This window comes from Myotis daubentonii, chromosome 1 (genome assembly GCF_963259705.1).
Source record: "Myotis daubentonii chromosome 1, mMyoDau2.1, whole genome shotgun sequence".
Lineage (NCBI taxonomy): Eukaryota > Metazoa > Chordata > Mammalia > Chiroptera > Vespertilionidae > Myotis > Myotis daubentonii.
Window position 1 is genome coordinate 210032631 of NC_081840.1, and position 72089 is coordinate 210104719.

Consider the following 72089-nt stretch of genomic DNA (forward strand, 5'->3'; position numbering starts at 1 on the left):
GTACATTTAACATATCTCCAAGCAGGCTCACCATTTGCTTGTTTTACCACATCACCATCTGAAAGAGGAGGACAATGCTTTTTTGCCACTATGCCATTTGGCACATGTCTAGGTCAGGCTTCCTGGAAATACACTCCCAGACAGAGATTTGCATACAGGTGGTTTAATGAGGAAAAATACCTGTAATATAGAATGAGTCTTGCATGAGTTAGAGAAATAGGATTGGGCTGAAGGAGAAGCTGAGAAGTTTAATTTTTGGAGATTAAGTGATTTTATAAAATATGAAATATTAGCTATAATCCTATCTAATAAAGACGAAGTATGCTAATTGACGCTCACACCATCACAAAGATGGTGGTGCCCACAGCCAATAAGGAGGGAATGTGCTAATTGACTGCCACACCTTCAAAGATGGTGGCACCCAGTCCCCTCAGCCCCCTAGGCAACCAGGGCCAGCCCAAGGTGCAGGCAAGCCTTGGATGGCAGCTGCCCAGCCAACGCCTGAGGCACAGGCAAGCCTCAGATGTTGGGTGCCCAGCCTCCCAGGGCCACCTGAGGCTCAGGTAACCAGGGCCGGCCGAAGCTTGTACTGCCAGCAGTGGCAGTAGCAGAGGGGCGTCACCTTCCCCTGATCGCCAGGTCACCTCCTGAGGGCTCCCGGACTGTGAGAGGGGGGAGGCCGGGTTGAGGGACCCCCCCCCTTCCAGTGCATGAATTTTCATGCACCGGGCCTCTAGTTAATATTATGTAAAGTATAAACTATCATTAAATGTTTACATAAAAATAAAACCATTTATAATTCTAGTATTTAATATCCATAGAGTTGCAATGTAAAAATTCAGTATCATGCTTTATATATGTTATGTTTAACTCTACATTCTTTTTCTTTGTCTTTCATTTTCAGCAGTTTGATTATGATGTGTCTTGGTGGGGATTTCTTTCAGTTCATCATTTTTGGGATTCAGTCAGCTACTTGAGTCTGTAAGGTTTTGTTTGTTTGTTTTGTCTTTCAACAAATTAGGAGAGTTTTCAGACATTATTTATTCAAATATTTCCTAAGACCTGCATTTTCTTCACATTTTTAGGACTTCAGTGGCATGAGTATTAGATCTTTTGTTATTTTCCCACAAACCCCTGAGGCTATGTTCATTTTTTTCAATCTATTTTCTCTCTGTTGCTCAGACTGGATAATTTGTATTGATTTATCTTCAAGTTTACTGACTCCTTCCTCTGTAATCTTCACTTTGCTATTGATTCATTCAGTGAGTATTTTTATTTTGGATATTGTATTTTTCAATTCTAAATTGCCATGTGACTCTTTTTTTATGTCTTTTATTTCTTTGCTGAGATATTCTAGTTTCCCATTTGTTTCAAGCGTGCTCATAATTGCTTTTAGAATGTTTATGATAGTTCCTTTTAAATCTTCACCAGATAGTTCCAACACTTCTGTCTTTGGGCATTAATATCCGTTGCTTTATTTTCTCATGAAAGATGAGATGTTCCTGGTTCTTGCTATGCCAAGTAATTTTGGGTTATGTCTTAGAAATTCTGTGTGGTATGTAATGAGACTTTGGTTCCTCTTTAAGTCTTCTATTTTAGCAGGCAGTCAACCCATTTAGATTTAGAACGCACATCCTGGCCCACTTCTGTGGGCTGTGGTTTGCATGTTAATTTACCTTTTGAACCTTTGCAGTGCTGTTCTGGATGGCCCCGCTATGCATGGCCGCGAGGCCAGTCTGAAACCTGGGTGGTATTCCACACTGCAGCTCAGTTCTCAAAGCCATGGCTGTGTTGGCTCTGGCCAGTTTTAATGCTTGGGCCACTCAGAGATGAGCCTGGGACTTGATACTTAGATATAAAAGGTCTCTTTCCTCTGCTCCCTCTTTTTCATAATCCTCTCCCAGCTGTCTAGCTGGAAGGGGAAGAGGATGCTGTCTCTCTGTGGTTAGTGCTGGGCCAGCATTGACCACAGGGTTCCACCCCACATTCGCTCACCACTGTGCTTGGTGGTGAGAAGGAGAAGCAATGCTTTTGCTTACATTTATTTAATGTGGAACAGGGACAGACAGCAAGTCCAAATGCAAAACCTAAAACTATAAAACTAGAAGAAATAGGGGAAAATCTTGATGATCTTGGATTAGGTAAAGATTTTTTAGATAGAACACAAAAAGCATGATCCATTAAAAAATGATAAATTGAGTTTCATCAAAATTAAAAACATCTGCTGTTTAAAAGTTACTGTTAAGAGAATGAAAAGACAAACTTCAATTGGGGAGAAAATATTAGCAAAAGAGGACCTACATCTAGAATATATAGAGACTTCTCAAAACTCAGGCATATGAAAACAAACAACCTAATAAAAAAATGGGCAAGAGACTTGACCAGACACTCCACCAAAGAAGATATATGGATAGCAAACAAAGCACATGAAAAGATGCTCATCGTAAGTCATGAGGGAAACACAAATTAAACCACAATGAGGTGCTGCTCCACTTATTAGGATGGATAAAACAAAACAAAACACTAGACAGTACCAAGTGCTGGTGAGGTTGTGGAGTACCTGGGAACGCTCATACCTTGCTGCTGGTGGAAATGCAAAATGGTACAGTGACTGAAAAACTGCTTGGCAGCTTGCTTTAGCACTAACGTGCACTCACCACACACTCCAGCAATTGCATTTTTAAGCAGTTGTCCAAGAGAAATGAAAATTTATGTTAACACAAAAACCTGCATGTGAATATTTGTAGCAGCTCTATTCATAGTGGTCTCAGACTGGAAACAATCCAGATGTCCTTCAGCTGGAGAATGTGCAAGCATATTGTAGTTCTTGAATGATTAAGAGGAACAAACTACTGATACATATAACATGGATGAATACATAAAGCCAAGTGATAGAAAGCCAAGTGATAGAAGCCATACTCAAAAGGCTACATCTATTCTGAAAAAGGCAAAAGTTCAGGCAAGTAAAACAGGCCTGGAGGAGGGGATTGACTACAAAGAGCCATGAATTTTAGGGAGGATAAAATTGTCCTAGGTTTTGAATGTGGTGAGTACATGAGTGTATGTGCTTATTAAATTAATTAGAAGGTGCACTAAAAAGATTATTTTACTTTATGTAAATTACTAGGGGCCCGGTGCACGAAATTCGTGCACTGGGTGTGTGTGTGTGGGGGGGGAGTGTCCCTCAGCCCAGCCTGCCCCCTCTCACATACTGGGAGCCCTCAGGCATTGACCCCCATCACCCTCCAATCGCAGGATCGGCCCCTTGCCCAGGCCTGACGCCTCTGGCCTAGGCGTCCGGCCCGGGCAGCGGGGACCCACAGCTGCAGCGGCCCCGCGATCGTGGGCTTCGCTTTAGGCCCAGGCAAGGGACCCCTAGCTCCCGGGACTGCCAGCTTCGACCGTGCCCAGCTCCCATTGCTGGCTCCACCCCTACTTCCTGCTATCACTGGCCAGGGTGGAAAAGGCACCTGATTCTCCGATCATGGCTGGGGGGCAGGGCAAAGGTGGCCCCAGGGCCGCCTTTGCCCTGCCCCTCAGCTCTTAGCTCCCCCCTGGGTTTCCGATCACTGTCAGTGGCAGGGGGCTTCTTCCTGCTTTCCCTTTCACCTCCCTGCATTGTGCCTACATATGCAAATTAACCGCCATCTTGTTGGCAGTTAACTGCCAATCTTAGTTGTCAGTTAACTGCCAATCTTAGTTGTCAGTTAGCTGCCAATCTTAGTTGTCAGTTAGCTGCCAATCTTAGTTGGCAGTTAATTTGCATATAGCCCTGATTAGCCAATGAAAAAAAAGGGTAGCTCGTACGCCAATTACCATTTTTCTCTTTTATTAGTGTTGATACCTGACATTTAAAAAACCTATCAAGCTTCATTTATGGAAATCAACAAATTTTCCCCCTCCTCACTATTTGGAGAGTTCTGGCTGTGCAATTATTGAAGAATTAATAGTATTTTTCTTGTTAAGAAGTGGCTGAGTGGGGTCTGGGATAGTGGGGAGGGCATCTCAGAAGATACCCCGTGTATGAGCAAAGGCAAGCAGATGTGGTTTGGATTTTGAGAGGAGGCACCAAACTTACCTGGCGGTCACTCCACGGAGAAATCTGTTTAATCGTTAAGAGAGCAGGCTCTGGAGTTACACCGCCTGAATTTGAACCTGGCTCTTCTACTTCTTATCTTTGTGACTGGCAACGTAAGAAACATTCAAACCTATAGATAATTTTTGTGAGTTTATTTGAGCCAAACTGATGACAGTTTGCAGGAAGCATAATCTCAGATAATTGAGTAAATGCTCCAGAAAATGTCAGTTTGCACCTTATTTTATACATTATAAGCAAAAAAGAAGACAATAAGTGGGTTTCACGAAATCCATTGGTGATGGATTAGGGAGGTGGGAGAAAGCAAAGCTGGGGAATTTCTGAGATTGAGTAAAGAGTAAAGCAGATAGGCTCATCCTTCTCTTACACAGATGGGTACAAGATAGTTACGTGTCAACAAGTAACATGATAGCAGTAACAACGAGGGGATTTGTGGTTTCTGCTGGTGAGGTACCTGTGCTTTGAGGGGTCCAGAGAAAGGGAGATTTCTTTGACATTCTGTTATAGTAGGCGCAAAAAGGCAATAGACAGGCTACATTAAGGTAAAGATTGACTTTTGTCAGGGAGGATTCTAGCCTAGGACATGACTACCCACCATAATCTGCTTTTAGTTAAAAAGTTGTGATTTCAGACCATCCTATGTGGTTACTGAGTTAGCAAGGCCACCACATAGGCCTCCCCTGAGCTTGTTAGGTTTAGTATGTGTCCCATTTTCGTCCACTTGGGCAAGTTACTGAACCTGTCTGTGCCTCAATTTCCATCTGCATAAAGAGAATGATAATAGTTACATGCCTTACAGGGTTGAGAATTGAACTAATTAATACCCTCAAGTGCTTAGAATAGTGCTGAGCATACAGTACATGCTCAATTAATGATAATAGATAAGGCTTGGGCAGGGGGAGGGCAGGGCTGAATTAAGAAGAACCAGTTCCGGTGCCAGTGAGTGCCATGGAAGGCTTTTAAAAGGTGGGGCAGCAACATGATCAGATCTTTGTTTTGGAAGGACGGCCCTGGCGGCTGCTGTGGAGGATTGAAGTAAGACAGTGATGGACTCCCGTGATAGTCCCAGAAGCCTGAGCTGGGGCAGGGGAATACTGGTTCTATGTCTCTGGAGAATACTAATACACTAAGTCTTGAGAGAAGGAAGAAACATCAAATGCATTCAGTGTGAAAGAGATATGGTCTAAGAGCCTGAAGATACAGCTTCTGTCTTCTCTCCTTAACCCAGACCATTCAGGATGCTCATAGGAAATGAAAAACCAGGGACGTAATGAGCAGAAGCATTCAAAGCAATAAACACGTCTACCTAAACTTGGTGAGAACGGCACCCCCACACCCGTTAAGTAAAAATTTTAAAAAGAATTCTAATTTACAACATGTGTCATACTAATTTGGGAGTCACTCTACATATATACTGCACCATTACTAGCCATCATGACCGTGGCCACCTCAGATAACAGGAAATGATAACAGGTTCAATTTACACATCAAAATGAATGTACCCTTGAAGGGCAAGTCATTAAGTTTTGCACGTGCGTGCACACACACACACACACACACACACACACACACACACTCTAGTCTTGAATAGCTTAACTTATACATCTATATGTTTTTACTACCATCTGAACAGAGCCACTTCCTTTCTTTAATGCACACTGGAATTGATAGCTTGACCCCCAGCAAGGCTCCCAATCCCTTCTTCTTCAACCTAACAGCATTTAAAATATTGGGCAATGATTATGAGTGTGTGTGTGTGTGTGTGTGTGTGTGTGTGTATGCATGCACTGAACATCCTTACTTTGTTCAACCACTCCTCAATAGTTTCTCATAAAATCTATGCTTGTCACGTCCTCATCACTCACCTGGGCAGAATCTAGCTTTATCATACAATCTCCTAGGTTGGTCTCATTTTGAACTCAGCAAGGGTCATCTCTCCGGTATAGGAAGTATAATGTAAGCATTACAGCCAACCGTCTCCCAATCCAAGCCAAGGTGCCTTTAGGACAGTGATGGCGAACCTTTTGAGCTCGGCGTGTCAGCATTTAGAAAAACCCTAACTTAACTCTGGTGCCGTGTCACATATAGAAATTTTTTGATATTTGCAACCATAGTAAGACAAAGACTTATATATTTTTGATATTTATTTTATATATTTAAATGCCATTTAACAAAATCAACCAAAACAATGAGCTCACGTGTCACCTCTGACACACGTGTCATAGGTTCGCCATCACTGCTTTAGGACATAAGTTACATACAATACCTTTTTGAGCTTCTGGTCACGTATCTCAGTATAAAAGCAGTTTCCTGGGAAAGGCTGAGTTCAACCTTCTCCCAACCTCCTTCCAAGCCCCAGCCTGTGACGGCGAGTCACATGGTAAGTGCCAGCCAGACATTACCTTGTATTTTACTAAGATGAACTTCGGGCTGGAGGAAGCTGCTTGAGATTGAACAAGCCAATATCTCAGTTACAGTTGTGTTTAGGGGGAGTGGGGGGTTGAGGGAAGGTAATTATATTTTGCTTTTAACAAAATAACTCTAAATCCTCATTAGAAACGAATTGTTCCTGTGATGCTGCAGACACCCCAGTGTCCATGGACATGGCTTACTAAAAATGTTTATCCAGAATTATTCACTTTAATGCACTGTCTTTTGCCTGACTCACCTTTATCTTATTTAAAAAGCAAAGTATTTAACACATGCCTCTTAATACAAGGCACTGATGTTTTTTTGGAAGCAGGTAAGGGTCATAAATAACTGACCATTCCAAGAATGCATTAGATGAGTTTGTAGATTTATGCCGGGTTGTCTGCAGGTTTATGGTTTGTGCTTAGATTTCCTGTTGCCATAATCAGAAATCCAGGGACAATGCTTTAGGGCTGAGTTAATTTCTTTAGTGCATCTTCCAATTAGGTCTGTTCTTCTTTCCCTCCATCAACAATGATTGCCTATCAGAGGGATTTGCTTGGAAATTTCTGAGCAGGGTCTCTCACGTGTTACATTGCTAAGTTTTGTTCCTTGTGATCACTGCATCTATAGTAATCACATGATCACATTTAATATTCTGATGGTTTTATTAACAAGTATATAATACATATATTGCATACTGTATATAGTATATGAGGACTGTACAGTACAAATTTATGTTCACAGTTTGACATGACAAAATGTCATTACTGAATTCCCATTGGACTACAGAGTAGAAACAGAGAAGGTACATTAAACATTCACATCTTTAGTAAGAAAGATTACCAAAATGTTTCAGTATTTGCAAGTATACTAATGCATGCTAAAAACCTTTACCCATTCCGTCTTATTAGCTTATAAAATATATTACACTTTATTAAAAATTTCTGCATAGTTTATACAAGTATTAAAGTACTGTAAATGTAATAATCCTGCTATACTTGCAGGTATGGTTTAAGAGATGCTAAGCAGAAAGATTATTTTGACCCTCTAACACTAAGTACATATCAGCAAAAAAAAAAAAAAAAAAAAAGTGCTAGTATTTGTAAAACATAATATTGTAGCCCTCGTTTAATGCATGGAAAATGGCTTTGTAAATGTATTATTTCATAAGTGGAGTTGCAATCATTTAGAAATTGTTAACCTTGACCAAGAAGAGAATAAATACCGCTCTGAGCAACTTCATGTATGACAGTGATTCCTTCAAGATGACAATATTTTCAAACCAATGGGTTTACTTTAAAACTTTAGATCTGAGATTGTCTTTAAAACAATCTAACCAGGAAAGATGTGCAGATATACAGTATCAGCAATATACTAGTCTTTCAAATTCCACATTAGTGCAACACTGATAGTGCTGGTGGGTGTTTAATAGTGAAATATACATGTACATATGTAGTTCCCTGTAAATCTGTCCCAAGGCTCTCGAAGCTTCTGCATGTTTAGCATTTCATTAGCTGAACGTAGCTATGCTGCTGACATTCTCCAAACAAGGCGCTTCAGAATGTTTAATGCCCATTTACGATGTAGATTCACATTTTAAAACTCTAACGTATGATGGATTCAGATTTAATTTTTCTGACACTTGGATAATAACTGAATAAATTCTGTAACAATTTATACACTAGCTCCACGCTTACAAATCATCCTCATCAACTTGAATATTGCAATTAAAATCGCCATTGATAGAAAGATGGCACATCACTAAAACCACACACTCAAGGGCATCTTATCTTATTTGAGGTCTCCCACAATAACAGCTAAAAACGACTAAGAATCTAAATTTCTCAACTATGATAGTAAGATACAAATATATATATATATATATATATAAAAGGAAAATTTGGAGAGCCAATTGGTAACAAAAGTATGTAGACCAGCAAGGGAACAGAGAATGATGGCTTCTCTGGATGGTTCTTTCAGTTAAAATGGAACTTTGTTAATCAACTGTTAACATAATCTAAGCAAGCTAAGTATCATGTAATAGTCTCTGCAGGGTTTTGCTTGTACTTTTGAACAGAATTTTGATATGCCATAGCAAACATTAAATTTCATTAGAACCCATGAAGCTTTCTATTAATTGGACTCAGACTCAAAGCTCATTATAGAAAGATCAACTCTACCCTTTCTCATCCCCCTTCCCACCTTCTGTGGTTAGAATATACATAAACTGGGTTTCTCCATCAAAACAAAAAAAGTCCCTTGCATTCAATCTTAATTCTTCGGTGTGTTGTGGAAGAACCATTTCAAGAAATAAACACCTTGGCATGAATGTGACGAAGTATTTACAATACAGACAATACCTACTTTCCCAAGAGCTATTTTTTTTTAATCCCTCAATTCATATCTTAGTTGCAACCAAACACACAACAACAAAGAAAAGGCCCAATTAGGATGTTTTAATATTCTAAATGAATTTTGCAGTGCTTAAAAAAAAAAAAGTAAAAACCAAGTGCCAGATAACAAATTATTTTGCATTTCTGTACATTTCCTTTCAGTTGGTTCAGAGAGCTGTTGAGTGGGACCTCTAGGTGTGCAGTCCTTACAACTACTTTCATTGACACAGCGCCAAAGTAAGCTCCCCACACAATTCGCAGGCCTCCAGAATCACTTCTTCACTGGTGCTTCGAAAACAGCGTATTCCTCCCGGTTAAAGTTGTACTGGATCCTGAGCTGTGGCTCGGACGAATCTTCAGGATCCCATTCTTCTCTTCTCCATCCTTTATGAAGGGGCACTTGGTCACATGTGCCCACTTTTGACCACCGTTGCCACTTTCTTCAAATTCAGAACCAAGGCATGTCTACACATGAATTATTTTTATTGGCATTTAGACTATGATGCTCAAAAGCCTACTTTTGAGAAATGTCCCCCAAATAACGGTGCTATGTGTCTTGAACATGAACACGAGTCGTTTTCAGTTTGTTCTGACAGGATACTTGGTAGTGAGAGTGCCAGCTCCGACAGTAAACTTTGGGAATTGTTGAGCTACATCTATGAATCCCTGAACTGTGATTTTCTATTTTTTAGGAATCTCTCCCCCCCAGTAAAGGTCTGTGTGCTTCACAACTATTTACAAATAGCGTCACTCAGGTCTTAATGAATCTACTTAGCAGATGCTTATCTGTGATATGTGTCATGAACACCAATGACAGCCAATTTGGCACCTTGTCACTCACACAGACTTTCTGTATGAAAGCTATGTGAGTAATTTGATATGGGAATATAATTACCACTCAACGTTTCCCTGTTTGCAAAAAGGCTCTCAGTAGGTTTGGTAAAGAAGGCCGTTCAGACCCCCATCCAAAAGATTCTTCAGCATTACTGGGCAAGTATTTTTGTGGCGTCCCTACTCTCAATGCTTGATGATCTATATTAAGGACACTGTAGGACTGGAGGTCAGTACATGGGTAACCCCATCAGTATTTGGCTTTGCTGGACGGTCCTGCAAGTTGAATATGCAGAGACCGAAGTTCTAGGAACGCACTGCGCAGCTAACCAAATGATGAAATCTCACGGAAAACCCCTGGCTGGCTTCCTCCTCTGCCCCCCTTGCTCAATGCCCCTTTGCTCCAACTCCATGCGATGCAAATACAGCCTCCATCCCTTGAACTGACAGATCACCTCCCTACGTCAACAACTCTAGCTTATCTTCCACTGGTGGCAAAGTCCTCCTTATTAGCTGCAGGCACGAAGGAGGGTAAAGGACTTAATGTCGATGAAGTGATAAATCCAACTTGACAAGCAAGATTGGTGAAGGATAATGGAAGAGCTGACTGTACTCGCCTGGAATCTTGCTGCCCTTCTAGCTGACCTGTGCAGGGGTCCACCCGTCTTTTCTCGGTGCAGCACAAAATGCAACCACAGGGTTCAGAGGTGTGACTGTCTCTGGCAAGGACTAGCAGGCTGGATACTGTATTTCTAACACATTTACTTTGACATTCTTTTGAGGAATACATGGACAAACCGACAACTGGTTCTGTTTGTTTACACGTTCCCTTGTTCTCATTACATTAAACTTATCTGTAAGAAGGGCTTGCTTAGCATCCCCGGAAAAAAAAAAAGTGTTCACATTCTTTAGGTCTGACCCGTGGTAAGGAGGGAGGATTAGAGAATATTTACTACTGACCATATGGAAGTTTGACTGATATAAATTCAGAGATTCAGACCAGCTGAATCAAAATTAAAATGTACATGTAAAAAATGAGTTAGACGACGGGAGGGAGGACAGAGAGAGCTGGGCGAGTGGGGAGCCGCGTGCCGAGGCGGAGACGGAGACATTCAAACTAGCATGTGGCGTTTCCTATGTAGGGCAAGGTGGTCAGAACGGGAGAAGCTGCGGTCACAGTCCGGACACTGGAAAGGTTTGATTCCAGTGTGTTTTCGGAAATGTCTTGTTAGTTCATCAGACCGAGCAAACTTCCATGTGCATCCTTCCCATGTACATTTGTAAGGTTTTTCTCCTGCAAAAAGAAAGTGAAAAGAGCTTATTATTATTTTTTTTTTTCCTGATAGAAAAAGACTGGTAATTAGTAAAGGCAGTAAAATTCAAATGTCTGAGCTAAAGCTCTTGACATATATTATTTCCAAGGCATGTTTATCTATTTGTCCCTCAATAACAGTATCTTATAAACCACTACAGGACAAGCAAGGAAACATTAATTCTCTTTAAAAAAAAAAATAAAAATCTGAAGTCTCTATCAACTGAAATATCTGTTGGGGATTTCAACATCTTAGCTTTTGTTTAATGGATAATAACTATGCCTAAGTATAATGCTTTAATCTGGAAGTACTAACACTATAGTGATGCCTTCCCACCCTGTTACAGCCGGGTGTCTCCCGCCCCTCCTGTGGGGTATGGGTCATTTGCAGGTGAGGACAGAAGACCCTTGTGAGAACACCCTAGGGAGAGCCATTAGGAAGACCCTCACAAATGAAAAGGCGGTTAATGGCGATCTTCCATGTTTAAATTAGTAAAAATAGGTAATGGGCACCACTAACTAATTTCTATCCCTCCTTCTCTAGAAACCTTATAGACTACCATTCCTTGGCACTTCAATGAGATATTCAGAATTTGTATTCTCTGCTTTGCAGCACAGAATGTAAATGCTAAGAGGTATTTTGCCCACATCTGAATTGTTACACAAACATTCAATTTGGTCTTTTTAATCTCAGGCTGGAATCGGGTAGCATCCACCTCAGGGTTATCCCATTAATCTCCTGGAGATGCTTTTACGAATCTATTTGACATAGGTTTGGTGATTGGGTGTTCCTCTAAATGCAAGCTGTAGGTAGGTTGATTTTCCCTGGCTTCCTCTCCCAGAATTCAATGAAAAACTCACTTCCACTGTGCTAGACACTTTCCTGCCCTTTTTTCTTCCAAATACCAGAGTCTTCTGTTTAAATATTCCTCATAAGAATGACTCATAAGAATAAAAAAAATAATCTACATCCTGAGTTAAGAACAATGTATACAGAGGCGAATCCCTATCACACTAGAATTTCATACTGAAGAGTCTGAGGTTGGGTCAGATGTGATCTATAGTAAACATTAATCACCAGTACTTACTACAATTAATCGGATTGTTTACAACATTTTTACATCATTTCCTTAAGATACTTTGCTACAAAATGTTGAAGAGCCCATGGAACAATTTCATGTTTTCTTCACCTATACAACAATTTTCATAAGATCTGGCTGCACACTCTGTATTCGAGACCGGGCACGATGGAAAATATTCTAGAACAAATATGGCAGGCAATCACATAGACGTTCCCTCAGTTTTAGAAGTGAGGATTTACCCAAATTCAGCTTCTATAAACTGCTGCATTTATTTGTTCTGCGTAAAGAGCTGATTTTTACTATTGTGAACTTGATGTACATTTGCCATAGAAGAGCCCATAGGAAGACCACATCCTGGTGAAATCGGCCCACAGTTAAGAGCACTCTCCCCTCTGTTCCACCGGAGGATCCATCCCCTTCTCTCTCCTTCATTGCAGAGTGCAGAATGACAAGTGATTGACCTTCCTACAGCGGTGACCCTGAATCTATTCTACTTATTACAAAAGTAAATCATAACAAAATACTTCATCTATCATGACAGAGACATCTGTAAATGACTATGGTAACTTTCAGATGCCTGAAAAAAATTCATTATAAAAATCCCTGACTTAACCTTGTAGGCTAATTCTTAGGAAGAAAGTGAGTCTTATATTTCTGATACCTGTATGTGTTCTTCTGTGTGCTTTCAAGTGAGAGCTTTTAGTGTACACTTTGTTGCATCCGTCATAATCACATCTGTGTATCCTTCGCTTCCTTTGGGTGTCTGGAGATTCCACAGGTAAAGGTCTCTTCCCCGGCTGTACTATAACTGAAGGGTGATTCCTGTGAAAGGCAACGTTAAATGCAAAATGTTGAGTGGAAGGCTCTTCCTTTTCTTTAGTCTATCAAAAGCATTAACAACACTGGGCAAAAACAAACAAAACCCAACAAAATAAACAAAAAGAAATTAGCTGATCAACCCAAGAAGCACTGCTATATTCATTCAACAAACATTGAGTGAGCACCTACCATAAGCCAGGCACTGTGCTTGGCACCGGGACACAAAGATGAATAAAAACAGGGTTCCTGCCCTCGAGGAGCTCACACTCTAGGGGGAGACAGACATGTAGATAAGTAATGACAGTAAGAAGAGTTAGGTGCTACGCTGCAGGGAGGTGCAAAGTGCTAGAAGTCTCTTTGCCTCAATAATAATTTGCCTGTTTATAGAATGTTGTGGCCCTAGGTAATGCTGGACACTCTACTACTATTCACAGGCCATCCTTACTTTCATTTATTGTTCTTTAGGGAAAGGTCAGATTCCTAAGCCTCAGGCAACCACACTGTAGGTCAGCCCTCTCAGGGACCCCTGACATTCTCCCTACCTCCCTGATTGCTCTCGCCCAGACTCCTATCCTGCATTTGCACAAATCAAATCATGTTAAACATCATTACTGTGGACTTCTTTTTCAGAAAGGTAGTTGGAGAGAAAAGGCAGATGGGGAAGAGCTGGGAAAGGTCTGTAGTTTTCCCAGACTTCTGCTGATTAACGTTAAGTAATTAAAATTCCTAACCCATTCATTCATTTTAACCCATTCATTTGCTTTCCTAATGACCAACTACCTGAAACATTACAAAGTTATGTAGTTGGCCTCCAACTATAACAAAAGACTTTTCTTTTAAATTTGAACCTAATTCTGGGCCGGTGGGGCTCAGTGGTTGAGCGTCGACCTATGAACCAGGAGGTCATGGTACAATTCCTGGTCAGGGCACTGCCCAAGTTGTGATCTTGAGCCCCAGTGTGGCATGCAGAAGGCAGCCAATTAATGATTCGCTCTCATCATTGATGTTTCTACCTCTCTCTCCCTCTCCCTTCCTCTCTGAAATCAATAAAAAAAAAATGTATTTTTAAAAATTTGAACCTAAAGTTCTTAAGATGTTCCACATAACATATGAATATTTTATACAAGTGTGCAAAGGGAGAAAAAAGATTGGTGAGAAGGAAAAAAGGAACTTAATGAGATTAAAAAAAGATAATAAAATTTAATTATATAAATCAAAAGGGAATCCCTGAAATGAAACTTGATTTTTTATCTTGGTTAAAATTTAAATACATGTCTTTTATCAGTAACTTTTTCAGGCATGCTAGGAAGCAACTAGAAGAAAATCAAAGCCGTATTTAAATGACCTCACATTTTCTCACTTTTATTATTAGCAAAGAAAATCCTTAGAGGTGCGATACAGAAAAACAAATGGCCAAGTTTAAATACATGGAAAAGTGAACATGAACTAGTGAGGGGGGAAAAAGACAAGACTCAAATTTTATAAATATACAAACAGAGAAAATAGAGAAGTGAGAAGTTTATGAACAGATATAGTTTTTTTTTAATCAATTTAAAATTCTTCAATAAAAAGGAAAAGGTTATCAGTTTATTTTTAACTTTCAACTTTAATTCTACTGATTGAAAATGTTTCATCTTCACTAAGAGACCTTCAGGAAATAAAATTCTGAGGAAAAAAATGATTAAATGTATCTCATATGCTCTGGGATACTGAAAGAGTATTAGATGATTTTAGAAGTCTCTCCCAATTGTTAGATTTTATGGGTTGCGAATCAGCCTAATGGTTTCTGTGCAGTAGTTAAGGAATGCGTTTTCCAGTTGCTTGTTGTGTGCATAAAGGTATGCTTAAGAGCTGTGTGCTCTAGCTTAAATCCCAGCTGACAGTCCCAGCTCTGGAGCTGATAGCCCCTGGGACGCTGGGGGCCAGGTGCTGATATCCGCTCTGTGGAATGGGGAGGATGATATGATCTCGGAAGGTGGTTGTGAGTAATGTACACAAAGCATTTAAGAACAATACGTGGCCGGGCCGGAGTGGCTCAGGGGTTAAATGTTGTCCTGTGTACGGAAAGGTTGCCTGTTTGATTCCAGGCCAGGGCCCATACCTGGGTTTTGGGTTCAGTCCCTGGTTGAGGCACATACAGAAGGCAACCAATTAATGTTTCTCTTTTCCTTTTCTCCCTTCCCCTCTCTCTAAAGTAAAAACTATTTTTTTTTTTTTAAAAAAGAGAACAATATCTGTTCCAGATGTAAATCTACTCAATGGTAGCTGTTCATAATTCAAGGTTCTGAAATCTATTTATAAATGTAGCCCCTACCTACATTGTTTAATTTCATGAAACGTGTTGTTTTGTTCTTTTAATGTCTCCACACCGGATCAGGAAATCTCTATACCAGCTAACATCTACCTCGAAAGGCACCACCATTCTGAGGGTGGTGAGCAGCCCCATCTCTAAAGAGCCAGATGTTAGTATAGGCTGAGGCTAGCGATCAGGATCTTGGGATCTCACCCTTCTTGGCCTCCTCACTACTCATTTTAAAAGAGGCCGTTTGGGAACATTACAACCAAGAAGTTAGAACAGCTATTAAATATCGGAGACCTGGTCATTGTTTTGAGCTAAGCCAACCTCTCAAGTTTGCTACCAATCATATATACAACTAAATGGAACAACCTGATCCTTAAGCTGTTTGATTTTTTCTTCTTAAGCTGTTTGTTATACATTCTCACACATGCAAATATACAGCAGAAGCAATTTGATATACACTTGAGTGCCTTTACAAATAATTCTAGAGCAAGTAGCTCCACGATGAAGCAAATGGATTTCAAAGCTGTGTTTTAAAGTCTGCCTCTAAAGAAAGGTTTTCTTGAGGCAAATATTGGGGCTGCCTCAGCACAATGCTACTAGGCGCTTGGTTTCAAATGATTCCTTCCTGGCTAGCTGGTTTCCTATGGGGGCTGCTACTGGGCACACTCCAAGACATTACTTAATCACATCTGTGAGAAAATCACTTGGAGAGTACATGTCCCAGTTGTGGCTAATCTGTTGAGTTTTTTGAGAAGCAAAATGCATTCTTAGGTCTGCTTTAGACTAAGCATCTTGCTCATTAATCATTAAAAGCCATCCAGCTTGAGATCATCCAAAGAACATTACTTAAAATAAGAAAGAAGAGAAAAAGTATTTTATCTTCAGCAGCATTCAGGGCACAGCATATTGCTTTCAAATACCATAATGCTTCACACTGTAATTCATAATAACCTGGGCTTTGGAATAACCCCTTTCAGTCAATGGATCGCTCCCTATGTGGGCAATTGGCTTTAGAGCATCTTTTCCATCATCTGTGTAGGAACAATTACAAGTGCAAGTCATATTGCCAGTTACCTTGCCAGAGACACCCGTCATCATAAATAAAAGCAGCAGTGCAGCCTACACGATGTATCCATTTTGGATAGTTTTGTTTTCTCCTTTCACTCGAGTGCATGCGCAGATGCAATCAGCTAGATATGGGTTAAAAATGGCAGGAAGAGCCCTCATCCGGGTGCAGGAGATCAAGCCCAGGCCCCTCTTGCTGTGAACAGTGTGATTACAGGCGAGTTATCTAATGTCTGGCTCCTCAGTTCTCCATTTCCTGTCTCCCATATGCTTGTTATGGGAGAATAAAAGTTGGAAAAGTTTCCTTTGGAGGTGGAGGGGATGCAATTTTGAAAAGCAGTAATGTACAAGTCCATCAGACACTCTATTACCAATGTGGCTGGGCAAGAAAATTCATTCTCCACCTACCAGCAAGTATATGACAACAACAGAAATTGACTGTGATTTGGTTCACTGGGCAATTAATACGTGAGCTACTATAAGGGCATCTACTTGGGTTGAATGTGGATACAATTATAATATTTGGAATTCCAGTAAAACCAGAGAATTCATATTCTGTTGCAGAATTATTAACTGTTTAGGGGAGAGGGGTGGAGAAGATCAAGTAGCCAGGTGGGCAGAACATGTGTTTAAGTTGGAGAAAAGTGACTTGGGAGGCAATTGTTGCCTCAGTACTAGGAAGCTGGCCACTAAATCCAATGTGAAAAGCACCAGAACACAAGACAATTATAGTAAGAAAAATAATTATGGCCAATAATGAAAATAGAGAGGAAAGAGGCAACAAGATTAAGCGATTAGCCCGAAGTCATACATATGGTAGGGAGCGGAGCTGGGATCCAAGATGTCAGACCCAAAGACCAGTTTCTGAACTACTTCAAACACAGCTTCCAGCGTCATCACTGGTAAGCTTCAAGGTTACCTACAGTGGCAATCCCATCAGTGGTATTATTTAACCTGTGTGTGTGGCACTGTCATATTACAGCAAGTCAGACGTAAAACAAACCACCGTTCAGGTATTTGGTTGCTGACCAACACAGCCTGAACTTTCCCCTCCATGGCAGTCCCAAAGCAGACGGAACATTCTAGGGGCAGGCAGGATTTAAGCGGCTAGAGAATAAGCTGTGTCATGGCTGGGCTTCTCTGAGCTACATGGTCAATTTCTGTTGCCACCACTTGTTTACAGGCCTTGTTTGGGAGTGCCTTTCATTCCTCATCCTGGAGACAGGAGACTCTATTGGAAGTGACAAGTAGGAGTACGACATGGGTCCATATGGAGTTTTCATGATCCAACCTTGAATATTTAGAACACCAGATTCAATCCACGGTGGGATTAAGATTCTGGAAAAACTATGTGTGGAGTCTGGAAGAATGAACAAATAAGATAAAAACAATATGTGTGGTAAGGTGGCAAAATCATGGGTGACCAACTCAGTGGTAACTGGAAGTCATTGCCATAATGCTGTCCGTGTAACAGAGCATTGTTTTTGAAGAGATCCCCTCATCTTTCCCCGTGGCTGCCACATGCTACAGGACGTTCCTGGCAATCCACACACCACTCGTTGGAAGCTTGGGCTTCCATTCCAGGTCCCGAGATGCATGCTGCTACGCAAATGCTGGGTAGACCTAAATATACTTACTCTTGCAACAATGCTTGCGGGGGGGACACTGAGTTCATTAAAGGGGGTGACATTTCTTCAGGATAATAATCTGTCCTCTGTGGTTCGATCCCCGGTTCTATTTTAATTTTTTTCTGTAATATAGGCTTCTCATATGATTCAATTACAGGTACTAAAAAAATAAAAATAGAAAAGTCACTGTGTGTACAATATACCAACTTCAGCTTGTAAAAAAGCTTATTGCACAGGTCCCATCTATAACACTGATGTGCGACTGTTTATCTGCCTTTGGCAAATTAGAGCAGCAATGAATCCGAGGGGGTTCTTGTTTCTCTGGCCCATTATTTTGCCAGTAAGCAGTGTACCTAGGAAACTGGACTTTTAAAGACACCAGCCCCCAAATGATTCTTCCTTATGACTTTTTATTATCTCCTTTTAACCCGTCTTCTGACCATGACCACTCTAATAAAGAAGGTGCTTTTAATAGCCCTGAGTAATCACCATGATCTAAAGGTATTTATTAAATGCCTCTTTGCACCTAGAACCGTATTGGCATTCCAAGAAGCAAAATGTAAAGTCAAGATTCTTGCCAGCCCAAAGTTGACAATTATATAGTGAAAGTAATCATTTCATAGCTTTAAACAGACAGCCTGATTCTTGGGAGCTCTTCCAGTATCAACACTTTAAGGCAAAAAACACACACACAAAAGGAAATGCCTCAGGCAGACTCTAACTGGGATATCTCCTTTGAAGAGCTTGGCTCTGCTTCCTTCACCCTCCCCAGGCTGTCTGGTGAAGACACTGGAGATTCTGAAATTTACCTTGCATGCTACTGTTCGAGTTTTCCATCTCCTCGGACAAGGACACCATGAGCGGCTGCTGGAGGTGACTGGTGTACATGAAGGGGACGGGCTGCACCACGACGGGCTGTATGACCGGCAGGATCCCCGGGCTCCGAATTCCGTGCCTGGACAGGGCAGCGGCCATCACCGGCGGCATGGACAGCGGCATGCTGAAGGGCTGCACTCCCGGGGGCGGGGGTGAGTACTTTTTCACGGGCGGGCTGGACGATGGCATGCTCAACCCGGGCGAGGCTCTCCGGTGCGAGGACTGGAACTTCAGTGAGGAAGGAGAATTCCCAGCCGAGGGCGGTGAACTCCGCTTGTTGACGGTCAGGTCCACCGGCTCCATCTGCATCCCGTGCGACAGGACTTCCGGGGTCTGAAAGAACTTGTCGGATAATGGTGTGGAGTAGATGACTCCGTACTTGCTGGGCTTTATGGACTCCATGTAATTAGATGGGTATGACTATTGGAAAGGAAAAAACAACATGGGAACCGCCAAATAAGTACATTGGCTTCAAACACAAAGATGCAAAAGTCTTACCAACAACAGGCTATGAAACAGAAGCCTATGGGCTTTAATCATTAGGAGTCAGCGTTGGGGTCCACCAAGAACCAGCCAAGCCAAGTAACCTCGTTGCTTTTCTGATGGAGCTTCTTAACTGGCAGGAAATGCCCTCTCTGGCTTTAGTGTGTACCCCAGCGGCAGGGCACTGAACATTTCTCATGATACGCCTTTTATAACATGAAGAAAAAGAGCTGCATGTGGGCTGGAGCCGCTGAGGAATCCATGCCTGGGACATCCAACAGCCCTGACTGGCCCGGGGCTATCTTGGTTTTAGTATTAAAGTCCTACGACCGAGGAAATGCCTCAGTCTCAGGCAAACCAGGATGGCCAGTCACCCTACACGCCTAACACTGAAGGCCACCCACACTAGGGTAACTATGTCCTTGGCCCCAACTTGTTCAATGGTCTACGCACAGTTTGAATGAAGGTGTAGAAGATGACCCGATTTACACATTTGTGGATGACACAGAACTGTAAGGAACAGCTAATATAATATGACTCAAATCAGGCCACCTGAGGCTCGACATGAGGGAGGCCCAGTGTTCTCTACATCTTGCTCCCCACTCTCAAAAGCTAAGCTAAGAAGATATTGGAAGAGAGACAAAATGGTTTGTTTCCTCCCAAATCTAAGATCTGTCCTACAATTGACCTACTTTACCTTCAAATACCCTTCTCTCTTCTAATATCAGGATGACCTAACTCATCTACCAGCTTTAAATATAAATAAGTCACAACAATTGCATATTCTGGTTCATGTTCTTGGCCATGGAGTTCACTAAAATTGCTCCATTCCTTAACTATAATTTAAAAATGAGTATTTGCTGTAGAATGCTTTAAAAAATTAAACACCAGCCATTTTCTATACATGCAGGCATTTTAGGGAAATTTTTAATAACCACATGTATAGTCCTCCTGCAGAAAATTACTCGTGTTTGAATCTTTTACAGTGAAAGTGATAAGCAATATACTGTGCCTCTCTTCCAGCTCTTTTAAAAACATTTATTTATTGTGTTTTAGAGAGAGGAAGAGAGGAAGGGTGGGGGGGAGGGGAGAGAGAGAGAGTTATTTTTGTTGTTCACTTACTTATGCATTCATTGAATGAGTCTTGTATGTGCCCTGACTGGGGATTGAACCCACAACCTTGGTGTATCAGTCTTCCAGCTCTTAAATCCTATGTGTCATTGTGGGATAGCAGTGGTTTTGACGGGGCTCATGACAGAGATCCCACCCTTTCCTCTCTGGGTCTTGCTGGACGGCTCTCTACCTGGCTATGCGTCAGAATCACTTGTGCTGTTTTGAAATGCAGACGCCTGGCCTCGACTGCAGGCTGACCGAGCATGGAGTATCAGGGGAAAGGTCCTAGGCAGTATTTTCAGTTCATCAGATTTTGATCTTTTGAAGTTTCTCATCTTTAAGATTAAGTACTTTGTTCTTTCGTCCTTTCTTTATCCATATCATCATAATCTGTATGGTTTAGAACCGTGGCCGGCAAACTGCGGCTCGAGAGCCACACGTGGCTCTTTGGCCCCTTGAGTATGGCTCTTCGTAAGCCTTAGGAGTACCCTAATTAAGTTAATAACAATGTACCTACCTATATAGTTTAAGTTTAAAAAATGTGGCTCTCAAAAGAAATTTCAATCATTGTACTGTTGATATTTGGCTCTGTTGACTAATGAGTTTGCCGACCACTGGTCTAGAACAGTGATGCCTGCGGCCTGGTACAGGGTGAACATACAGTGCTTTAAAATAGGTGTTTATTTAAATGCATACGAAAAAACTTTTTTTTTACAGTAGTGATATAATGTTCCCTGTTAAAAAATTATGTTAACAAAAACAATTCTATAAAAGAGGGCAAGAAATATTACTAACTAAATATTAGCAGTACAGGTGCCATCAGGATATGGCAAAGCTCCTCCTAGAAGGTTGTGAGGCTAAAATCAAAATTGGATTCAATGAGGTAGCCTATGCCTGAGCTTAAACACCCTGCAGCCCTATGGTTCTCTTCTCTTTTCTCATACAAAGAGTGCACTAAATGGGCTGTGATCCTCCTAATCAGGGCTTCACAAACTCACTGGGGATCTTGTTAAACTGTAGATTCTCAATGACTGGGAGGTGGCAGAAGGTGCACAGACCGCCTTTTGAACAGCACGGCTCTCAATAACAGATATAGAATAAAAATACTCATTTTTAGTATTAAAATCTGGTATATCACTTAAAAACAATTTAAAGAGAGGAGGGAAGAATATGCATTAATAAATCTGCTTAAAAGCAAAGACATGAAGGAAATAAAATCAGGAAATCCAAAATACATAAATTGTTGTTTTTAAAAACAGCTTTGAGTTAATGTATAGAGAATCAAATGAAGAAAAGACTATTTCTAACTTTCTTCAGACCCAGGCACCCCACAAGGTGTGAGGGCTCCAAACATACAGCAATATTAACATTAAATATATTTAAATTGAAATATTGAAAGAGGCACAAGACTCACTAACAAAAAAACTATTACAAACTGTGTACAATGAGGGTTTAAGGAAGTAATTAAACATGGGGGGTGGGGGGAGGATGTCCCCTGGTTCTAAAGTTTAATCTGCTTTACATATAATTCTCTAAAGTGCAGAAGCTCTGATACTAGAAACAAAAAGTCAGGAGATGGGAGGCAGCATTGGTTGACTCTACTCACCAAAATGTAGCTTCTCCCTTACTGTCAGCCCTATTCTTCCAAGAGCTCCCTATGACCTAGATTTTAACGCCAAGTTATTGGCAGCTCCATAGGAAGCAAAACGAGGACACGCTTTTATTGCTGTCGTTGCTGGATTTTTCTATCTGTGGGTGAGTTTAAGGAAAGTAGGAATTGAGGACCCGGGAGATTGGCAAAGTCAATAATATTCCCAGGTTTCTCACGCCATAAAGGAAAAGAGACAGCCATACAGAAAGCCAAGTATTCTAAACACGATGCAGTTTTGCTGCGCGTCTGCTCTCCAGCGAGTGACCCCTGTGCCCGACGCTGACTGCGTGTGGTGTTTGTGAGGCCACAGGGCTAAAAGTAAGGAGACACCTTTGGGCTCACAGCGGAGCACACGAGTAACTCTTTCCAGCCCAGCTGCCTCGCGAAAGGGCGAAGAAATGCGGCTCCTCACACTGCCTCACTAGCGCATTTCCTAGCAATGTCCATCAGAGCCTTCGGGTTACTGGGTGGAGCGCACAAGCTCCTGCCATCAGCTCGCAACAACCCGGTGCCCACAGTGGAAGGGCTGATGCGGGGCTTGCTCCGGGTGTGCACACCCTGGCAAACAGTTGCTCCCTTTCTGTTCCAGACCATTCCTGTCTTCTAACTAAGCAATGCAAATAGGCGTGGCCGCCCGGGCCCCTAATCCGAATCAGAGGCAAGTGTAGAAAAGCGCCTGCGGCCACTGAAGGACATCCAATGCCACCCTCCCCTCCCCCTTCCACACGCTCAGCCAAGGAGGCTCCGTGCGCTGGAGCCCAGCAGCCTGAAGACAGGGCTCACGCAAGGGATTCTCCCCCTCCTTCCATCCGGGGGTGGTACTGGGTTTACTTTTCGAAAAGGGTTGGTTTGGGACACTTTTCCAAAGCTATCACTTTATACTCAAGGGAGAATTTCAATAGTTCCTTATTTTATTGGGAATACTTTTGGTGAGGTTTCCATTACAAGGGAGTTAAAGTGGATAAAGTCTCTATTTCACTATTCACGAATATGAAAAAGAAGTGAACATCCGTGACAGGGCGATGGCCAGTCAAAGGAATCTTCATACGAAGGGTGGGGCTCCCAGGGCAGAAAGGTGTGGTGCGTGTATAAACACACGCTCTGGAAACTGCAAATGTCATGCCTCTCTATGCAAACACAAGCAGAAAGCTCCCTTTCTACCAGGCGCGGGAGAGCCGTGAACAGTTCCTGCTGGAACAGAGCAGAGGAGCTGTTAAGTGCTTCTCGGTCTGTCAGGAGTCTGTTAGATAACAATTTTCATTTAAAAAAAAGAAAAAGAAATGTACTTTCTTCAAAAGTAACCTTCCTGTAGGAACAGAATAAGAAAGAATACTTTTTAAAAATTTGTTTTCTTTCTCATCTCCTGAGTTAAATTCTTTAACTTTCTTTGGAAATGAATGGGTAAAAACAATTCCTTCACATGCACATTTTACATTCATTCACATGATGTCTACAGTTTATAAATTATAATCTCCAATTTTACAAATAATAATAATGATAATTTAAAAAAAAGGCTCAGGCAGCTGCTGGCAGTTTTGCGAACTTGGCATTGAGAGTAAGTAGCAGAGACCCAGGCACAGACCTGAGCAGGCAGGGTCTCCTCTCCTGATTCTTGCACCTTCTAATAAGACAGTATCACGCCCTAACTGGTTTGGCTCAGTGGATACAGCATCGGCCTGCAGACTCAAGGGTCCTAGGTTCGATTCCGGTCAAGGGCATGTACCTTGGTTGCAGGCACATCCCCAGTAGGGGGTGTGCAGAAGGCAGCTGATCGATGTTTCTCTCTCATCATGTTTCTAACTCTCTATCCCTCTCCCTTCCTCTCTATAAAAAAAAAATCAATAAAATATGTTAAAAAACAAAAAGACAGTATCAAGCCTGACTATTTGCCTCAAAGCACAGAACGGTAGGAAGGCTTATATGGGGTGAGTGAGAGATGGCATTTCCTCACTTTCTCTAAATTATAGCAAAATACCAAATAGGCAGATTGCTTCTGCTATGCTCTCATTTTAAGAAAAAGGGGGGCAGGGAGGGAAGATAAATCACCATAAGATATTTTTATTCTATGTGGAATGAAAACAAAATTCCTCTTACAAATTATTCTATACTGCCTTAATGTTTAAAACATAGACCTGAATAACCAAAGACTTCAACCTTCAGATCAAAGATGGAACTAAGAAGGAAAAAAAAAAAGGAATAAAAAAATAAGAAATCAGGTTTCATACACTCCACCTACAAAGGCAGGAGAGATGAAATTTGAAGATTTAAGAGTAAAAACAGCCTGGATGGCGTGGCTCAGTGGTTGAACCTCGAACTATGAACAGGAGGTCATGATTCGATTCCCTGTCAGCGCACGTGCCTGGGTTGAAGGTTGCAGGTTTGATCCCCAGTGTGGGGGGCATGCAGGAGGGAGCTGACCAATGATTCTCTCTCATTGTTGATGTTTCTCTCCCTCCCTCTCCCTTCCTCTCTGAAATCAATAAAAATATATTTTTTTTTTAAAAAATGAACACAAAAGCTTATTTAATTTTGTTAAGAAAATAATCAGAGCACCTTAGTCTCCAAATTTTTCAGTTAACTGAGATTTCACTGAATTAAAAAGGAACTTCACTGTAAGGACAGACACTAACTGTTGGTGAAACAAACTAATTTCTGTGAGAGTTGGCTGAAGTTGCAAATTCGAGAATGAAGGAGAAAATGACCATTATTTGCAAAAACACTCCTATATATTCTAGGTTCATGAATTAATCTTCAGGTGCATTTTACTTCCTGTTTTCAGTTAAGTGCGTTTTCTTGCATTTAACTACATCATAACTAAGTAAGCAATGCGCAGTTTCATTCTTAGCTTGAAATTAGGCTCTGGAGCCCTCCTATTTCCATGCTTGCTTAAAAGCACTGGAAGTACACTGAATAGTAAAATGCATCATTGATGGTTCTGCATCATTTAGAAAACTAATCATACTCTCCGATACTTAAAACCTATTCATATTTCAAGGATATAATTAATGGGAGAAATTTTACACCTTAATTTTCCTCCAACGTGACCATGCCACAGTTGGGGGAAGGGTTGAGGAATGAGATGACAGCACTGAATAACATCAGAAGTCAGTTTGCTGTTTTGATTAATAAAATTCTTACTGCCCAGTTTTCATATTCAGACACTCAGTTATCCAGTTATTATGCTGGAATGTAAATGTTATTTCCTTAAAGCCACTCTGACTTAACTTTTCATTGCACCCAGTGATAAACACTTCACTGGCTTCGTAACAGCCATGGCAACTCAGTTCCAAGGGCCCCTGACTGACCCCCGTGTGTTGTATAAACATTTCTGGCAGGAACCTCCACAGCCCATGCATAAGGATGATCTAATTTTGCAAGCGTGTCATTACCAACCTTCTCATATGCAACTCAGGCCAAGTTTTCCCCCTCGTGAATATTTTTTAAGCCCGTGAAAGGAAAGAGCAAGATAGAGTGAGAGAATTGCCTTCTTACTTCATATTTGCTAAACCAGATCCCCTCAAGTCTAAGCCACTCCCTGCTTTGCAGTGGGACACACCTTCCTGTTGTCACCCAGGTCCCATAAACACTTGGACTAATTACTAGTCTCCCGGTGGCCCAAAAGCAGCATCTAGAAGATTCCGGCTCACAGAGGGGCCAGCTGAGCACTGGGTGCTGAAAAAGACGAGGAACACAATTCCCACCCACCCAGACTCTTCCAACTGAAATAAAATTCCTCCTCCCTGCCAAGTTCTTTCTTTCACTAGCTTCTCTCCAGGCATCTCTCACACAGTCATAGCTCCATATCGCTGCTGTCACAGTTTTTCAAGCAAACCATTTTATTCTCAATACACTTATTTTTACATGTAGAAGGACTGAGTGGTTGTTATTTTATTTTCATCTTTTAAATCAGCTCTATGGAACACACCCTAAACACTATGAGACCCAATGAATATCTTTCTCTTCCACTATTAAAAAAAGGGAAACCTCCAACATGTTTGAGAAATTCTTCTATAGAATAAGGGTGGTGATCTTGAGTAAAAAAAACCAAAAACACCTCTAAGTCACCTGTATCCTATTCTTGATGCTGATTTCTTATAGGTACATTCAGTTATCGCTTCCTCACCATGGTAAACACTGCCCACAGGTTTTGAAAAATAATGTCCCTGAGTAGGAAGCCGGGCTGAGCAGCTGGCCCTGGAGGGAGACCACAACTTGACCACCATCGGTGATGCCTCTTAGGCCTGCATCTCGGCTCTGTGCAGCGTGGAGCTACAGCCCTTGGACGAGACAGCCTTACAGCAAAAGCTGAACATCGACCATCGATGCCGTGGCCACGCTAGAGAACGCCATCGGGATCCAGAGCAAACACCGGAGTTGTGTGCAGAGGTTTGCCACTGGTCTGGGTCGTTCCCTACGGGAGGCCCAGGCAGGTGAGAGGGAGGAGGCCAGACTGTGAGCGCCATGGCCATGCCATCGAGGGGGCCTAGCAGGCGCAGACTGGGAGCACAGCCCCAGGCCAGCAGAGGAGCCTGGGGAGCAGGATGCCCTGTGACTCCCTGACCCCCATCCCTCTGGGCTTCATCATTGTGCTTTTGTTCATTTTTTTCTATTAAAAACAAAGTCATTCAAAAATTAAAAAATATATAATTAATTTAAAAATGTCCCTGGGTGCACATTAATGTAAAAAAAAAAAAAAATCAGCCTAGCCAAACTTTTTTTTTTTTAATGCTTTGACCAACAATCCTGAGAGCTCCAACTAAAAACTCTGGAAAGTGAGGAGTTTTTGTAAACCTACTTCTGTGGCCCAAGTTCTGTGCTGACCGTATGCTGAGGGATGTGGGGCACAGGCCTAAGGAAGCATAGGTCCCATTTATTGAAGGATGCACAGTGGCTAGTAGGGTATGAACCTCACTGACTACCGGGGCCTTTGAAAAATTTACCTACCAAACGCCTGTTTAGTAACGAGTAACCTTAAGGAATAACATAACACACAACAATAGCATTACCACTTGGAATAAATAAGAAAATGTTCGATTTTGGAAAACTTACCACCGAGACAGGGTCCATGGCCTCTTGCTTGACAGGAACTGGGTCAAACATGAGCATTCTTTTCGTTAAAGCTTTCTAGGGTGCTCTGGTGTTTGGCCTGGAAAACAAAACAAAGCGTCCATCTAAATCCCAAGGTTACTTTAAATAAAAACTAGTAAAAATAAAACATAATATTCCTCACCCCTCCTTCTCCGCTCCCTCCTCTCTCCCGCCCCCTGAATGGCTGGAATTTGTCTCCCTTACCTATGAAAGATGCCATTTTGTATAATTAAAACCAGAATCCATGGTCATAACCAGATGAGAGCCAATTGGCATTCCTAGCTCAAATACATAAACCCGGACATTTCTGGAACAATAGTAAAGCCCTTTCCAAGCAGTAAATCTTAAGACTGTAGTGCAAACTCAACAGAAGTTCACATTATATATGAGTGTCAAACACTTTTCCTTACAGAAAAATCAGGAGGGGGGGGGGGGGGGGGAAAGACAAGCAAAAAGAAAACCTATAACCTACCATCATTAATATCTTTGCTTTTATCCTTACAAATTTTTTACATGGGATTATAGTATGCACAGAATTTAGTATCCATGATTTCACTTGACAATTTATGAGGAGAATGTTTCTTTTTGGTAAGCATGGTTCCATACCATCAAATTCAGTATGCCACATCCGTTTATGTAAATTATCCCTTTTTCCTGGGCACTTGGGTTGCACATCCTTAATTTCTAAAGTAAGTTTTAGTCTTGGGTGACAAGCATGGACATTTTCCAAAGCATATGATATACCATCCAGCAAAGACACTGTATCATTTCCATAATAAAACAGAACCCGTTTCCCAATCCCAACATTTCTACTAGCAACGCGTATTACCACTTAAAACAAAACAAAACTCTGCCAATTTGCTAGTATCAAAATGGCAAATTATTTTTACTCTAAATGGATTTAATTACTGAATTAAAATTTATCATTTGCATTTCTTCTTTTAAGAAATGCCTATTCAGGTCTTGAGTCCTCAGGTCCCCCCTCCCCCCAACTGTTATTGTTTTCTAAGCACTTTTTATATGTGAAGAATATTAGCTTGCATTCACTCCCATTCTTTTGCAAATTTCTCATTAGAAAATCAGACACTCTTTAGCCAGATGCATCTTGTCCTTGTTCAGTCTTTCTCTTCCCTGCTTCTAATATTCTGCTCGTTATCCATGTATTTTCTTCTTTGTTCTATACTAGTCCACTTGTAGCACTAGTCCACATAAAGCCAGCTGCTCCCTCACAGGACAGAACATTCCGTCTGCTCAGTCCCCAGCCGCACTTCACAGGCGAGGGAATCACCGCCTCGCTACTACTCAGATCTTCAGCGATCTCTTCAGGCACTTACTATCCAAGTTTGGTTTACATGTTAGAGATGAAGTCTTTATAGATCACTTGGTTTGGGTGGAAAAGTGAACAAGTTCTAGACTGAGTTCTACCTGAAAGAGCTGAGCAGTCAGTCCCTGGTTCGTGATTACTTCCTATGTCTTAGCATGAAAACTCCCCATCCCCATCCCACCTCCTGACGGTAATCGGTGGTTTGCTGGGTCCATGCCCTGTGGGTTATACTAAGATAGCTCCACACACAATCTTGTGTTTCATTGCGTCCTTGAAGAAAGCCTCTTCTGGGTCTCGGGACAACCCGTGAATATCATTTTTAACTCAACATAAGGCCCTGACTTCAAAATCCTGTTTTCCTACATCACAGGATGTACTGTAATCTGTGAACACAATCTGATAACAGGGTGCTCAAATCAATGGTGCTACCACCCTCACGTCTTCCGGCAAGAACACACCCCAACCACCAGTGAAAAACGGACGATTTCATGATGAAGGATGAAAACCCCGTTTGTGCTTTGAGATCTATTATTAACCAGATCCCAGCGTAGCAGCTGTACAGATAGATGTTTCTAAAACTTGCTGTCCAGTGTCCTATACTGGACCTTAAACAAAAGATGTGCTTATAGCAATGAAGTCAGATAATTCAGCAGCTCTGACCCATGGCTGGCCACCCCTCCCCCAAGCCTTTTAAATGGAATTAATCCTTATAGATCCACCCACTCCTCTGACAGTATCTTGATGCAAATCCTTCTAAATAAAAGCCCTCAGATTCTCAGGTGTCTAAGGAAAAGAGCCCAGGTCAGGAGACTCAGGAATTGCATCTAGCCCTCCCATGGGGCAACTCCTTTCACATGTAGAAGGACATCTCTTTAATCTACTTCCTAAAATCTGTACCCACAGTGTTTTAGGAAAAGAAAATTAGAATTAAGACAAAACAAAGCAAGCTTTAAATAGTTTATATCAATAGATATGCACTCAAATTTTTTATATAGATATCCTGTACAAAGAGCATTAAATTTGTCAGTTCCAACTTCTGGAACACCATCAGGCAACATGACGTTTCAGAAGTAATATAGTTGCGTATCACCACCCTATTCAGTCCTCTGTGCTTTATTAGAGGTCACCCCCCCGCCCCCCGCCCCCCCCCCCCACACACACCCTAAAAAACACCCTCAGATTAAAGTCGCTGTAAGAGCTCACAGCTGCCTATGTCCTCCATGAGATCTCATTAAGGGCCGGGTCACTTTACAACTGCACCACGGGAAGAGCTTCCTAGCCTCTCCTCACCTCACCTGCACCCTCTCCTCCCAGTGAGAGCAGCACAGTGGACGTGAGATGATGGGCTCTGGAGTTCATTTTGGTTCAAATGCTAACGCCACCATTTAGCCCATAAAGCCTTAAATCAATTTTCCTAGTGACCACTGAACCCATTTAGAAATGAATTACACATTAACCTGCTCGTTCTTGTATCATTTTGAGACATTACTTAAGTTACTTTCACTCTTTAATTTTTGTTTTATCTAAATTTAAGGAAGTTAGTGCGCTGCAAGACTTGCAACCCTAAGAGAGAAAAGTCTCATATAAAGCATCTGTTTAACCAAACCCGATTTACTTTTATTTTAAAAAGAGCTGCAAATGGATGTTTCCATTTGTTCAGACTGTGCCTTAGAGAAACTCAGTAGTGACGGAGGGAATATTAGTATTTCTCATTATGGAAGTATTTCAGCTAATACATGAAGAAGGAATGGGAGGATTAGAATACCTCATTTCGAAACTCCTAACTAAATAATGTATCACTGGAAAACAGCAACAACAAAAAAGTCTGTGCAAAGTTCAAATATCACTAGGAAGAGAATCAAATCTAACAGCACATTGTTCCCTACGTGGTAGCTTCTAAAATGACCGGTTATGCTTTTAGTGCTAGTCGCAGGATAGGGCACAAGATAAAGGGCATGCAAAGAAAATGATGTACCCTAATCTGTTAACAAGGGCTTCCTGGCAGTGGGGGTGGGAATGTGACAGCTTCCTATACACCTGTGTGCCAACTTTAGAGTGAATTCTACAATTAAAACTTTCAATAAAAAAATGAGAGGGGAGGCTCAGCTAGAAAGGAACCGGATTTAGGAAGAGAATCAAACATATGAACACAAATCAGGATTTGGTTTATTTGCGAAAAGCCTGTATACCTGGACCCACTGTGCTTACCTCTGGGTAGACAGACCACTTTGCCACTACTACAGACTATCTTTGGATCAGAGAAGAGTGACCGCAAGGTCTCTAACATGCCTTCCAGAGAACTGAGAAGCAGCCAGAACACGGGAAGAACTGAAGTCTCTTAACTTAGTGGCTTTAGTTCCCCACCAGCAACTCAGTACTCTGGGGATGTTACCATCATTTTTAAAGAATGCTAAAAACCACAAATTCTGCAGAAAATCTGTTACACAACACTGGCAGCAATTTTAAGTCAAACCAGTAGGTGGCGCCCTCCAACAGGTATTATAGACTGAGATACTGGCAGCAAATTGAGTTTGCCAACAGTCAGGGTCTTTAAACCTAGTGGGTTTTAAGCAGGCTCTGGAATTCTGTTAACCATTTTATGTGGGTATCACAGACACGAGGAGGCCCCAAATGTGGTTCTGTTTTTTCTCACAGCTATTTTCCAATCATAAACACATTTACATCTTGGTTGTATGTTGCCTACCAGAAATATATTCTAAACTAAGCAATCCCAAGATAACAAAACGGCTTTAAAAGAGAAACAAAAGGGCAAAACTGGTTTCAAAAACCTTTTTAAGTTATTGAGGTGCTTAAAAGGAAAAATATAGAAACATCATCATTGCCAAAATAATTTTCCATAACTGGAGCAAATGTCATCTTTCCCAACTATGTTACTTTGCTGGGAAGGGCCAAGACAGCTGGGTTTTCCTCCGAAAGGAAGAAACACAGTTTTCTTCGTACTCTCCCCACTTTTATTTCTAACTTTTCAGATGTTGAAATAAGGGTCAGATTTCTACCAAAATGGAAAACTGCATGATTATGTATTAAAAAGCTTCAGTGGATCATTTACATGATGTTTCAGAAGCAATATAGCTGCACGTCATCACCCTACTCAGTCGTCTGTGCTTTATGAGGGCAGTGTGCTACAGAGCTTAGAAATACACACAGCCCTTAACATACCGAGGTTACGACTTACCAAATCTCCTTTCCACGTTGCCTGTCTAGAAGACAGAGCATGTTTATTACAAAAACAACTTTATAAATGACTGCCCCTTCTTTAGATGGGAGAGTGAGTGAGTGAGTGAGAGAGAGAGAGAGAGAGAGAGAGAGAGAGAGATTGAGAATATGATGCGAACATAATGTGTCTGAAGCAAAGTTTCTTGGTGACATAGCAGGATTTGCTCTGACATCCTCTCTTCTCATCTTTTTGTTATGCCTTCTCCTCCATATCTTTATTTCTTTCCTTATATCCTCAAAGGGTCCCTGCATTATCCTTCCCAACCCAGCCTGACCTGACCTAAGGCTCCAAATTCTCTCCCTCCCTCAAAGCAAACCTGTTTCCTAGCTGCCCTCAGCCAGGTGTAAGAAAAACAGTAGAATCAAATCAACACATCTTCTGTAAGTGCCCCCTACCGCCCTCCACACCCCCAGCTTTTAACTCTTTCAAGCATCTGGATGTTAAAGGAGGAAGCATGTTTCTCTCCCCACTTTTTTACTCCCCAAAGGAACTTCAGGGGGAAAAAGAAAACCTAACAAACCAATCTCCGTGGTGTGTGTGTGTGTGTGTGTGTGTGTGTGTAATTCTTGGCCAGGAAGAGGACCAGACCAGGCAGGCAACATCCCTGTAGCTAAACTTCCTTTCCAAAGAAACTTTTCTTTCTTCACTTCTGTACCCAAACTCTTTAAGCTCCCAAGGAGCTGAATACTTATGGCAGCTGCTCTGGCCAGACAACACGCGGGGCCAGGCAACAGATGTAAGCAGGCGTTTTGAAGTTGGAGGCTCCTTCCAGAACCGCCGAAGGCTGGCACCTACCTGGAAATGCGTCCCGTTTTCATATCACTTGATGATTGCCACCTACCTCAGTCTTCTCTTAGTTGGTTCGAAAGGGAAAAGAGGAAAAAAATCCACGGAGTATTTCTAAATCTTTGCCCCTCATAAATTAGTTATTTTGCATCGAAATGCTTTGTAGATGGCAAAGAAGTTAATTATTTAGTTTCAGATTAAATATAATGATCCAGTGAGCAAACAATCCGCCCTCTCTCCTCTCTCGGCTAACAAGCCACCCAATTTTACTTTCCTGCCTCCACCCATCTGCTCCACCCTATGGACAGTTGCCAAGGCGAGTCCAACTTGTCCAAACAGGACACGGCTTCAGATAAGATTCTGCCCACACCCTGTACTTCGGAAAGACGGAGTGAAGCAATTGATTTTGCATGTAAATAAGGACAGGTGCAAAGGTAACAACCAGGCACAATCCCTACACTTTAGCAGAAGGAGGTCCGGCTATGCAGGGGTGGGGGTGGGGAAACCCAACCCAGACCCGGTAGGTAAACTCTCAAGTTCACAGCCACCTGTGGTTAGTAGCATTCCATACCTTTCTTAAAGGAAACTTTAGCAAACCCTCGTCATTTTCCCTACTAGGGTTACACGCTTGTTTTCCTCCTTTAGGCTGACAATTTCGTATTTTAGTTTTAAAGGCAAGCAACCCAAGATCCATTGAAAAATTCCCATGATGCATAATCCTGCTGTGCACGTATCTTTGTATCTTATAAGGCTGCCCAAGCCCTCGCAGTCCTCTTCTGTGGAGTGTTATATAATCAAATCCAGAAGGGCGGTGTGAGGCCAGGCTGCCTCGCTCTGCTGGTGCCCTATCACTGGAGACCCACCCCACTCCACCCTCAGGGGCCTCCACCCATGGGGCCCCACCCTGGAGGGAGTGGGAGGCTGGGAGGGACCAATTGGCTCCAGCCAGCAGCTAGTTCCTGGAAACTCTGGCCTCAGCAGTGATGGCTGGAACCTTAAAAATAACCAGAAAGAATCGTCAGGGTGTTGGCAATTCCCTGAGCTCCTGCGAATTCTCCATTAAAAGTTTATCTCATAGCACCCCGGAACCTTCGGATATGAACCATGAGCTAATACTGCCCTCTCCCTTCAAAGTACACAAAAAGGGAAGAGAAAAGCACTGGAACCACGGCTATGTAAGAGAATTAATTCAACATGTCCCCAAACCAAGTCCTCCTCCTCACTCCTGCCTTGAAAAGGCTGCCAGGCTGCCCCCCCCACCTCCCACTTGCTCTTTTTTCTGGTCATTCAGCATGGAAACCTCTTTCCATTTCTGCAGTTGCCATCCGAGGCCAGGACCTCAGTGCCTCAGGACCCTGTTACTGGAGTTTTTTCCTCCACTGGCCTCCCCACCTCCAACCCATCCCAATCCCCTGGCCTCCTACATTTCTCAAAGCCCTCTACTCATCTAGTCATTCCTAAGCTCACAGACCTTCCTCCCTCCAACGGGATTCCCAGGGCTTGGGGAGTGGGTTCAAGAACCCATGCTCAGCACCCCTCTACCAACCAGCTGCCCCCCTGCTCCAACAAGCGCCCTTCATGCTGGCTGCCCCGGCCCCCACCCCCAATGCCTTTGTTCATTTTTGGCCCTGATGCTGGGCAACCCGCGAGGAATGCCCCGTCCCCTTCCGGCTTATCTAAATCCTCCTAATTCTTCAAAGACCAGCTCAAGGCCCTGCCCACTCTGTGCAGCCGCTGACTGCACCCTGGTACCTCTGAGGCCGCCTTCTTACCTAGCTAGGCTGGGCCTTTTCACTTGCCAAAGGTAGGTCTCAGACCAGCACCTGAGCATGCAGTATACTCCCTTGGAGGCCTCCCTCCCCATAGGAGATCAGGCTTGTCCACTAAAGGACATTTTTTTGGTCAGGCACAAGGAGCCAATATAAGAGAACTTAGTCCATGGCAAGAGTTCCACAGTCACTTGCTTTTCCCTTTGCATGGACTTGGAATCTCCCTTAAATAATTAATGGGCATGAGGCAGACCAGACCTAACCCTAAAGGAAACTAAACTTCTTTTAAAAAAATAAATAAAATAAAAAGCTTTTGCTCCTAACCTTAATCTTGCCTGTTAGGGGTCCTCCAGAAACCTTATCAGTTTCATCCTCAAAGAATATTTTATTACCCACACAGAGAGATCTTCTAAACATGTCTAGTGTCAAGGTTTCTACTGTTTGAGAGCCTAAAATAGAAGAGAGAGAGAGACAGAGAGAGAGAGAGAAGAGGCAATTGCATGAGGAGGGAGGGAGGGTGTATGTGTAACAAAAAAACACTAGGTTTTTTTTGAAGAGCATACTTCCCTTGACCAAGGAAAACCAGGGGTGTCCTGTTGATCCTTACCACCTTTATGACTGCCAATCTGCAGGCGGTTCTTTACAAGGACTGTGTCATTCAAAGCCCACAAGGTCGGTACGACCTTCCCATTTTACCGATGAGAACACGAGAACAGAGAGGCAAAGTAATCTGCCCAAGATCACACAGCAGCTAAGTTGTAGAGCTGGGATTTGAACCCAAAGTAGCCTGACTTCAAGGCTACTTCCTTCCCCACTCTCCTTCCTCCGGCAGAGGACAACATCACACCACAAACAGCAATAGTGGGATAGCGATTTCTGTGAACAGATCTGTCCATGGGGCATAGGGCATTGGGGGACAGCGTCTTTACAGTAGCTGCGATTTCAGTCCCTCCCAACTGGTCCCTGATGCCTACCTTCTCTCGTAGAGTGCATGCTTGGACACAAGATCAAAAGACACGCTCTGAAGGCCCTAAATTAGGCTATTATTCTTCCTAGCCAATGCACCTGCAACTGGTCCATAAAACTGCCGAGGAAAATTGGCAGCTCTACTCAAGTAAATACGGAAATCCTCATAATCACTGTACAAAGGTGGAAGGGTCAGGTCCTCATCCCCATTTTAGAAATGAGGAAATGGAGGAACGGAGGTGAAATGGCTCGCCCAAATTTGCAGAGCTGCTTGGAGCTGCAGCCAAGAACAAAAGCGTGTCTGCCTGTAGACCAGGGCTCTTTCTGTTCTGCTTCAGTCTGTGCCGTGGGACCGGCTTTTAAGTGAAATCATCTCACATCGGGGTCACTCCCTGGTAACGGAGGGTGTGGGACGTGTGGAGCGCAGTGCCACACCGGCCCATGCTCGCTTGGCAGGGCCAAGGGAGGTTCCAGCGGGCAATTAAGATTTCAAAACGCCTTTCTGGTTAGAGCACTCTGGACCGACTCCATCCTGAGGCACAACTAAGAAGAATGACTGCACATAATTTGAGATTAGCTCTAATGAGTAGGTGTTCAACGAACACTTGGGAGATGAATAAATGAATGGATGTCAATCTACACTCCTCACATGCTAGGATAAAAGGAAGGGCAAGGGCCACAGAATGACCTCCTACCAGGTGTCACACAGTGAAACTAGTCTGGAAAAATCACCTTCTAAAACCTAAAACCCAAAGTAAAGGTGAAAACTTCTGGAGGCTCAGGAGAGAATAACTCCCTTGTTTGGAGAACTAAGTGGAGCAGGAACTTGAACTGACTAATGAAAGTCCTTTTGGGGTGCAATGCTTTGGAAGGTACCAGGGTATAAAGTGCAGGAACAGATAAAGGAGTGGATTTCAGTGATCAGACTCAAAGAACAGTAATTAGTATAAAGAGCTTATAGGCCAAAGGAGAAAAAAACCCACACCCGATTCCCAGGTCGCTCTCCAGGGTAGATGCACTCACCTCCATGTCCACTGGATCTCCTACATCTACATTTGGCCGCACTCCACTGATCTGGGTTGAGACTAGCTCCAGGCCATGCCTGGAGATCCTCAAGCCTGCCAGAGATTGGTAACCATCTAGAGCAGTGGTTCTCAACCTTCCTAATGCCGCGACCCTTTAATACAGTTCTTCATGTTGTGGTGACCCCCAACCATAAAATTATTTTCATTGCTACTTCATAACTGTAATTTTGCCACTGTTATGAATCACAATGTAAATATCTGATATGCAGGATGTATTTAGGCGACCCCCAAAGGGGTCGCGACCCACAGGTTGAGAACCGCTGATCTAGAGCATGCCTCAAGCTAATCTGGGCTCTTCAGGGTCCTCCTGGAAGGGGGCAGAAAACACCCCCTACATGGAAATCAGGGCAAGAGCCAGATCCAGGATTACAAGGAATGCATGGGCTGAAGAGCCACTTAACTTGCTTCAGCCGTGGGCAAACTACGGCCCGCGGGCCAGGCCATATCCAGCCCGTTTGAAATGAATAAAACTAAAAAAAAAAAAAAAAAAGACCGTACCCTTTTATGTAATGATGTTTACTTTGAATTTATATTAGTTCACACAAACACTCCATCCATGCTTTTGTTCCGGCCCTCCGGTCCAGTTTAAGAACCCATTGTGGCCCTCGAGTCAAAAGTTTGCCCACCCCTGTGCTAGATTCTGTCTCCAGCTCCCCTAATCATTAGATGGGGGGAATGATAAGGTATTTGGCCTAGCAACACAATAGAGTGAGTTTCAAAAAGATCCAGGAACCTGTTTTGTTAGAGAAAGAACTTTACTATAAACACTCTGACTGAGGGGTACAAAATATACTGATAATTTTTAAAAATGGTCCATTGAATTATGGTGACTTTTCAGGAAAAGCACACAGCCAGTTAAGAGGATATATATATATATATATATATATATATATATATATATATATATTAATTTGGGAGAAAACAGTCCTAGTTCTGGTTCAGAAACGGTGGCTCTAGCATTATGTCTCTCTTATTATTGCTAAATGTCAAGGAAAGAGGTGGGGTTTCGGGGTGGGGTGGGGAGTGGGGCTACCTCCTTTGGACAATGCTCTCCCCTATCGGGATAGACTGCTGTCTGGTTTCCTGTCTCGAACTCTGCTTCAGGGGACAAACAGGGTCTAAGAAAGGGACAGATCAGCTGGAAAATGAGAATGCTAAAAACCATGATAACCCTTCCTTTCCACCTCACTCCACGATGATTTCTGACTAGAGCATTACATGTTAGCAAAGCAGGTAACAACTGTTTTATGATTCTAGGGATTTTTTTTAAAAAGCTAGAACCAATGATAAATGAAGCACTTCAGAAAGAAACCCAATTTCCAGAATAATGTAATTCCTAGTATTCAGAAGATGAGGTTGTTTATATTTATTTATTTTTCTTCAAAATAGAGTAAGAATTACCACCTAAGAAAGCTGTTCATTTTACAGCAAAAATGGTGATTTGGAAGTATTAAGAAGGGGAAGAGGATAAAATGGAATTGAATTAGGAATGATGATTTACATGGTCAAGAGATAAAATTATTCCTTTTTTTTGTAATTGTAGTAACTTCAGACTGTTATCATTTCCCCTATTGTTTAGCTTAGCATTTAGAAGCTTGCAGAATTGTGTTTTTTTTTCCCCCTGATAGAATATATTAGCTCCTTATAATCTCTATTAACCACCTCCCTCTTCCCACAAATGAGGAGGGAAGAATGATTTGGGGTAAGCCAAAAAAAAAAAAAAAAAAACCAACCTCAATCTATCAAATCTATCTGGATTGTTAACAACTTTGGAACTAAAACAAAACAACAAAACTTGCTTCAATGTGGGTTACTTATGAATTATAGTTGAAAGGCCTCTTGTCCTACAAGTCAGCTAATAAATCAAGTTTGCTTCATCCAAAGAAGAAAAAAAATGTTATTGAAACTTTCCAAAACTCCCATCTTTTTTCAAGGAAAGTCATCAGTAGTCTACTATGAGATCCTAGTTTTCTTAATATCATATGTATATTTATCCATAAAGCAAGAATGTGGCGGAACAAAACATTAAAATCAAAGTACCATTATCATCAACTTTTGGAAGAATATGGCCTAACTTGCTGCCTTATTTAATTATTCCATTAAATAATATTGTAAGTAATTCCTTTAGATTTTAAAGAAAATCCAAAACTAAGAACTTTAAAAAAGAAACTTGCCAAGTTTTCTTTTTCCAACCATTTCTTTAAAACATTGTTTCTGACGAACCAAGAGAAAAATAATTTGTTCAAATAGGTTTTAAATAGTTAACCCACAACTGGCAGAATATACAAAAAAGAAAAAAAAAATGGGGTTATAAGAAAGTTGTTCTTGTAAGACAATAAAAATAAGGGGTATTGTCCTGTTTTCAAAATATAAGGTTGAAATTTTTTCCTAACTATCATTAAATTAATTTCCTATTTCCAGTTCTCCTTTTCTTTGACCTGGTTATTCTTAAAATAGTTTGGAAATCAGATGTAGAAGACAGTCAAATCTTTGTCCTTAAAAATTCTCCTAGTACTCAAGTGTTTGTCTTTAAAAAGCCATGAACCTGGATTCCCCCCCCCCCCCCCCCATATATCTTGTTTTGCTTTAATACTTTTTCTAAAGATTTGTTCCTTAACATAGGCAAGACTTTCAAGTCAGCACAGGCTGCCAAGGCTGCTTTCGTTCTCTATCCATGGCGCTTCCGATGCCTTGAGCATCCCTTGTTACAGGTGAACAAGGATGGGCCACATCTCTCAGATAAGGATAGGTCTTCTGAACTATGAGGTGGTAATCCTGACCCAGCATGGACAGCTTCAGGGCAAAATGCCTATCTCAACACAAACACCCTATGCACCTCAAAACAAGAATAAAAACCAACCAACAAAAAAACAAAACAAAATCTCCTTTAGACTTCTAGCCAATATGCACGCAAGTCTCAAGTCACAATTGGCAGTGATAAATTTAAGAAGGTAAAAGTCTTTATTCACCCACATAAACACGCTGGAGGCAAAGGGTGTATGTAAAAAGGTTAACTGACTTCTCATTATGACATAACACAGGCATCTTAAGCAATAGCAAGTGTGTAGAGACATGATAACTCCCTGGGTGGGGATAGGGAGTTTAGGGGCAGGGACCAAAGCCTGGTCTGGGCTACTGATCTACCAGAAAACAGCCTGAAACAGGAAAGAGCACACATATGCCACTTGGAATGTATGACGCAAACCCCAGCCTTGAAACAAAGAACAGGAAACAGCTCTGCTGGCTGTGCTGGAGAGAAAGCACAGAGAAACATTTAGCCGGCCCTCCCTGACCCTATATTCATGAGCAGCTGGAGTTTTTAAAGACAACAACAGGGGGGTGGAGGTGTTTGTTCTATGGGTGTGAATAATAACACCAGCTTTATACAGGGGACCTGCCCTATTTACAAATAGGAGCTTCCACATACAGTAAACATAAGTGAACATGGGATTTTATCATATTCAAGCAGCAGAGACCTTCCTAATTAACACCAGTCTCCCTACCAATTTCTTTTGTCTCCACATCCCCCATCCCAATGGCTGGTCTCTAGCCATGATCAAATTCTGGGTTAGGGTAATAATTATTATTCAGCCTCAGAGCATCAGTAGGAAAATGAAGATAAAACACCGCTGTTAAGAATTCAGATGACAATTGGGTTATACCACACAGCTGAAAAAGTGTCCTTAGCCACATAACTAAATTCTAAGGCAAAGTGTGGACAGCTAGTCACCTCACATTTTCACTGTCCTTTTCAACTGCATAATTATAAAAATATTTGCACACAGCTGCACATCTGTACGCACGTCTACAGAAATTCACCTTTTGAGGATATGATTCTGTTCCAGACACTTAATATAACCCAAAATTGTTATACAATCTGTAGAACAGAGTATCAATTTTTATAAGACAGGCCAAAATATTTCCTTTAGGTATTTTTAAGATAGTAAAATCCATTCATATTCCCTTTCCCATCATTTCTCTTTATTTTGTTAGCACTGTTTAACTCAGGTTTCCATTATCAGAGATTTAAGAATTTCTGTGTAGACATAACTCCAGGTTAAAAAAGAAAGAAAAAGGCATCACTCTCCTTATAGCAACCAGATGATTGGGTTTTAATTAGAAACTTTGCAGTGAAAAAAAAAAAAAAAAAAGCAACAACCTTTCTCCGAAGCTATGTTTTATATCTGACAAGGTTTTGCAGTCTAAGCAGCTACTTTTCTTTGTTATTGTCAAATTAGAATTTTTGTACTTGCATTCTCCTGCATGCGAGCAAATGCCCCTCACAGTGTCTCTAAATTGAACTTACTAATAGTACATCACGGTTTTTCCTTCTAATGGTTCTGCAGCAAACCCCACTGACTGTAGAAATTGAGATGTTTCTCTAGGGAGTTTAAATTAATCAAACATCTCATTTCAGGTTTCTGTTAACAGCCTAAGGTCAACTAACATGTTCCATGTTTCAAGCCGGAAGAAACTTATTCCTCCACTCTTTCTTTAAAAAAATACCCGCAAAATTTTGGATACTGTAATGCGATCAGATTGGTTCTTTTCCCTGAAAGGAAGCCTTCCCTCAGGTTAGGCAGATTATCATTCAGATGGATTTCTCTTAAAAATAAAATGCTCCTCAGATTCATTCATCAAGCACTCAAAAAAGGGACATCACAAAACTGCTCTGTGGAAAAACCTTTAATGAACAACTGCCCTATGCCTCACTTGATTTTGCTAATAATTACAGGTACAAAACCTAAATAAATAATAATTACAGACTCTTTCCCCCCCCATATACCAGACTCTTGTGAGAACATAATCAATAGATCTCTAAAGTGTCTTGGTGATCTTCGTGGAAAAATACATTGTGAGTTAGTAAAAAAAATTCAGTGCAAAATATGTTTTAGTGAAATACAAAAAAGGTGTGCAATTTCCAATTTCCGTTTAACCTGCCTTATTCAAGACAAGTCCCATTCACATGCTTTTCTCCTATGTTGTTGGGAAATTTAAAGCCAAAAAGGTCCTCCGGTTATCTGCCCAAGAGGTGGCTATGGCAATTCCAGGTATGAATTATCCGCCGTCTCCAGGAAAGCCACTGGGGATCAAGCCCTCGCTCCCAGCCCGGCTCTGGTCCCTAACTGCAGGCAGCTGCCGAGGGCGGCCGCCGCCTCCGGCCACGCTGCAATCTTTGCTCCAGGCACTGCGGCAGGTTCCCTCCGTGCCCCGAGGAGGACGCTCCTCGCCCGGCCAGCCCCCGGGGATCCGGACGCCCCGGCAGCTCCTGGGCTCCAGGACCGAGAAGGGGATGCTGCCTCCAGTCCCAATGGCCCCAAGTTTCTTCCCAGAGGGACCGGGAGGCTCTTCCAAGTTTGTTCCGGCGGGCGAGCCACCGCGCGCCCCGTCCGAGAAGGGGGGCGGCGGGGAGCGCGGGCGGAGGGCGGGGAGGGGGAGGGCGCGGGAGGGAGGTGGGGGACCCGGAGGGGGAGGAGCAGGAGCGCGGCCTCGGCGCTACCTTTCTCCAAACAACGTTGCCACACGCGGAGACCACTGAGATTTCGGGGGCTTTGCAGGGGCTCGCGGGCGGGCGGGCGGCGGCCGGGGGACCACACAGGTGAGCCCCCGCCCGCGCCCTCGCCGGGCGCCGCGCCGGGAGCTGCCGGCCTCGCTCCCCCGCGCCCCCGGATCCTCATGGTGGCTCCCCCCGATCCCACACTTTGTACCGCTCAACCCGGGGACTTCCTCCCCCTCGTCTCCCTCTCCGCCCCCACCCCTGGCCGGCTGCGAGGAGCTGTTGCACTTTCCCGAGCCCATTGGCGCCTGCACCCCCAACCCGCTCCCGGAGCACCCCATGAAAAATAGGAAACCGGACGAGCCCTCCAAGGGGGCAGCCGGAGGCGGGCGAGGAGGGAAGGTGCGGGAGATGGGACTTACTTTTCGAGGTGCAGGGCTGAGCGCTGCAGACCAGAAATCAAGGCCCGGCTCCGGGCTGCCTGCACCCCGCGAACGCAGCAATGTCAGCGCCCCGGTGCGGGCGCGTCGGCGGCGGGGTCGCAGGGGACGGGGACGGCGCGCGTGCGGCGGCGCTGCTCGGCTCGCGGGCACTCGCTGCGCTCCGGCTCGGGCCCGGTCCGCGCGGCTCCGCTCCCGGCTCCCCTCTGGCTCCTGGCACCGACTCCGGGCAGTCACATGACGCCGGCGCCGCTCGCTCTGCGAGCCTCCCGGGGCTGGCGGGGTAAGTAGAGGCTGGGACCTGGGGTGGGAGGGTCAGGGAGGGGAGAGGAGCCGCCGCGGCCGCCCGGGCTGGGCGGGTCCCCACCCACTTGGGTGGAGGCAGCCGCCGGAGGGGTCGACCGAGTCACTCGCGCAAACACGCACCCCGCCCTGCGCCCTTCCCCCGCCGCCCCCGCCTCCCGCGCCGCCTCCGCCCCGCCCCGCCCAGTCACCCGGGGACGGCCTGACAGACACTCATTATTCCCCGGAGCCGGGCGCCGCCCCGCCGGCCCAACCTGTCCCGCGAGGCGCGGCGCGGCCGTGGGGCTGGGCGGGCGCGGCGCGGCCCCCACCCCGCAGCCCCCGCCCTCCGGCCCCCGCCCGGTCCGGCGCGCCCGGCCCCGCGCCCCCTCCCTGCGCCCTCCGCCCGGGAGCCCGCGCCCCGCCCGCCTGGACCCGCCGCGCCGCCGCCCGAGCCCGGGGGGAAGGAAGGGCGGCGGTGCCCGCTCCGGGCGTCACCGGGCTGCAGCCCGCTGCGCCGCTTCCAAAACACACAGCCGGGCTCGCGGGCGGGCGAGCTGAGGCGGGGGGCCGGGCCGGCCGAGGCCATCCATCCAGCAGCCGGCCCCGGCGGGAAGGGCGGCCCCGGGCGCGGCGGGAAGGGCTGGGCCCCCGCGGCCGGGCGGTCCCTCCTGGGCCGAGTGCTTCCAAGTCTCTTAAAGAAAAAGCAGAAAGGGCACCGGTGGACATGGAGCGGGGGGACCGGGGCCGCAGCGCACAGGAGGAGGGGCGGGGAAAGGGAGGGCGTTGGGGTGCCTGCAGCCCTAACGTGGCCCCGAGCTCCCAAGGTCATTCCCCATCCTCCTAGCGCGCCCTTTCTTTGTGCCCGGGGCGCGGGGTCCCCCTCGTCGCCCACCCCACAGATGGGCGGCCCGGGGGGCGCACCCCGCCTCCCAGGACTTTTCTTTGAAGGCCCGTTGACCCCGAAGCAAACTTCCCACGGGCCTGGCCTGGCACTGGAGCGCAAGGAGAGCAGCAGCGGCGGCATTTGCTCGGCCCGGCCTGCCTGAAAACTTGGCAAACTTCGCTCCAGGCGCTCCCGCCCCCGCGGGAGAACTCGGGCCCGCGGAGGGCTCTGCCCCCGCAACCTTTCATTGCACGTCGCCGCCATGGGTCCCAGCCCAAGTGTGTGTACCCCGTGGCCGCCCCTGCTCCGGGTGGCGGAAGCGCGCGCTCTGTCCAAGCCAGGCCATAGGGAGGACTTTGGATAGCATGGTACCCGAGTTCAGTGCTTTTGGAGTTTTGGGATGTGTGTGTGTGTGTGTGTGTGTGTGTGTTTTAAAACAGTATTAGTGTAATAAAGAATTAAATAAAAAAGAACAAAGGACAAATTGGTTCAATTGTTTTAGTCCTGTGTAATGTTTAAAAAACGCCCTCCTTCAGTCTACGGCTTGTTATTGCTTCAAGATGTTTTTAAGGCCCTTTAAGTTCACCAGTCTCACTTTGATGCCTCATCCAGGCATGGTACTACTTAAAACGTGGAGATAGAGATATTCTGAGCCTCGTCATTTAGCTATACAGTAATATAAAATTAGTACCGGTAACCTCAAGTAGTAAAATTACAAATTGTAAAGAAATGCACGTAAAAGCCCACATGGAGAGCACCCAGAACTGACACTGATTCATGTGCCATCCTGCTGTCTCACAAGATTAATCTTTAAAATGTAAAGAGATGAGAGGTTTTTTTTTTTTTTTAAACGAATAAGAGACAAATGCAAGAAAGAAAAGTTGAATTTGTGTCAATTATTAATTGCAAGTTACTGATCACTGACATCATTAAATATCTGATTGGATGCCTGAGATTTGTATTAGCTGAAAAACTTTATTAGTGATGACTGATGGGATTGTTTTGCATTTCCGTGCCTGGGCTCATGGTCAGGGCTCAAAAAATAGAGGCTTCACCCAAGGGACAGAGTGATGAAAGCCTAAAGCACAAAAACCATGTTTTTTAATTGTTCATGTGGGTGTGGACCCAGAGTGGAAGCGTGAAATAGGTCTATCTGAGAAAAGTGGGACTGGCTTTGACATGCAGGGTGGGGGAGGGCGGAGAAGAGTCATCCAAAGGGTTAATTAGTGAACACATGGTGTTCAGTGCCCTGTGGGAGGCAGCTCAAACACATCTTGTGCAAAAAAAAAAAAAAAAAAAAAAAAAAAAGAATCGATCCAGGGAAGGACATTACCATCCCCCAGGTGCCCAAACCAGAACTGCCTGAAGTCCTCCTGGGCTCCTCCCCTCCGAGCCAGTCACAGCCCAGTTATTCACTGAATCCTGGACCTCCCCAGTCCCTACCCACTCCTTGGCTACTGTCCTGGGCCAGCCTATTGCCATAGTGTCGTGCAGGTCATTCTGTTTGTAGCGTGGCTGAACTGTGAGAAAGGGAACAAAGGAATAAGAATGCCTTTTCTAAAATGCAGCCTAAACATGTCAATCCCTTCAGTGACTTCCCTCCAGATCAAATCCAAGAGTTCACCACTGTGTAGGCCTGGCCTCCACCTGTCATTATAGTGTCCCCTCTCCCTGTTCTCCCCTCCCATTCTTCTTCAGCAACACTGTACCTTCCATTCCTTTTACCAACTCTTTCTCCCTTTGCACACGCTCCTTTTTCCTCGTGGGCTAGCCTCCTCTCCTTCTCCCCCAACTCCTGACCTCTACTCTCATTTCCCTTTAAATATTCACCCTTTAAATACTATCTTCAGTGACCTTTTCAACAAAATGTATCTTCTCTCACTACCATCCTTCACCCCGCCTTGCCTTCGGGAGAGTGGAGGCTCTGCTTGGGACTCTGACAGATCCCATGCCTCAACACTTGCAATATCTTTTCTTTTTTTTGCAATTGGCTGTAACTCTATGGCACTGGAATAGAAACTCTATGAGGACATGGACCTGGTCTTTTTAGCAAAATTGTATTCCCATGGCCCAGATGGTCAATGAATATTTGTAAAATAAATAAATGTGAGCTGTGAATTGAGAAGAAGTCATTCACAGCTCAAAAGAGGAGAGTAGGCCTCAGGGTGGCAAGTGGCCATGAACTGTGACTTTAAATGGTGAAGAGGAGGGGAGAGGGAAACATGGTAAATGTTTTCAAGCAGTAGAATGCTATGGTAAAAGTGGTCTGTAGGTCTTCTTTCTATCCCTGACACTAGCACGGTACCTGGCACTTGCGTAGGTGTTCAGTAAATTCTGGATAAATGAAATATCTCAAGCTTGTTTTACTCCTTTCTTTGAGGACAGGAGGCCAGTCTGGTTTAGGTTTGGGAATACCCCTGCCTGGCCCCAGCATCATTGCTCCCAAACAATCTTTGCAATCCCAGTGTCTTTGCCCTGACTGGTTAGAGGGTAGATATGCGACCTACTTCTGGCCAGTGAGATATGAAGGGAAGTGTGCTGGGACTTATCTATATATATGAAAGCCTAATATGCTAAGTGTCCGACCGAGCGGTCGATGTGCACTGACCACCAGGGGGCAGATGCTCCAACTGGTAGGTTAGCTTGCTGCTGGCTTCTGACCAATTGGGACTGGACGAGATGGGGTTGGACATGCCCTGGAGCCCTCTGGCGGTCCCTCCCCGGCTACCAGCCCCGATTGGCCCCGATTGGGACTAGGCAAGATGGCCCTGATCAGCCCCTATCACCGGCCAGGCAGAGGGACCCCATCTGTGCATGAATTTCATGCACCGGGCCTCTAGTGGGAAGTATTTTTCTTCCTGATAAAAGGAAACTCTTACAAGGGTAAACCCCCAGACCTGCTTTGGAAGTTATGTGATCACATTGTATGCGGGAAACGTGTTTACACGTTTTACGTATTTATACGTTCTACCAGTGTAGTAGAGCGCGGGACACGTATTAATACATTTTTTATAGACTAGCGGTAGAATGCGGGTAACGTATAAATACGTAAACTAAAGTTATCGTAATTTTACTGAACGTAGCCATTTGCGCAAAAAATTAGCAAAAATGGCCCGCGCCACCTGTTAGCGCGCGATAAAAACTACCCGCAAACAATGTGTGATGCTTGAAGCTATGGCAGCCATCTATTTTTAAAATTGATTTTTAGATAGAGAGGGAAAGAGAGAGAAATATCAACGTGAGAGGAAACATCCATCAGCTGCCTGCATGAGACCAGGGATCGAGTCTCAAATCTGGGCATGTGCCCTCACCAGAATTGAACCAACAACCTTTCAGTGTATGGGACAATGCCCAACTAACTGAGCCACACTGGCCAGAGCTATAGCATCCATCCAAGAGAGGAAAGCAAGGTTTCAGATTTCCATATGGATAGGTCTTTTTTCATCATTAGTTTTCCATTCATCTATTACCTCTTTAGGGATGACTTCCTTGAGCATGGGATTTAAAATATCCCTCCCCATGCAGTGCCCTCCCTTGGCAGTCCCCACATCTGCCTTGCTTCAACAGTATTTAGACAGAGCAGACCCAGGGACATGCCTTCTTCCAGCCTCCCACCACCTTCCAACTTCTTTTGCAGTCACCACCTTCAGAACCATCTCAGCCATCCTCAGCCTCCAAGATCAGCCAACACTGATTTTTTAGTTTAATTCCTTATTGCTGAGCAACCGTGAGTTCCCAAATTCATCGGAATTATTCCATTGAGGTGGAGACTGCCATCAACTGCCTAGTCAAGCTGCATTTGAGGGGTTCCTACACCCACCTCTCTCTGGGCTTCTATTTCCTCTACCACTGTGACCCGGGAGGGTGTGGGCCACTTCTTCCTAGGGTTGGCCGAGGAGAAGTATGAGGGCATTGAGTCTCTCTCTGTCTTTTTTTTTTTTTAAATATATTTTATTGATTTTTTACAGAGAGGACGGGAGAGAGATAGAGAGTTAGAAACATCGATGAGAGAGAAACATCGATCAGCTGCCTCCTGCACATCTCCTACTGGGGATGTGCCCGCAACCCAGGTACATGCCCTTGACCGGAATCGAACCTGGGACCTTTCAGTCCGCAGGCCGATGCTCTATCCACTGAGCCAAACCGGTTTCGGCCTGTCTTTTTTTTTTTTTTTTTAAATCCTTATCTTAGGACATGCTTATTGACTTTTAGAGAGAGGGGAAATGGGAGAGAGAGAGAGAGAGAGAGAGAGAGAGAGAGAGAGAGAGAGAGAAGACAGAAACATCAATCAGTTGCCTCCCATATGCACCCCAACCTGGTGTACAGGACCATGCTCCAATCAACTGAGCCACCCTGGCTAGGGCAAGCCTCACTTAAAGATGCAAGACCAACTTGGCTGCTGCACCCTCTTCCAGGACATGCAAAAGACTTCCTGAGATGAGTGGTGTGAATAAAATTCAGGATGATGGTTTGCAAATATTTTCTCCCATTCTGTAGGTTGCCCTTTCATTTTGATGATTGTTTATTTTCCTGCTCAGAAGCTTTTTAATTTGATGTAGTCCCACTTGTTGATTTTTGTTTTTGTTGCTTGTGCTTTTGGTGCCATATCCAAAAAATTGTTATTAAGACCAACGTCAAGGAGCTTTTTCCCTATGTTTTCTTCCAGTAGTTTTACAGTTTCAGGTCTTATATTTAAATCTTTAATCCATTTCAAGTTAATTTTTGTGAGTGCTATAAAATAGGGGTCCAATTTCATTATTTTGCATATGAGTATCCAGTTTTCCTAACACTATTTTAAAAAAATTTAATACACACACACACACACACACACACACACACACACACACACACTAGTGGCCCGGTGCATGAAATTTGTGCACATTAAAAGGGAATTAATTAGAGGAAATATTTTAATATTGCTATTTGCCCTTTCTTTATAATAGAAGTGTCAGAGATGAAAGAATATTAGTAAAATGTACATGAAAATCTTCCTCCTGTCAGAGTCTGGGGCACACTGCAGGACCCAGAGTCAAGTCCCCTCCCACCCACATGCACCTCGAAATCGCACGAGACCCAGACCTGGCTGGCCCCACCCCCATTGGGTGAGATCCAGACCCGGTTGGCCCCACCCCTGTCAAGCCCTGCCAGGTGTGGGGGGGTGCAGCTTCAGGGCCCCCATCAAGCCCTGCCGGGTGGGGGGGCACAGCCTCAGGTCCCCCGGCACACCCTCAGGTCCCTGGCCTGGTGCCAGGGTGGAGGGTGCAGCCTGAGGTCCCCTGGCCCGGCATCGGGACAGGGGGTGCGGCCTGAGGTCCCCGTGTCAAGCACCGCCGGGCAAGGGGCACAGCTTGAGGTCCCCCGTCAAGCCCCCTGGGCGGGGGATGTGGCCTCAGGTCCCCTGTCAAGCCCTGCCAGGCAGGAGGTATGGCCTGAGGTCCCCCTTCAAGCCCCGCTGGGCAGGGGGGCACAGCCTCAGGTCTCCCGTCCTGGCCCGGCACCAAACAACCTCAGGTCCCTGCTGATCGCTCCTTACAGCTTGTTATGGGAACCCCATCTCCGCTGTGGACACAGCCATCTTGTGTTACGGGAACCCTCTTGTGATGGTATGATGGAGTGAGGATCATTTTGCATGTTACCTCTTTTTTTGTATAGGATTTTATTGATTTCAGAGAGGAAGGGAGAGGGAGAGAGAGATACAAACATCAATGATAAGAATCATTGATCAGCTGCCTCCTGCACACCCCACACTGGGGATCAAGCCTGCAATTTGGGCATGTACCCTTACTGGGAATCGAACCATGAACTCCTGGTTCATAGGTTGATGCTCAACCATTGTGTCACGCCGGCCGGGCTCTAATACTATTTTTATTAAATAAACTATCCTTTCCCCACCTGGTATTCATTGCTTTGTTAAATCAAATATTAGTTGACCATGTATGTGTGGGTTTATTTCTGAGCTTTCAATTCTGTTCCATTGTTTTATGTGTCTGTTTTACACCAATACCATACTGTTTTGCTACAGCTTTGTAATATAGTTTGAAATCAGGAACTTTGATGCCTCCAACTTAGTTCTTTTTCAGAATTGCAAAGCCATATATTTTGTAATAAAAATAGAAATGCTAGACTAAGTGCCTTCCAGCTTGGAAACATTACAAAGGGTTCAGAGATCCTCCTTAACATTTCTACATATTTCCACAAATAACCCTTCATCCATCCATCCATCCATACAATTTAGGATTGCCAGGTAATATTAAGGTTGAGTTAGGTGACCAAGAGTTATAATAAAGGTCAAACTGGACACATGATCTCCCCCCCTCCCTGCCCCCCTTGAAGAGCTCTTAGCATTTCTAGTGCAGATGAGCAATTACAATTGTCTTGGATTATGTCTGATAGAACAATGCTATGGAAGGACAGGGGCACAAAAATAGTTGAAATGTTGGATCTTGGATTTAAGTTGCAGAGCTGAAACAGGAGACTCAAGACTTTAGCCAGGAACTGTGAACTGGACATTTCAAATAGGTTGAAGAGCTGGCATGTTGGGAATAATGTCGTAAATCACCTTGAAGGTTAGGAGGTAAATAGTCAGAGAGTGGGGATATGTGAGTTTAACATTTAAAGGTGATGTGGTCCTGGGAATAGCATGGCTCAGGGTGTGCCTGTGGGAGTGGGAAACTAGAGGGGGGTGGAGAATATCCTCGAAGGTGAGGAGATGAAGGAAAAGAATGACTAGAGTATTCAACATGGTTCCACATGGATCCTGAAATTACTCAGAACTGTGGCCAGACTTGGGATGAAGATTAGGCCCTCAGGCCACATCTTCATTTCATGAGAGAAAGTCTCCAAGGAACTGCTGAATGATAACAAGCAGGAGAGAATGGTTGGATATAGCTTCCTTTTTCTGTAGTTAAATCTGCTTTCCTTGAATCATAATTATTCAAGTTAAAAATAATCACTCATAATTGGTTGTTTATTGGTTATTTTATATTGATTTCAGAGAGGAAGGGCGAGGGAGAGAGAGAAACATCAATGTAATTTTGTTTTATTACATTATAATTTTATTTATTACATCAGTACTTTTTATTGCAAATATACTATTTCTGCTTCATTGAGAGTTCAAATTAGCTTTTGCGGACTTGTCAGGAATCTTAAACATTATAATATTATTTCAAAGGGAAATGAATTATAATTTTTAAATCAATGACCTATACATATAACGATGTAGAATGCAATTCATTTCTAAGTTGAGGACTACCTAGATTTCTCCTGTGCTGGAAGGCAGAGTAGAGAATGGGAAACGCACCAAGTAAGATAAACTACTTCCCATTTTTCAGTTTGTTTTGGAATGAAGCTGATTCTTCATGTTTCCGACCCGCTCCTCTCTGTTACAGAAACATTATTGGGCACTTAAATCCTAGATTTAAGTTAGTTCAGTAGGTATTGATTAAACATGTCCCATGGGCCTAGGGTGGGTGTAGGAGTGCAAGGAATATATATTATAGGAACCTTGCATGAAAAGAATTTAAGATAATATACACTATATTATAATTGCTTCATTAATTATTACACAATGAAGAATATAATGAGTAAAATTTAGAAAATTGGAAGTCAAAGGGATTAAAAAGGTAAATTGATTCATTTGAAAACTATGGGTATTCCTGTGCAGTTTGGTCCTTGTCTTTAAGGAGCTACTGTCTTGCAAAAGAAATCACATTAGGTCAGGAAATACCCTAAAATCTTAAAAGAGGAGGTCAAATCAGCGCTAGAACTTCACTGTTAGAGGGAGAGGGGCTCTACACCACATCTTCGGGTCTGGAAAGGGCCTGGGGCATGAGCCTCGCAGGAGTGGTGTGAGGTGAGGTAGGGAAGGTTGCTGATGAGTTGCAAATTTTTTCAGCAGATGTTGGGAAACCATGTTAGGTTTCTGCACAAGTAAGTTGCACGGGAGCAGATGGAATGACATGAAATATAACTCTAATATAAAGTTTCAGCAGTGCGATACAGGAGGCCGTAACTATTGTGCATGTAAATACATATGTAGAAGTATATATACATACACTGTCTCTCGCTCTCGCTCTACACACACACACACACACACACACACACACACACACACGCACGCACACACTTCACGTACTCCCTCTCAGTAACTGAGCCAGCAGAGAGATAGTGTGTGTGACTTATGAAGAGCTTCCCTCCGTGTCAGGGAGCAGTGGCATAGGCTTCCCTGGTACTTGCCTGGGAAGAGGACTTCAGCCTTTCATTCCTCAGCGTCGCTACCTGTCAAGCCAGTCCACACTCACAAATGCTTTAGAAATTTTGCTAATATGCTTTTGGGGTGGTGGTGGGGGGGCATATGGTTGGATCACATGGACAGTGCAGAGTTCTTCATCACTCTTGTAATTCAAAAAGATTTCCTAACAGTAGACACTATTAAAATCACAAGAATGGTTGTATCGAAGTGAGAGGAGTGAGGGGGATATTTTTTCTTTGCCTTTCGTTGGCTTCTGTTTTTGTTCTTTTTCTTTTTTTCTTTAAGGAGCGTATATTACTTTTGTAATAAGAAGGAAGTGTGCTTTTAAAAACAGCTAAGAGAGAAAGGCACACACTGTGGATCATTAAATGTGGGACCTCAAGCACAATTTTGCAAGGGGGCCTCTTTTGAAAGCAGCCAGGACTGAGAGCCTAGATCTCTGCTTGTGAGTTTTGAAGGGGGTGGGGGCATGAGGGAGGGATCCTAGGAGGGGGCGGGGGTGGGAGAGGGTGAACATCCTCCTTTATTGACTCTGGCTTTTTAACTGCTGCTTGAGTGGCTGGACCTGTGCAGGTTCTTGGAACAGGAATTCTTCCTCAAAATAATACGTTTTTGTTTTAAAAACCAGTCCAAGGAGGAAAAGGTTAAAACACACACACACAACAGAAGGACCAGCAAACTGGACTGACTAGAGCTGAAGTTCCTATTTCTCAAGAGATAGAAACAGACTTCCTGGAGCACAAGGTCCGCTCACCCTCTCCCCGTGGTCTCTGGCAGGATCTGTTGATAGGACGGGGACAGAGGCGTCAGCACTTGATGTGGACGGACGTGAACATAATGGGAGGTTACCTTAGCCTCCTAAAGGCACCCGTAATACTGGGGGGGTCCAACATCCCAGCTGGTGGGGTGCCAGCTTCTCTCACATTTCTTTCTAAGCTACCTTTGTTTGTCTGTTATTGTTCTTAAAGTTTTCTGGGTAACTATAAGCAACAGACCTTGTTAGTTCCTCTTGAGATTGCCCACTACTCCCCACCCTTATTTCTCACCTCCCAGCATCCTGTTTGTCTCCCTGACTCTGTCCCCCGCCCCATCCCCACCCCCACTCAGCTACTAGTTCTTTTAGCCATGTTTTTCTTCCCTCAGGTTGTTAATTTTAAATTTCTATTTTTTATAAGTGTTCTCACACCAAAGGAGGCATGCCACGTATTCAGTGTTTTTTTGCATTGATTTGTGCTTTATGCTGTTGTAAAACCTCCAAATTATGTCTCCATGTATATTCCAATGTTTGCCCCCCACCTCCCTTTCCTTTTTCTTTCTTTCTATTTATTGAGGAAGGGGAAGAAAGTGGAGAGGGAGAGGGATTGGGAGTGGGTGAGGGAGATGGAGAGGGAGGGGAAAGGGAAGAGGAGGGGAAAGGGAGGAGGAGGGGGGAGGAAGGGGAAGGAGAAGGAGAGGGAGAGGGAGAGGGAGAGGGAGGGGGAAAGGGAAGAGGAGTGGGGGAAGGAGGAGGAGGGGGGAGGCAGGGGGAAGGAAAAAGAGAGGGAGAGGGAGAGGAGAGGGACAGGGACAGGGACAGGGACAGGGAGGCTTCTTGCTCCTTACCAAGGATTGAACCCAAAACCTTGGCCTAGTGAGTAGAAGCAGGACCATCCCTTCCCTTTTCTTGAGCACACTGTATTTCCAGGAGCTGGTAAAAGAAAATATGGGGAACTCTGGACTATGCACAGGACTGTTTTGGTGATTTGTGCCTATTTAACGTTACTCTGTTATCAAAATCTACAATGTACACTGTGTTTGTGCTCACATCAGTAATAATATTTACCTCATTAAACTTCATTTTTATTTTTTTAAAATTTATCTTTATTGTTGAAAGTATTACAGATGTTCCCCTCTTTCCCCCATTGACCCCCTCCACCCTGCTCCCACCCCCTCCCGAGGCTTTCATGGCACTGTTGTCCATGTCCATGGGTCATGTATATATACATGTAAGTTCTTTGGTTAATTTCTTCCCGTCCCCCCACTCCCCCGGAAATACATCAGTCTGTTGCATACTTCTGGTTCTATTAGTTTAATGAATTTTAAAGAATACTTTAACCTGTCAATAATTTTATGCAAACTATTCAGACTTACATTTCAATTTTATTAATTATTGTTGCAAACGGATCTATTAGTTATTAAGCATTGTGGAATCTCTTGAGTTTAAGAGATTTAACCTTGTAAGTTTTGCAGGTTTGTGAGAAATATTTTTTAAAACCTTAGAACACCATAATAAAAGAAATCATTAGTTCTACTGAATACGTAATTCTACCTAGTGGTCACAGTATCTTCACAGGAGAGAAAATTCATTTTCTGAAAGAAGGAGGGAAACACTTTCAGAATTCATTGAACACAACCTTAGCTACACAGTCATTCATCTAATCAGTTTCCTTTTCTGTGCAGAAGAAAAATGAAGATTCAGAAGAAGCAGAATCCTAAACTCGTTTTCTTTTACTACTTCGTGGATGTCTGAGAAGTAAAATTTCTCTCCTTTTCCATGTTTGTTTGTTTGGCAAAATTTTCAAATGCAATTCATTTTCACTTGGTGCTGAGAAGATTTGGGTTCCCAAGATTCAGGAAGAGAGAAGAAAGGTCCTTTTAAAAATTTGTTACTGAATTTATTGGGTGATATTGGTTAATAAAATCACATAGGTGTACAATTCAATATTGTATTGTGTGTTCACCACCCAAGTCAAGTCTCCTTCTTAACCCTCACTTATCCACCCCTTAACCCTCATCTAATTCCCTCCACCCCCTTTCTCTTTGGCAATCACCATCCTGTGGTCTGTGCCTATGATTTTTTGTTTGTTTGTTTTTCCTCAAGCCCTTATTACCATGTCCGGGAGAGAAACTTGCTTTCCCTCACCAGATATCAATATCTCAAGGTTCCCTGTTCTGTCGCATTTGGAAGTACCTTTCCGAAGTCCAGTCCTGAGACCTTTGTAGTATGATTAGGTGGTAGTGCTGTCCAAGGGGTAGTGTTGTCTGGATGACAAAATTTGTCACATTTCTTAATATATTTCCCTTTACTTTATTCTGTACTTGAAGCAAAAGTACATTTCTTTTTTTTTTTTAAATCCAGTTAATTTAATCTAGACCAGTTGGTACAGATGACCTGACAAAGATGCATTGTCTAATTTCAGACACCGTGATAGCTGTCAGATGCCCTCCCTAATAATGCTGTTGATTATGTTACCTCAGTTCTAGATAACCATCTTTCTATTCCACAGTCTTTAGAAACTAGGGAAGGAAGGCAAAGTTTGTTTAGCACTTTACAGAAAACCTCTCCTGTATCGTTGTTGTTGTTTTTAAAGTGTATAATTCAAATGTTCTAATGTTCTTTTTGAATCTAAAAAAGAAACCTTCCAAAAAATTTAAAATTTGTTTTTATACACTAGAGTTAGCTCGCTTCTCAGCCCCCAGTACAGTTCATATTTCTAGTTAGCTCGAACTCCAGTAGTTGTTTGTAAGCTCTTTGGGCGTTACCTTTTTATAGTTCCTGTTACAACTCTTTAGACATAATAGACGGTTCTATATTATCCCAACAACTAATTTCCTTGGCCATATAAATGACTTTTTTTCATTTGATTTTATGTATGAAAAGATACCTGTACTCTGACTTATGTAGTATTGATTTGTATTTTTATATTTCATACTTTATTGGATATTACTTGCTTTAGTATCTCTGAGCCATATGCCTGAAAATATAAGCTTTACTAAAAAGAGTGTTATTAGAGTCTAATTTCCCAAGGAAAATATTATAATTAAATGTTACGTTTAAAATATTATAATTAAAGTTTCCATTAGAAATGTCCTCTTACATACATAAAAATGGAAAGTTAGACTGGCGATTAATTGAGGAATGCTTACTAAAATAGTCAAAGGTGGTTACACCCATGATTATGTGTGAGGTTAGGAACCTCCCTCTCCAATTACCTTAACATTATTTTTTGGGTCCAATTAGATGAAAAGCATAACAAGTAGGGTTTTTGAAGGTCATTGAAGACAAGTGGTCAGAGTGCAACTTGAGGAATATCACACTCATTTTTCCTAAAGGCTTTGCATTAAATCAAGAGAAAAGACTTGTCCTTACACTGGTTCATACCGCATGGCAAAGGAATCAGAAAAATCACTGACAATAAAAAAGTAATTAATTCTATACAGTATTATTATTTTTTTAAACCTATGATTGCATAAACACGCTCTAGCTGTTTGCCGAAGCCCAAGGAGGCGGAGATCAAACCTGTTTCTGAATCCTGCTGCTGATTTGGCTATCTGAGGTAAGTGGCTATTTGATCAAAAAACAGCCAGAAGAAAGAATAGTAAGAATTCTTGGAAAGGAAACTCCTAGCATTAATCAAATAGGCATTATTTAAAAAATAGGGCATGATGTATTTTATTAGGCTGATGTTAATGGTAGTGCTATACCTTTTGGATGCTATAGCACACTGCTAACTACATTAGTTATAATTCTCCATTTCCCACTCTTCATAGGACTTGTGCCTAAGTTGTTAAAGAGATGCAGATTAGCCAATACCTTCTCTAGCTCTTTGTACTGTCAGGGCTGGGGTTGGATGTGAGTGCTGACTATACTGTTTTCCCATGTATCTATATATATAAAAGCCAAGGGACTGGAACGATGGAACAACCAGAATGACCAGTTGCTATGACGCGCACTGTGGCGGCCAGCCAGCCCAATCGGTGCCCTGATCAGCACCCCGCCCCTCCTGTGGCCCCTTCCCATGGCCAGCCTGGCCCCCGATCGGTTTCCTCCACTCCAATTGGGGGTGGGGCCAGCCGGCCAACTGCCCATGGCCCCTCCCCCTGGCCGACCCTGGCCGGCCGGCCCCCACCCATGCACAAATTCATGCACCAGGCCTCTAATCTATAATAATAAAAGTGTAATATGCTAATTAGACCAGACATCCTTCTGGACAACCTTCTGGACGAAGCCGGGCCTGCGAGGGAAGCCCGAGTCCCGGGTCCCAGGTGCCAGAGGGAAGCTGGTGCCGGCAGCTGGGGGAAGAAAGGCCTACTCTTGCATGAATTTCGTGCATCAGGCCTCTAGTATATATATAAAAGGCAAAGTGACCGACTGTCCATCCATCCAACCATCCGGCAGGGAAATATGACGTGCACTGACAATTTAAAAATAAACGACTCATGCAAGCATGATACATATAGAGCTCTCACCGGCACCAATCGTACACATGTTTTCAATCTGTCATTGTCAATCAGAAATTTGGTTGTTTTGTTGACATTCTGAAGCTGAAAGAAAGCAGTGTTGTCAACAGAATATGTCTGAAGACCAACTATTGGCACAACGTACCATTTGAGTGATGATTCCATTGATTCAAGGGATGATGCCAAAAAGGAAAAATTTCCCATTGAATTTCTTAATAGTAATTCTCCTTTGGGAATGCCATGTCATAAATTAAAATTGAAAGTAGGTGCAATCATCATGCTACTGAGAAATCTTAATAGTAAATGAGGTCTTTGTAATGGTACTAGATTTATTATCAAAAGATTACAACTTATCATAATCAAAGCTGAGGTATTAACATTTTACTAATTTTATTTCATCTCTGACACTTCGATTATAGAGAAAGTGCGAATAGCGATATTAAAATATTTCTTCTAATTAATTTCCTTTCAATGTGCATGAATCTGTGCACAGCGCCACAGGTTGATTAATAAATAATAACAACATGATATAAAAACAACAAAAGCATATGAAAACAGCATTGATAAAAACAATGACTGATAAGTTGATTAAACTTATTCTAATATCTCTCTGTACACCACATTAAGAGTAAAAACACTTTCAGAGTGCTTGACTAATTTCCCTTGTGATGAAGTAATTACAACTTTAATTTTAATGTCACACACTCTTTGAACTCGAGAAAAAGCAACATATAATTGATCATTTCTGAAAATGGGTTCAGGTAGGAATATTCCTACTCTGTCTAGAGTTTGTCCTTTTGATTTATTAATAGTCATCGCAAATGTTGGCAGCATGGGAAACTGTCTTCGAATTAATTTAAATGGGAGGCCAGTGTCAGACGGGGACAAATCAATTCTTGGAATCAGAACAACCTCTCCTTCCGCAGAGTCTGTTAATACCTCAGGTTTGATTATGTTAGGTCGAAATCTTTTGATAATAAATCTAGTACCATTACAAAGACCTCATTTACTATTAAGATTTCTCAGTAGCATGATGATTGCACCTACTTTCAATTTTAATTTATGACACGGCATTCCCGAAGGAGTAATACTATTAAGAAATCCGATGGGAAATTTTTCCCTTTCAGCATCATCCCTTGAATCGATGGAATCATCACTCAAACGGTATGTTTGCCAATAGTTGGTCTTCAGACATATTCTGTTGACAACGCTGCTTTCTTTCAATTTCAGAATGTCAACAAAAACAACCAAATTCACCATCAACACACATGCAACTGGCACCAGTGAGAGCTTTATATGTATCACCCATGCGCGAGTCAACGTTTATTTTTAAATTGTCAGTGCCCATCATATGTACTGGCCAGTCAGTCGTTTCATTGGATGGTTGGATGGATGGATGGTTGGTCACTTAGCCTTTTATACATATAGATTTACATATTATTTTCATATACATTTTATTAATTTTCTTTTATCTCTGACATTTCTATTATAGAGAAAGGGTGAATAATGATATTAAAATATTTCTTCTAATTAATTACCTTTCAATGTGCATGAATCCATGCACCGGGCCACTAGTGATTTAATAAAAAAGCTCTACTACTTGCTGGATCCCCTACTTAGATAGGGGTAGACATAAGTAATTTTTAAAGTCCCTGTCCTTAGCCACGACCAGGTGGTTCAGTTGGTTGGAGCATCAATCATCCTGTACACCAAATAGGTTTCCGGTTCGATTCCCAGTCAGGACACCTACCTAGGTTTCAGGTTAGATCTCTGGTCAGGGTGTATATGGGAGGCAGTTTCTCTCTAAAACCAATGAACATATCTTCGGGTGAGGATGAAAAAAAAAAAAAAGAATGAAAAAGTTCCTGTCCTTAGAGAACTTTCAATCTAAAATGGAAACTAGACCGATATCTTCACACAAAGATAACAAGGCATAAGGAAGTAAATGAGACATATATTTAAACATACTCCAAATTAAGAGTGGTATCACTTTGGCTTTAGAATGCCCTGAAAGGCTTCATGTGTGAGGAGAGATTTGAGTTGAGCCTGGAAGGATGGTGTGTCTGTAAGTGATGCAACGACCACTGTGGTTCCAGCAAAGGGGTCCTGTGCAGACCTGGGCACATGAGACTCTGTAGCACATGGCGCTTTAATTTAGGCCAAGGAGCAGGGACGTCAAACAACTGGCAACTTACTCTACCCAAGTTGGATTTTCCAAGACCAACTTGAATTTTATGACATTTTGCCCTTTTCAGTTAAGGTGATTTGTTAAGTGTGATTTAATATTTAAAGTCTTACATGCCTATATAAATACATTTACATAACTTTTTTTTCAGATTATGTCCCGATTTGATATTTGGGAAATAGAATCATTTATTCAGTCCTCAAATATTTGCTAAATATCTTGTGCCAAATGCAGGACTGGACACTTCTTAAGAGTTGAACAATTTTTTTTATTAGGTCCTTACTATGTGTCAGGCTCTGTTCTAAGACCTTAGGGTTTGTCACTGAACAAAAAGAAAAATCTCTGCCCTCACAGAGCTTCTATTCTAGTGATCTGTTAGTTTCCTAGGACCGCCACAGAGTAAGTGTCTTAAGCAACAGAAATTTATTTTCTCATAAATCTGGAGGTTGGAAGTCTGAGATGAAGCAGTCAGCAGAACTGGTTCCTTGATAGGGCTGTGAGGGAGGCTCAGCTCCAGACTTCTGTCCTTGGGTTATAGCTGGTGGTCTCTCCCTGTGTCTTCATATTGTCTCCTCTCTAAACTAGTCTGTGTCCCAGTTTCCTCTTCTGATAAGGTCCACCCTAGTCCTTACTTTAAATTACTTTGGTAAAGACCCTATCTCCAAATATGAGTCATATTCTGAGGTTATTGGAGGTTAGGACCTCAACATATGAATTTTGGGGTGCGAGGGAGCATAATTCAGCCCATAACAAGTGAGCATGAATGATAGAGCAGTGAATAAAGCCTAGAATGTGGGTGGTCCTGGTTGCAGTGGGCCAGGTACTGTATCAGACACACTCATGTACATCATTGCATTTAATGCTCACAATGAGGAAACTAAGGGCAGAACACATTCGTTTGTAGGGGGTTTGCTTTAGTGATTCTGTGTTTAACGTTTTTATTCAGTTGAAACCTCAGAAATTGAAATGTGTAGGCCTGTAGGGCATATATTTATGTTAATATAGAGAGTGGAAGGTTTTTGGTATTTTGTTTTTTACATTAGGTTCTAAGAATATAACCAAAGATAGGAGCCATCTTTTGATAATTAAGTATCTTTTGTTCTCTGTAGATAGTCCAATACATTATAGTATGTCATAACATATAGAACACATTATTATAAATAACTATAATTATTTACACATAATTATAATTATTAATAATAAATATTTAGTTATTATGTAAATCTTACATTTTATTAGCAATGATTATTTCCTTTTGATTATCTAGATTCAAATGAAGTTATAGGTTGTTTCTGAACTGTACCCTTGATCTATTTCCAGACTAGCAAGCCTGCCTCACCACTGCTCCTATGGACAGCATCCTCCTCATATTATCTGTTTTGCCTGTTGGTTCAGTCATGCTGCTCCTCTGTGGACAGATTCAGGCTCAGCAAACATTATGAAGAGCCCACTGTCACATGGCAGGCCATTTCACATAAATCCCTGCTTCTCATAAGCATAGAATATCAAAGGATAATATGGTACATTTTTTTAAGAGGATCAATTGTATTCAATTATTTTATGAAAAAAGTTAAGCAAATTATCAGTGCATAATTTAAAACATCATTTAACTATTGGAACAATATAGGTATAAATTATAGTATAAAATGCAAAATTTGCATGAGCTTTCCAGATGAAACCTATTTCAAAGAAGTTGCTTTTGTTTTGAGTGTGTCTTCAGTTCAACAGAGATGTGAACCACACCCCCCTCCTTCTTGAGGGGTTCTTGGGGAGAAAACCCTTGAGAAATTCTGAACACTTTTTAATTTCAAGCTTCATAACAACCAGGTGAGGTGTACTCATTTAAGAGATGGGAAAATACAAGCTCAACCACTGAGCCATGCCAACCAGGGATAATTATTTTAAATGCAAATGGTCTAAAGACTCCAACTAAAATTCAAAGATTGTCGGACTAGATAAAAAATTAAGATTCTGGTACATGCTGCGTAGAAGAAAACCCCTTTAAATATATAGACCAGATAAGTTAAAACAAAAAGAATGGAAAAAGATGTGCTCTGACTTATCTGACCATCCCAATATTCCTAGGAGCCAGAAGTGGGAGATTATCATATGCAAACATGGAGAATTTCAGGAGAACTCAGTCAAAGCAAGGTGCATTCTGATTGTCATAGCAACACTCATTCAATCCTATTTCTGTTCATTCATTCATTCTTCATTCTTTCATTCACATACTTTGAGCACGTTCTGTATTACCAAGTGTTGGGAGTGATCAGATGCTGGGTGCTGAGTGGGGGTCCCTGCCCTTGAAGAGTTTGTGTGTTCTCAGGGGATGATGCATACAAAGGCAAAGCATTATAGCACGGGGAGAAGACTTAGTACAGAGATGACCAAAAGGTCCCAGGATCATGGAAGAAAGGCCCACTAACTTTGCCAGGATGGAGAAGAGGGTTCAGAGGAAAAGAGTAACATTTCAGTGTAGGAAGTTTTTGAGGAAGATGTTGAAGCGCTCAGGGAGTGGGAGGAGCTACCGCGAACCCTGCAACTCACTCACTCAGGGGTCTACCCAGCACAGAGGCTGGTATGCAGCAGTATCTGTGTATTTCTCAAATGTATTTTAAACTTCCTGAGAGTAATCACACCCCCTGTTTTTTGGCCTCTCCCACCTAATTTTTTAGCATACAATGAATGGGAGCTAGCTCCTCTACACCTCTCTTCTCATCCAACTTGCCTTGCTTTATTTTCCTCCATAGCACTTTCACCTTCTAAATATACTATGCATTTTACTTATTTATTATGTTTACTATCTGTTTCCTCCTCCCAGAAGTAAGCTCAAGAAAGACAGGTTTGGTCTATTTTGTTCTCTGTGATGTCCACACCCCCACCAGCTCTTGGAAAAGTGCCTAGTACATGCACAATAGGTTCCTGATAAATAATTGGAATGATCTGAATAAGTTAGCAAATTTCCGTATCCAGGACAGAATTAGTATGTGCTCATATTTGAAGGAAAGTGTAGAGGGAAATAAAGGCCTACAGGAACCATTTATAGTAGCATCCTTTCTCTCCCATCCTTCAACAGTATTTATTGATCATCTGCTCTGTGTCATCCTTGCTCTGAGCACCGGGATTTCAGAGGACAGTATTTCTGTCTTCAGGGAGCTCACGGGCCAGAGTGGATGCAGATGTTAATGAACTATAACTGTAATTGGGATAACTGCTAAGAAAAAAAGAAGAGGGTGCCAGGAAAGCATAAAACAGCAGCACTTGGCCAGGGAGGTTAGAGAAGTTATTTTAAAGCTAAGTGGAAGTTAACTCAAGAAAGAGAGGAGTGGGATGGAGAGCATTCAAGCAGAAGAAAAAGAATTACAAAGGTCACAGTGTGGGAGAGAGAATGCCTGAGTGTTCTAGGAGTGGCTGGAGCCAGGCTGAGGGAAGAGGTACTTAGCATAACAGAAGAGGTAGGTGGAGAGCAGGTAGGCAGAGCAGATCATGGAGCTCCAGGTGGGCACACACATTAAAGGGTTAGTTCTTTAGGCCCCCCTGCCCCCAGCAGAGGGGAGCCATGAGAGGGTGTAAGGTGAGGGATGTTGAAAAGATCTCTTAGGCTAAAGTGTGAACAGTGAACTAGGGAGTGTGGCAGATAGGTATGGGAGGTAATTAGGAGAGTGCTGAAGTGGTCAAAGCAAGATGTGATGGTTGGAGTGGAAAGGAAGAGACGTGGGTAAGTTAGAGAAATATTTAGGAGATAAAATGGAAGTGAATAGCTTTTCTGTGCTTTCATATAAATAGATTATAGCTTGTTTGAATAAAGTTTTTGAATGTTTCTATGAACTAAGATATAAATAAAGAAGTGTCTTGAGTTATTTGTCAGCACTCTGTGATATGTACACAAATATTAGTAAGAAGTGAGCCCAAGCTATAATGATCTAGTAACCTCTATGTGGCTGGGGGGCCTTCTGGGGAGGGAAATGAAGGAGTGCTATTGGAAAGGCCCTGTATACGTGAGGGTAAGATTATAAAAGGTGTGTGTGTGTGTGTGTGTGTGTGTGTGTGTGTGTGTGTGTGTGTGTGACAGAACTCTTCCTCATTCTTTTTACTCCTTATTTCTAGCCCTACTTCTTACTAAACATATGCTTCTCGCAGCTACAGCATTTAAGATCAGAGGTTCTTTTAAAAAATATATATGTGTGTGTGTATATATATGTATACATATATACCCTATCTAATAAAAGAGTAATATGCAAATTAACTGCCACTCCATGGCAAAGATGGCAGCACCCATACCGGCCAGGGCAGGACGCTAGCGGCGTCACTCTGGCAACATGAGCCCAGCAGGCAAGCAAGACCCGCAGGCAGCACACAGCAGGGCCTGCTTGGCGGTCACCACAGCAACCCGAGAGCAGGCAAGTGCGACCGCAGGCAGCACCCAGCAGGGCCTACTTGCCCATTGCCGTGGTGTGGAGCAGGCAGGCCCCACAGAGAGCAGAGAACAATGGGAAGTGGGCCCAAGCTGTCAGCAGGACATCCCCTGAGGCCTCCCAGATTGGAGAGGGTGCAGGTCGGGCTGAAGGATCCCCCCACCCCCCCGCCCGCCACTGTGCACGAATTTTGTGCACCGGGTCTCTAGTGTATATATATATTATTGATTTCAGAGAGGAAGGGAGTGGGAGAAATAGAAACATCAATGATGAGAGAGAATCATTGATCAGCTGCCTCCTGAACACCCCACACTGGGGATGGAACCCACAACCTGGGTATGTGTCCTGACCAGGAATCAAACCATGACCTCCTGGTTCATAGGTCAATGCTCAACCTCTGAGCCATGCTGACTGGGCAAGATCAGTGGTTCTTAATGTTCCTTGGGTCTTATCCTGAAAATACACATTAATATATACAGAAAATTTCATGCCACATATCAAGGGCCGTGGGACCCCAGATTAAGAATCTCTGATCCGTAGAGTTTGTAAAAAGACAATTCATAGAAAAAACAAATTATTTAGCCAATAAATGAAAGATGGTCAAGCTCACTAAATGAGGCAGCTATGAGATACAGTCTTTCATCTATCAGATTAGTAAAAGTGCAAAAGCTTGATAATACCCAACTTGGCCATTGTGGGGGGAAATGAGCAATCTTGTAGACCAGATGAGAATAAAATGGAAAACTTTTTAGAGAGCAACTAAGAAATAGCTTTCAAATTTGAATGCCTAGATCCTTTGACCTAGTAATTCCAACCTAAGAAACTATCCTTTAGGAAAATAAACAGGTGTGCAAATAGTCAAGGATGTTCACTGCAGCAATAACTAGAAAATTGGGAACTGCCTAAATGACTACCAACAGGGAAATGGTTGAATACATTTGAAACATACCCATACCATACAGTGGAATACTATGCAGTTCAGAAAAATGAGGTTAACAGTCAATTAAGTGGAAAGGGTAAGTTGCAGATGGACATTTGTAGCAGAATATATTCTCTATTAGAGATTTCACAAAAATGTCTGTTATATAAAAGTGTTTTTAGAAAACATATACACAGAATTACATGAAACTCACAACAGTGATAAACCCTGAGGAGTAGGATTTAAAAAAAAAATTTTTTTTAATTTAATTTTTTCATGTTGAGTTGAAAGCTTACAAAAAGTCCACCGGCCCCTCCTCTCCTACTCCCCAGTGCAAACTCCTGAATGTCCACACGTGCTTCTGCGTCACTGGTGTTCCCCAATGAGGCACAAAAGGGTGGGTAACTGTCAAAGGATTCCTTGTTCGTAGCAGCAGGACTGTTAGTGCTGGGTGTCTTGTGCAATTGGTGGCTGAAAGCAGGACTGTTGGTTCACTCAGACACTGGGATCTTCCTCCTGTTCAATGAACAAAACAAGTTTTTGCTGTTCACCACCAACTCTGGAGACAGCTACAGAAATACTAAGGGAAGCCGGCCATGGAGATAGCTCTGGTGACGCCCCCCACCCCTCATCCCCCACCCCCACCCGCCCTCCGCACTGATCTGGACAGGCAGACAGCTCTTGGCCCAGGGACAGGCCAGAACTACCATGGCTTCAGTGGTCTAAGGACTCCGTGGGCTGGTGCAGAGTGATAACTGGGCGCTGCTGTGGTGTGGCCAGCTCCGGCACAAGTAAATTGAGGGACAGGGGGCAGTACCTCATGAAGGCAGTTTGGCTTGTCCCCCTGATTAGATGGGGAACCCAGGTGGGTGGGTATATGCCACATTAAGAGCAGAGAAGCCCACCAATCAGCAGGAAACACAGCTTTGGGCTAAACAGAGGCTGCCACCCACCCACACAATGCAAACCTCGCAGCTGTTCTATTACAGCTGGTCCATACAGCTGCCCAGATGGCTAGCCCAATGGCGCCTGCACATTTCTTTTTGACCCGACTTTCAATTTGTTCTTCAGGCTTGTGGAGCTCAGACCTGCCTCCTGCCCTTCTCCTACTCTTTCTGGTGAAGTGCTACCTCCTTCTCCAAGTCCTGGCCACAAAGCCCTCTGTGAAGGTGATGGGGCATTTCTCCTGCGTTGGCCCCTGGCGCTTTACTTGGGAACACATACCTAGAGCTTCATGTACCCGTCTACTCTCAGGACAGTCAGAGGGGAGAGCAGGGGAGGGCAGACAAGCTCAGCTCCCTTTCTAGCACTTTCTCCTGTGACTGCCAACAATGGAGACTCCCTTCTGGTCTTTCTCCAAGGAAATCTGGACAATTAGGAAGCACAGACCACTGACTGGGTGACAGGGCAGAGGAGGTGCCTCCCCTGAGACCAATTCTGAGGTCCTGAGATATATTCCAGTTGCGAGCCCCACAGTGGCTGTGGTCAAAATCACGGCTCCCCCCCGGGGGGCAAAGCCGAGGAGTAGGATTTAATTGAGGGGCTGGGTGAAGCTCAAAGCTTTCCTCTTTTATTTTATGCACTTCTATACTGTGTGAATTTGTTTTAACAATTATTTTTATTCTTAAAATATATTATTTTTATTCTTAAAAAAGAAAGATAATAGGAATTTCTCACCTTGAGGTTCTTTCAAGGGTACAGCTCTACTTTAAAATATTTCAATAACATCCCAATGAGTTGGGGATCAAGTTCAAAGTCTTTAACTTAGCAGGGTAAGTCCTCTTTGCCTGTCTCTACAGTGTCTTCAACAATCCTCAACTCATAGACCTTGTCCTCACTATAGCTCATTAGGATGTGGATTTCCTAGGATTCGCCATGATTTCTGATACACATTAGCTTTACACAGGTTGCTCTTTTGCCTGTAGAGACATCCTCAGCTGCCTAGCACTGGGCCTGTCCTTTAAGACTCAGTGTAGAGTAATCTTGGTTGTAGGTTCTTGCTAGTCATCACTTTGAATATTTCTTGCCACTCCATTCTGGCCTGCATAGTTTCTGTTGAGAAATCAGCTGACAGTCATATGGGTACTCCCTTGTAGGTAACTGACTGTTTTTCTCTTGCTGCTTTTAAGATTCTCTCTTTGTCTTTTGCCCTTGACATTTTAATTATGATGTGTCTTGGTGTGGTCCTCTTTGGATTCCTCTTGTTTGGGGTTCTCTGCGCTTCCTGGACATGAAGCAGACTGACAATTCTCGGGGGGAAGGGGGTGTGAGGGGGGTGCAGGAAGAGATTGGACAAAGATCTTATATGCATGTATGAAGCACCTATGGATGCGGACAGTGGGGTGGCGAGGGCCTGGGGTGGGGTGGGAACTGGGTGGAGGGGAGCAATGGGGGGGGCGGGGGAAAGAGGGACATCTGTAATAATCCTATATGATAAAAGCCTAATATGCAAATTGTCCCCTCGGGCAGTCATTCAACAGGGGAGTTCGACCACTAGCTATGACGTGTGCTCACCACTAGGGGGAGGCGCTGAACATGGTGGGCGTCGGCGACAGGGTGCTGTCAGTGGGCTGCGGTGGAGGTGCTGCTGGCCCTGATGGGCCCCCGATGGAGCAGGACTGCAGCGGGATGGTGGAGCAGGTGAGTGGGCAGTGTCAGGCCAAGGCGGGGTGCCAGGCAGGGCTGCAGGGCTGCGAGGCTGGGGGCATGAGCTGGGACCCAATCTCTGCAGGCCACCCTGAGGGACCCCACCCATGCATGAATTCGTGCACTGGGCCTCTAGTCTGAACAATAAAGATTAAAAAAAAAAGAGTCAATGTATGCATCACTTTCTTCAGAGGACCTGACCCAGGAGCCATCCCCACCTCAGACTGGGAGGGTACTGCTCCCAAGGCTCATGTCCCCAGGCATACCTTTTGTATTATAGAACTTGTTGTACTTTACTGCCATCTTATTTTAGTGTCTAGGTGAGAACCCCCTAAGGGCAGAGGCTGTGCTTTGGATCCCTGTGTCCCCATTACATAGCCTAGGGCTGGCCAGAGGAGGCCCTTACCATTGGCTTTTGGATAGTAAAATGCCCACACCCTATTTCTGGGATCCACTTGTTAGCAGCTTCAAAGAAGTATGAGAGACTGAATTTTTAAATGTATATATATATTGATTTCCGAGAGGAAAGGAAGGGAGAGAGAGATGAAAACATCAATGATGAGATAGAATCATTGATTGGCTGTCTCCCCAGTGCATGATTCACACTGGGGATCCAGCCCACAACCCTGGCATATGCTCTGACTGGGAATTGAGCCGTGACCCCCTGGTTCATAGGTCAATGATCAACCACTGAACCAAGCCGGCTGGGCTGAGAGGCCAAATTTTAAAATTCCTCGCAAATGACTTTTTAAAACAAATAAACATAGAACATAAATTAAAATTTAGAATCACAAAAATCATAGCACTTTAGAACTGGAAAGGACTTAGGAGTTATCAAGAGGAGTTGTTTTCAATCAAGAGTCTATGAATTAGTGTGGATTTTCACAGCCTAATGCAAAATAAGAAAAATATGAGCAATGGAGCAGATTAAAAAAAACTCAGATTAAATGCATTTGGTTTAGTGGTACTTTCTCATTCACAGATTATGTCTCTCTCCCACTTTAAGCTATTTACAAATGATGGTTAGTATGTTTTTAAACATTTATTAATTGGTCTAAATTTAAAAAAATCTGGAAACCCCAGCTCTTGTCTTTTCCCTTAGAACTAAGGCCCAAGGAGACTATAACTTTGCCCATGGCCAAAAAAAGAAAACATTTTTCAGTTGAGTATCATTCTGTTATGGTGGGTAATGCAATTGAGTACACGTAAAAAGATTACATATGTTTGGTGTGATTGGTGTTCTCAGCATTTTATTTTTATTTTTTAAATATATATTTTTATTGATTTCAGAGAGGAAGGGAGAGAGAGATAGAAACATCAATGATGAGAGAGAATCATTGATCGGCTGCCTTCTGCATGCCCCAGGATCAAGCCCGCAATCCGGACATGTGCCTTGACCAGGAATCCAACTGAGACCTCCTGGTTCAACCACTGAGCTGCACTGGCTGGGCTCAACATTTTAAGTTCAGAAATGAAACAATCAGTTACTATATTTGTTGTATTATCATCAGAATCAGACTTGCTCTCCGAGACTTGTCTATATCTATATGGTATTACTGTCAGTATTCGGTGAGGTTTTAAGACATGTTAGAGTCTAGAAATGATATGTATGTAATATTATTATTAACTTTCATATGGAAATAAAGACTGTTTTCTTTTATTTTTTTTGTATGCTTCCTGAGTTCAAAGGTGTAAGCACTTAAGAAAAAAGTAAAGTGACTTTGAAATTGGTACTTGCTTTAATTCTAATTTTAACCATCTGAGTACCACCCAACTAAGAAATTCCACTTCTAAGAGGTTTGTATAAGAAAACAATGAGAGATATGTGCAGCGACACATGTAAAAAGGTGTTCATTAAAATGTATGTGTTCATGCTGGCGAGGATGTGGAGAAAAAGGCACCCTCATGCACTGCTGGTGGGAATGCAGACTGGTGCAACCACTGTGGAGAACAGTATGGAGTTTCCTCAAAAAGTTAAAAATGGAAATCCCTTTTGACCCAGTTATCCCACTTCTAGGAATATTTCCCAAGAAATCAGAAACACATATCAGAAAGGAGATATGCACCCCTGTGTTCATAGCAGCACAGTTTACAATAGCTAAGTTTTAGAAAAAGCCTATGTGCCCATCAGCAGATGAGTGGATTAAATAATAGTGGTACATCTATGCAATGGAATACTACGCTGCTCCAAAAAAGAAGGAACTTTTACCATTTGCAACAACGTGGATGGAACTGGAGAGCATTATGCTAAGTGAAATAAGCCAGTCGGAGAAAGATAAATACCACATGATCTCACTCATATGTGGGATATAATGATCATCATAATTTGATGAACAAAAATAGATCCAGAGACAAATGGCAGGGGAGGTGTGTGTGTGTGGGGGGGGCGGGTAGAGAGCAACCAAAGGGCTTGCATGCGTGCATATTAGCATAACCAGTGGACACAGACACTGGGGCGGTGGGGGCTTGCCCAGGGTGGGAATGGTTGCGGGGGGGGGGCAGTATCATTTGGGGAAAAAGGAAACATATGTAAAACTTAAGACAATAAAAAAAATGTTTGTGTTCATAAAAATTAGAAAAAACATAAAGCCCAACACTAGAGAATTGGTGAAGTACATTTTGAAATAGTCATTCCATGGAGGGTACTTAGGCTATTTAAAACAACTACATTTTTACCTTCTTCTATATACTTGTCTGTAATTTTTAATTTTTATTTATGACAAACATATTATGCTTATGTAACTAAAAAGTTTTAAAATCTGCTTAGCTCAATGCTTTGTCCAAAATAACGTTTCTTGTTTTTTTGAATGCTTTTCTCCAATTTGACATTATTGATTCATGGAATTTGATAGCCAATCAAAGATCAGCATATGCACACTCTACATGTTAATTTTTCAAGTTTAGCTTTTACATCTTCTGTTGTTACGTAGTTAAGCTTACCTTTGATACCTGACACTGAGCTGCTATAGGTAAGCACACAATCCAATGGGAACTGTAATTTTTGTTTTGGACACTGCACTCTCTGGCAAGTTCATATCTGAGGTCTGTACATGCTAATTCCGTATGCAGAGGGATAAGCACAACCATAAACTTGAAGATCTAGAAGACATTTGAAGACATAATTGATCTACGTATTCATTTTTCCTCTAGACCTGACTTCATCTAAGCTCGGTATAAACCAGTAATTTAAAATCCAGATATGTGGATTTAGCTTCTCTTGAAATTGTGCACAGCTGGTCACATCGGGCCAGGTCCCTCCAAGGGACAGCTGGCCAACGCAGCTGCAGCAATTTCAGGCCTGCCCTCCACAGTCCGCCACAGGGACAGCACCCATCACTTCCTGTGGTCACCTGAACGCCAAGGCAGATAGCAGCTGCCAGTTACGATCACATTTATTATGTGTGCATTTGTACAGCATTCACTGCACCCCAGGCACTACCTAAGCCAGTGGTCGGCAAACCGAGACTCGCGAGCCACATGCGTCTCTTTGGCCCCGTGGCATGGGCCACGAAGTTTCAATCACACTGTACGTGCGTGCCCACACATGGTATTTTGTGGAAGAGCCACACTCAAGGGGCCAGTTTGCCGACCACTGACTTAGGGCTCATTGCCCTTCCTTCCTTCCTTCCTTCCTTCCTTCCTTCCTTCCTTCCTTCCTTCCTTCCTTCCTTCCTTCCTTCCTTCCTTCCTTTCTCTCTCTCTCTCTCTCTCTCTCTCTCTCTCTCTCTCTCTCTCTCTCTTTCTCTCTTTCTTTCTTTCTTTCTTTCTTTCTTTCTTTCTTTCTTTCTTTCTTTCTTTCTTTCCATCCGTCTGTCTATCTATCTATCTATCTATCTATCTATCTATCTATCTATCTATCTTATTTATAGGTGAGGAAACTGAAGCACAATTAGTGTGTGGTGGATCCAGAATTCAAACTCTGAACATCTGGCTTCCCAATTCTTGTTCCTAATCACTCAGCTATATCACATCTTGGTAGAGAGGGGAGGATAAAAAATCATACCCAACTACAATGCAAAGCTGTGCCACAGCCTCTTGTCCAGGACACTGTGTTCTGTCTAATTAGAGAAGACTTCATAAAAGAAGTGCCTTTCTAGAGTTTTAAAGATAAAAAGAGTTATTGGTCCAGGCATGTCCAACGCCCTGTGCAAAGGCCTTTTGGAGATCTGAGAGCTTGCAAACGGACAATGGGCGAGGCTACCTCAGCCGGCAGAAGACAAGCAGGAGGTGAGGTGTGGCAGCTGCGACCCACGACTTGGAGCTTAGATCTGATACCCGAGGAAGGCAGATTGAGCTGGGTGGGTTGGGTAGGGAGGCGATAAGGTCGAAGTCCTGGTTGACCAACCGTGATGTGGGATGAATCGGCATTCTTGCAGGAGTCCTGCTGAACTTCATTCATTGCTTTCACAATGTAAGAAAGTCGATGTTGCAACACAGGTGTCCCTACAATACTGGCCTGACTGTTTACTTCTGCTTCAGTCCCTGAGCATATGAGCAAATACTCCAGGCACTATAACGAGCAGAAACTTGAGACAGAGCTTATCTTGTAATGCTGGGTTTTGCATCATATCCAGGGTGTGGTGTTACTTTAGAAGGCAAGTTAAATAATTACGTGTTTACAGATTGAGCAAACAGTGAATATAGCCTGAAAAGGTTCAGGATTTACACGTTGAGACCCACCGAACTAACTTATTCAGCTGGACAGCAGGCTCAGTACCAGGCTGTATCAGGTGGTCACAGGTGGTCACAATACATTCAAATATATATGTATATACATTTACATATATGTATGCAAATATTCAATATATATGTGCATTTGTACGTACTTACATTGAACATTTATGTAGCACCTTGTATTTAAGGATACTTATTTACAAAATAGCCCTGATAGGTTTTAACATGTTAAGTGAATCAATCAAAACTAATTCAGGCAAGCTTAGGCCATTGATCCAACCAGTGTGCCTTCTCTTTTTTACATGTGATCTATTAACTATGGTACTTTGTGTGTTGTTGTTATTAATCCTCACCC

The 72089-nt window shown here is 43.1% G+C and overlaps 1 protein-coding gene across 4 annotated transcripts; it reads right to left on the reverse strand.

Moving 5' to 3' along the window:
- Positions 1 to 8949: 8949 nt before the first annotated feature.
- KLF3 (KLF transcription factor 3) lies at positions 8950 to 42573 on the reverse strand. Of its 4 annotated transcripts, none has more exons than XM_059673372.1 (6): positions 42239 to 42571; positions 27113 to 27209; positions 18750 to 19236; positions 17950 to 18100; positions 12788 to 12948; positions 8950 to 11026 (listed from the first exon to the last, which is right to left on the reverse strand). In XM_059673372.1, the coding sequence occupies exons 2-6, from the start codon at positions 27167 to 27169 to the stop codon at positions 10845 to 10847; spliced, it is 1038 nt and encodes a 345-aa protein (XP_059529355.1). In that variant the 5' UTR covers positions 27170 to 27209; positions 42239 to 42571; the 3' UTR covers positions 8950 to 10844. The 4 variants fall into 4 exon arrangements, with proteins under 4 accessions (XP_059529355.1, XP_059529372.1, XP_059529363.1 ...); XM_059673389.1 differs by lacking the exon at positions 42239 to 42571 and adding an exon at positions 32555 to 32723; XM_059673380.1 differs by lacking the exon at positions 42239 to 42571 and adding an exon at positions 32509 to 32722.
- Between the last annotated feature and the right edge of the window lie 29516 nt (positions 42574 to 72089).

Excerpts from the sequence above, each read along its gene's own strand:
- KLF3 (XM_059673372.1), bottom strand. The coding sequence starts at position 27,169 with ATGCTCATGTTTGACCCAGTTCCTGTCAAGCAAGAGGCCATGGACCCT. Across the intron at positions 18,101-18,749 it reads CTCGAACAGTAGCATGCAAG|TACCTGTAATTGAATCATAT; the intron begins GTAAATTTCAGA and ends TTATTTTTTTAG. Across the intron at positions 11,027-12,787 it reads ACACAGAAGAACACATACAG|GAGAAAAACCTTACAAATGT; the intron begins GTATCAGAAATA and ends TTCTTTTTGCAG.